Below are 72,089 nucleotides of genomic sequence, written 5' to 3' on the forward strand. Positions count from 1 at the left end.
TACTCTTGAAAAACAGTGATCTTTCTACTACTGCTTGTTGAATTAATTTTTATTTAGTAGAGGTTTATCTTATGATTATAAAGTAAATTAAAAGTATGTCATCACACAAATTAAAAGAAAAATAAGAATGGAGAGAGGATGGAGGAGAGGGAGGGAGGATGGGAAGTATCATTATATTCTTAAAACTGTGTATATGAAATACATTAAAGCTGTTCCATTTATATGAATAATAAATAAAAATTTCCACCAGAGCAGAAGTGATGGGGTGTGTGAGGAAGGAGTATTCTTGTGCTTCTACTCCATGGATAAAGTTAAAGTCATTCTCCTTTGTATTGACTGAACAAATTACATCCAATTCTTTTAAATACATTGAATAAAATACATATCACTGAATTATAATAGATAATGAATCTCTTCTCCACTAAGTTAATGAGCAGGACTCATAAATTTTCTCAAAACTAATGGGCTTCAGTTTGCTTACAATAACTCAGAAATTATAATAATATTTCTTGGGCTAACAATCACAATTCACTATAAAGAGTAGATATTATTATTACCATTTTGAAGATAAGTATTGTCGCTCCCCCATTCGTGGAGGAACGACACAGGACCCTGCGCTGTTCTTTTGTCTGCTCGGCCCTTCCCGGGTTTGCTGCTGGTTCTTCCCGGGTTGGCTGCTGACCCCTCCAGCTCCGTGGAGGGGTGGCTCCTCCTGCCACTTTCCCCACTTCTGCGGGGGAGCGGCACACTGCCGGCGGGCTCTCTTGGGGGCTGCTCAGATGTTATCCGGATGTTCCCTGGTGCATGTTGTCTCTCTCCTCCTTTATAGTCCTCTTCCACCAATCCCAACTCTGCTACCCACATGCCGAGCACACCGCTCTCCTCCAATCAGGAGCAGGATCAGCTCCTGCAGCTTATCAGTCAAGTTGGTGAGAGGCAGCTGCGTAGAAGTTGTTTACTCCCTTCTCAGCGCCATATTGTGGGAGAGCAGATGCATAGAATAAGTCCTAATTCCAGTAACTTAGTCTGGTCCGAGTTGCTCCCCACAAGTATAAACTGAAGAAATAAATGAGAAACCAAAGATTACACAATAAGTAGTTTGAGACCTAAGCAGGGTGACCAGTACCTAAACACTGAACATTCCCACTCACAAGATGTCAGGATAGAAATTCTCAAAAGCCTTTGCCTACATGTTGACAGGGGAGGGAATACCTGTGTTAACTCCTCTATGCCTACTGTGTCCTACTCATCCTTCAAGTCCCACTAATTGATCCACTTAAGTCACATAGGCATGTCCCATTTGGAAAATGACTTTTTGGGGTTGTGATGTGTCAGTATTTAACACAGTAGAGGTGGGGTTACAGATTATCTGCTAGCAATGTGGGACATGAGCTGCCTGCAGAGACACATTTGCTACACAGTGAAGGGAAGTTTTGAGCCAGACTCATCTCACGAAGGGTGGGAGGAATCGACCAACAAGCCAGTTGGGATGATAAACAAGAAAGTTAGGTCATCTTATCAGAAAAAAAGGAAGTGAGGATGACTCATAGGCATAAGACTACTGATTTTAAAGTATATTTTCCTCTCCAAGAAAGTTTGATCATGTTATCAAAATTTTATATGTTTTGCAGCACAAAAATATTCAAATAAGCATGTATCAACTTTACTAAATGATTTAGAGGTATATAACAACACATAATATTTATCAGAATGCAAACATACTTGTAGAAGTTCTCATTTGCGCTAAACACATGATCTTTATATTTATGTGGCAAATTTAAAATAACATCAGCAATCTTAAATCAGAACTCATAATCACTCATGGGATATACTGAATTATCGTTATCTGCCTGTAAGCTCTTGTATGTCAAAGCCCTCACCTTGCTGCTCTAGCTATTTTTTCTAAAACACTAGTCAGTTTGATTATCTTTCCTCCTCAAATTCTTGCAATGGCTTCCCAGCCCTTGGCAGTATGTTTTTAGCCAGTGTTCAGATTTCTCCACACTGAAGCACCTTTCTGGTTCTCCTTAGCTTCCCTGAAGTAGTCATTCCCTTTCTTGCCAACACTTTGCTCAAGCTGTTCCTGTAACTTGTCTCATCGTTCTTCATCTCTCTGCATGTTTGGATCTTTCAGTCCTTGCTGTAATAAATCCCCTGCATGAATTGTCCGTTAATACTACAAACCAGAGTGCCTCCTCCTCCCAAGGAGTACTCAAGGAGTACTCAAGCTCTTCAACACTAATGTAGCTGCTACATGCTGACTTGTGTAGCTATTCGACCTATTGTCTGATCTACGATGCATTAAAATCTGCCAACTTCATACTTTCTTTCTTTTTTTGAAGATTTATTTATTTATTTGAATGTCAGAGTCACACACAGAGAGGGAGAGACAGATATCTTCCATCTGCTGGTTCACTCCTCAAATGGCTGCAGTGGCTGGGGTTCAGCCAGGCCAAAACCAGGAGTCAGGAGCCTCCTCCAGATCTCCCATGTGGGTGCAGGGATTCAAACACCTGAACTATATGCTGTTGCTCTCTTAAGCTCATCAAGCAAGGAGCTGGATCAGGACTTGAGCAGCCAGGTCTCAAACTGACATCTATATGGGATGCCAGCAGCACGGGCAATGGCTATATCCTCTATGCCACATCATTGGCCCGAACACTTTCCCGAATCTCTGTCTATAGTTGTTCTCCAATGGCAGCAAGCATCAGAGTAACCTGATGAGCTTGCTAAAGCAAAAATGTGTTGACCCCCAACTGAGTTTCTGTTTCAGTAGCTCTGAGATACAGCCTGGGAATAGACCTTTCTAGCAAGGTACCAGTTTATTGCAGACGCTGCTGGTCAAGGAATGCTTGCACTTTAAGGTCTAGCATAATGTCATAAACATAGTCTGTCTGGCTGTATCTTTGGGTTGGATATTTATAATTTTTTAAAGATATATCTGTGTATGTAAGAGTATAAATACAGCAGCATGGTTTTCATTTCAGTATATGAAGTGTAGTGTAATTTAAATAACCTCTACAAGTTGACAAATGTATGTGTAAGCATCATCCAAGTGTTATGTTATGTGTTGGAATCCTTCAAAGTGGGTCACAGGGCAAATGGTGAATACATGTGAGTATAGAAAGCTGAAGGAAAGGACTCATGTCAGTTGAAGTTGTTTCTTCTTTGCAGACAAGGAAACACAGCTCAGAAAGGTCACAAGGTCACAGGACAAGAATGCAGCAGGTCCAGAACTCATCTAGAGTTTTCAGTCTCCTGGGCTCAGTGTGCCATCTGCTGTGCTTGTGGTTGCTCCTTAGAATCAGTCCCATCTTATGTGAAACTAAATAACAAATGCTACAAAAATATTAGATTTACGCCTAGGAACATAACTAAAAAAAATCCAATTTATTTGAGTGCGTTGCAATGAGCAGATTACAAATATGTGATTCCAAGAGTTAGCTATTTTGTTACTGGGTATACCCTAGGTGCTGTTCATTTGATGACTTTTAAGCTGTGACATGGAATGTTTGCCTTCTGCTTTTGCCTGGTCAAGACCTAAGACTCTATAGTATTAACTTGTTGTTGTTGTTGATTTGTTTTAACATGCACATGACCCTTTTCAGCTCTTTGGAGAATTGGAAGAAATTAGAGCTGCTGTCCTAGGGAACAGAATATGTTAGTGAAACCAGTGAGTTAACAGGAAATGTGTCAATCTGAATGTAGGGAACAAGGGATTTTTTGTTTGTTCTAGTTTGCTATTTTCTTTTCTTTTTTAAATCTTGAACATCATTGATCTTGTCTCATCGATTAAAAATAAAAAAGGTCTAAGCCTGTTCTGTGTACAAAACAAATCTAACCCTTCTCTGTGATAGTCCAGTAAGGTCATTCTTGGGCCCAGTCAACCCTCTATTGTAGAGGCAGTGGAGTGCGGAGTGTTGCCCAGGAATATCGCATTAACAAGGAACTTACTAGAAATAAAGGTTTACAGCCTCTACACCAATGTACTGACCAGAACTTCTGGGGGTGATGCACAATAACATGTATGTTAACAAATATTCCAGACGATTCTGGTGTGAAAAATTTAAAAAATTCTTGCTGGTCTTTAGTTAGTTTTCAGTTGATGAACAATCCTCAAAACATCAATTCTCTTTTCAATGACTCACCGCATTTCAACAATTAAAGCTGTGAGACAAATTTTACAGATATTCTAAAGTGTTTTTGACATCTTAGTGTCTAAATTTTTGGAGAGGTTTTAGAAGAATATGAAATCTTAGTTCATGTTTCCATTCTAGTCCTTTGTTATTATTTTAAAAACCTGTCTAGAATTCAATGCACATTTGAGAGCAAAGTTTAAGTTGTAGTATCAGCAAATGTCTGCCATAAAAGTTTAGAGTTGAAAGGTCACTTGAAATACCGTCAAACCTAATCTTTGTTTTAGAATTGAAAAAAAGATATTCAGAAGGTTTGCAAAATTCCCAGCACACTGCAACTCTTGCTCCCTATACTCTGTTTTCCGTGAGACAGTTGCTTTCACTGGGTTTGTGCATAAGGAAGGGAAGGAGGGGTAAATAATAATAAGTAAAATAATAGTCTTTTTTTATTTAACTTGGCCACCATTTATCATATTTCTATAAAATAGTATCTAGGTATACTATGTCCATATAGTAATTCAGTATGTCTCTCCTTGAGTCTCTTTAAATTTATAGTTTTGTTCAATTTTCTAAGTGTATTGATTTTTTTATTCGACAGGTAGAGTTATAGACAGAGAGAGAGAGAGAGGGAAAAAGGTCTTCCTTCCATTGGTTCACTCCCTAAATGGCCGGCCGCTACAGCCAGCACTGCACCGATCCGAAGCCAGGAGCCAGGTGCTTCTCCTGATCTCCCATGCGGTGCAGGGGCCCAAGCACTTGGGCCATCCTCCACTGCACTCCCGGGCCACAGCAGAGAGCTGGCCTGGAAGAGGAGCAACCAGGACTAGAACCCGGCGCCCTAAGTGTATTGATATTATAAGCTGTCCTTTGAGACTGTGATAACGTTGAAGATCTTATTTCTTAATTATTCTCCTTCCTCAGTCCAGGCCCCCCCCACACACACACTTACACACACACACATACACACACAGTGATTCTGTACCTACTCTCAGAGTTCCTCTGTTGAACTCCATCAGTGAAACCCCAGGGATCTGTTAAAATCCAGGTTATGAATTTCTTCTTTGAAAAGTTTCATTTAACACAAAAGATGAAGAAACCTCCCTCCCAGATTAAACACTATAGCAAAACATTTTCGTTGGGAAACTGTTTTGCTCCTCTGTGAATGACATAAAAATAATTGCCTTGTTTTCCACAACTTCATTTCCACAGCCCCAAATGCAGACCTGTATTTGCAGATGTGCAGCAGCTCTGTGTATGGAGCAGGTCCTCCAGTTTTCCCTCCATGGACAACCTATATCCATCTCCACAAGGACTCCTGCATTGACAGCACTGTGAATGCTATTGGAGGGTGGGGTTAATTTTAATAGGCCTTGTTATTTCAGAGACAAGCAGAACATACAAATCACTGTTGCACGGTGCTCGGTGGTCGCATAGATGCAGTAGGCATTGTGTGCACATTTGAAAGACAGCTTGCTCATCTTAGAATTTTGCTCAAGAATGAGACACTGGAGCTTCTGTGTCTCACTTGTTCTCTCCTTTGTGACTCTGCCTCTCAGAATGATGCAGTGCCCAACGAGCAGCCACAGAGAGAGGATTAGTTTAAGATTTCTTCTAGTAAAGAAGCTCATCCAGTGAAAACGCCAAGGGACATGTCACAGCAGATTTATAATTTGCACTGTAAATAGATAGCTGAATACAACTGAATGGAGGGTTTTGAGGTGAGCCTAGAGTATGCCCTGAGGATTGACAACTGAAGAGGCCAGAGTGTGTAGGTGCCAAGTTACTTTGCCTAAAATCTGTTTTGTATATGGACATTTTAATATCGATATCATTCTGTTAGGAGATCCCAGGTTAAAATGTGGTGAGTTTACCTTGATTTGGTAACTCTATAATCCATTGCCATAGGTTGATGAATTGATCATATAAATCAGAAAGCAAAATTTACAAGATTCATCATGGATCCAGGTATACAAAGAGGATAGTTATGTAGAGGGTGGAGGGTCCAGCAGACTGTGGGGCTCAGCTGGGAGATGCACATTTGGATGGGCCACTCTGGTAGATGGAACAAAGGGCAGTAGCAGGAGGACTTAAATCAGGTTTCCTTCCTCCCTAATTTTCTGAAAACTGTTTCAAAAAGAAAGGGCCATTACTAGCTAGGTTGAGGAAAAACACTGATCTTGTTTGAAACTCATTTGTGGAATGTTCAGAAAGACCCATACAGATAATGAGTGTGTAAAACAGAGGCTAAATTAACAGTGTGTAGTTTAAAATAATAAAATTATTTTGAAGTCTTATTTAAAGCTACTAGACTGTTTTTCAAAAGGGTCTCCTTTAAAAATAAACTGTCATTAAGTAAAAAGCTATAAGTTTCAGTCAATAAGCTTTGATATGTGTGTTTGGAGTAAGGATATATAGCTAATGTGTTCATTATTTATACAGTTGTACATGCACCATTTTAATCTTCATTATCCTTTATAGATACCAGCTAATTTCTCTGCAGTAGGCTCCCTGGAGAGCGCAGTGTTATTTCTTCTAGTGGGTAGGCAGAGGAGTTAATGTAAGGTGAAGGTCTTTGGTTATTCAAGGTACTTTTTCTGAGCACTGATTCAGATGAATGGTCAAAGACAGATTGTAGTCTGTGAGCAGCAGAGAGATAAAATATTTTCCATTTGATGGAAAAGTGTTGCTAGTGTTTACTTAAGAAGGCTTAAGTGAAGCAGGGATGTGGAAGCAATTAAGAGCCCCGTGTGTATTTGCACTGTAATGCTGCAGTTATGAGGCCGGATCCTGCTACCTGTGGAGAGCAACAAGGAGGGCCCCAGGTCATTCCCTGCGGGGAGGCAGAGTTAGCTCTACTTCTCTTAGGGGTACCTGTTTTCTTTCTCAGCCTCAGTCATAATGGGACCTCTTCCAGGTGAGTATTTGTACAATCAGGCAGGTTTGTAATGTTTTGTCTCTTTATCAGAAAACTTGTAGTCATTCTTGCCCTCACCACCCATGAATCTCCTTTCCTTAAATGTATTCATTGCTATGGAAGAACAGCTGGCTGGCACCCTAGCTTACTAGAACCAGTAGAGCTCCACTCTTCTTGGTGATCTTTATTTTTTAAAAGATTTATTTTTATACGAGTTTACTGTATTTCATATATACAGATTTATGAGTATAGTGATATTTTGCACTGTGCTCTCCCTCCCACCCACACTTCTACCCATTTTCACTCCATCTCCTATTTGCACTCTTAATTTTTACAAAGATCTATTTTCAGTTTATTTAATACTCATAAGGCTAATCCAACAATAAGTAAAGAGTTTAACAAATAGTAGAACGGAGGATCTCTGTGAGACCTCAGAGGAAAGAAAGGGTCATCAAAGAAGGAGACACTCTTCTCTGAAGGGAGAAGAGAACATCCACTTTGCTTTTGACCGTGTCCAAACAAGATGGAGTCTATGGTCACAAAAGGCTTCCATAGCCTTGGCAGCCCATGACAAGAGCCTCGGATGATCACTGATGTCATGAAAAAAGAATGTTAATTGTTAAAGGAACAACAGTAGTCACTGTACACTTGCTCCAAAGGGAGGACCTCTGTCCCTATTGAATTGTAATATGAGAATGGATGGCAAATTCTCTCCCCAAACTGTACTCTATATGTTGTGTGTGGGTGTGGGGGCAAATTGTTGAAGTCTACGAATAGCATAGAGTTGGTCCTCTGTATATAAAGTCACACTAAAATGATCCATAATGAAGAAGGAGATGGGAGGTAGGATGGGATCAGGAGTGGGCTATAGGGGAAAGAACCACTATATTCCTAGAGTTGTATCTATGTAAAAATGCATTCATTAAATAAAAATGAAAAAAATAGAAAATACTTTTCCTCAACAGAAGAGCCAAAGGCTTTAAACAATCTTTGAATCTCAACATGTCCATTTCAGTCTAATACATTACATTTTGGGTACTCTGTTAGTCACCCCAGATCAGGGATATAAATATGACATCTATCTTTTGGGGGTTTGCTTATTTCACTAAGTAAAATGGTTTCCAGTTGCATACATTTTGCTGCAAAAGACAGGATTTTGATTTTAAAAAAAATAGGTGTGTAGTACTCCATAGGGTATATAGACCATAATTTCTTTATCCACTCATCAACTGATAGACATCTGGGTTGATTCTATGTCTTAGCTATTTTGAATTGAGCTGCACTAATCATGGCCATACAGATCATTCTTTTGTATGCTGGATTCTATTCATTTGGGTAAATTCCCAGGAGTAGGTTGGATGGATCATATGGTAGGTCTGTATTCAGGTTTCTGAGATATTTCTATGCTGTCTTCCACAATGGTGGTACCAGTTTACGTTTCCACCCACTGTGGATTAGGGTACATTTACCCCCACATCCTTGCCAGCATTTGTTGTTTGTTGATTTCTGTATAAGATGCATTCTAACTGTGAAGTTAAACCTCATTGTGGTTTTGATTTGCAGTTCTCTGATGTCTAGTGATACTGAGCATTTTTTCAAGTGTTTGTATGCCATTTGAATTTCCTCTCTTGAAAAATGTCAGTTCAAGTCCTTTGCCCATTTCTTAACTGTATTGTTTTATTGTTATTGAATTTCTTGAGCTCTTTATATATTCTGGAAAGTAATATTTTATCAGCTACATGGTTTGCAAATACTTTTTCTCATTCTGTTAGTTGCCCCTTCACTTTGCTGAGTGTTTCTTTTGTAGTGCAGAAGCATCTCAGTTTTAAGTAATCCTATTTGTCAGTTTTGGCATTGATTGCCTATGCTTCCTGGGTGCTGTCCAATAAATCTTTGCCTATGCCAATATCTTATAGAAGTTCTCCAAAGTCCTCTAGTTAGTTATTGTATAGTGTTGTAGATTTAGGCCTTTGATCCATTTTCAGTGGGTTTTTGTATAAGATGTAAGTTAGGGGTCTAGTTTAATACTTCTGCATATGGAGATACAGTTTTCCAAGTGCCATTAGTTAAAGAGACCGTCCTTGATCCAGGTACTGATTTTAGCTCATTTGTTAAAGATAAGTTGGTTGTAGACACGTGGGTTGCTTTCTGACATTTCTATTGTGTCCCACTGGTCTGCAAATCTATTTTTGTGCCAGGACCAGGATGTTTTGATTATAACTGCCTTGAAGTATGTCTTGTAATCTGTTATTGTGATGCCTCCATCATTGTTTTTGTTGTATAAGATTGCTTTATCTATTTGGTATCTCTTGTGTTTCCATATGAATTTTAGCATCATTTTTTTCTAGCTCTGAGAGGAATGTCAAGCCAAAGAAGGGCACTATGTAATGATTAAGTGATCAATTCAACAGGAAGATGTGACTATATTAAATGTATATGCACCTAATTACAGGGTGTCTGGATATTTAAAAGAAATGTTAATGGAACTGAAGTGAGACATAGACTCCAATAAAATAGTAGCAGGGGTCTTCAACACCACATTTTATCAATGGACATATCAATTAGAAAAATCAACAAAGAAACAACAGAGCTTATAGACACTGTGGATCAAATGGACCTGATATCTACGGAAGTTTTCATCCTACAGTTACAGAATATGCATTCTTCTCATCAGTTCATGGTACTTTTTCTAAGATAGACATTATGCTAGGCCACAAAGCAAGTTTCAGAAAATTCAAAAAAAAAAAATCTAAATCATACCCTGCATCTTCTCCAACCACAATGGAATGAAGCTGTAAATCAGTAACTCAATATGCTTTAGAACATATGAAAACACATGGAGACTGAACAACAATTTCCTGAATGAACAGTGAGAAATCAAAAAGAAATCAAAGGATTTCTGGAAAAGAATGAATACAACAATACAACACACCAAATTTATGGGATACTGCAAAAGCAGTATTAAGAAAGAAGTTTATAACAATTGATGCCTCCCTGAAGAAATTAGGAAGGAACCAAGTAAATGAGCTTCAGTGCATCTCAAGGACCTAGAAAAACACAACAAAGCCAACCTCAAATTAGTAGGAGGAAAGAAATAATTAAAATTAGAAAAGAGGTAAACAAAATTGAAACAAAAAATACAAAAGATCAGGGAAATGAATAGCTGTTTTTTGGGGAAAATAAAATAGATAAACTATTGGTCCAGCTAGCCAAAAAAAAAAAAAAAAAAAAAGAGTGAGAAGCCCTAAATCAATAAAATCAGAGATGAAAAAAGAAATGTAACAACAGATACCACAGAAATAAAAAGAATCATCAAGAATCACTACAAAGAGCTGTATGCCAACAAATTGGGAAACCTAGAAGAAATGGATAGATTTCTAGACACCTACAACCTACCAAAATTGAGTCATGAAGGCATATAAAACCTGAACAAACCAAAAACCAAGACAGAGATTGAATCAGTAACAAAGGCCATCCCAACAAAGAAAAGCCCAGGACTGGATGGCTTCACTGTTGAATTCCAACAGATATTTAAAGAAATAATTCCAATTGTTCTTAAGTTATTCAAAACAGTTGAAGATTTTTTTGACATTTTTATTTGGTTCTTGTAAAAGTGGTACTGATGGGATTAATCAGAAGCTAATTCTGGAGGATCTGATAGAGCCATAGAAAGGATATTAACACTGTGCCATTTCTTATTGTCATGGACCCAAATTTTTCTTTGGGATTTTCCTGTACTGGCTAATTTGGCTTTAGAGTATAGGGTCTTGAGGGGCTGTATAGGTTTGCAAGTTTCCACTATTTACTAATCTTGTAAATTTGTGTACTTGGGAAGTTGTTCCGTTTCATTGATTTAGTTTCCTCTTTAATTAAATGGAGTAATTAAAGCACATCACCTAAGTAATGCCTAGCTCATACCAAACATTACAAACTTATGCACTATAACTTTTTATTCCATAGAAATCATCATTTGATGACTAAGTGCATTCAGAGAAATTGGATCTTTTTTATTGGGCTAATGGATTCTTCTAATTTTTTTTGTAAATCTTCACAATTTCTTTCTATTTTCTATTCTTGAGAAGACATAAAAATAGAACATTTCTTAAGAATAAAAAATGGCTTACCTACAGTTCCCTAGAACCATTTGAATTTTATTGCCAACAGCATACTATTATCACTATAGCTTTCTGCTAATTCTGCCTGTTCTCACTTCCTTTTTTAAAATTTCCATTTCAGAAAACTACAAACACTTCTTTACATCTTCTCCCTAATCATTCAATGTCAACCTTGTAGCTGAATCTGGACTGACCCTCTTTGACTTGTTTGCTATATCCATATAATTTCTGAAAGCTGCAAATTGGTAAAAATGGAGTGTGTTTGTCCACAAGAACTTGTAACAGTGAAGAAAAGGGCACTGGGGAGAGAAATAGTGATCTTGATCCTGACAGAAGAGAAAGGACCTTCAGAGGACCAATGCCCTACATTTCCTTTTCACCCCTATTCATTGGAGATGTTTCTCTGGAGATGGTGACAGCAAAGTGGCACAGTGGTGGACAAAGCTTATTAACCATGGCACTGCTGTACTGGTATTGTGGGCATTTTTCATTTCACAGATGAGGGAATTCTTTCAAAAGTAGGTAACAGACATGGGAACAAGTAGGGAAGGAGAGGTGACAGACTTCAATGAGGCCACAATGGAGTCATCTTGAGGTGCCGTCTTTCAGGGCTATGCAGAGACAGAGGTCTTGTCCATTTTCATGAACTGTGTTTAGTTTCCTGTGACTACCTGAAACAGAAACCTGTTGGAAAATCTTCCATATTGTACTTCCATCCCAAAGCAGAATATAGGCATCAACACTGTTGCTCAGTTTCAGGGCAGTGAAAGTTGTGTGTGAAACGAACTATGTACCTCAGTCTGATGTCCAAAAGCTGGATGACATAAAATGAAAAATCTAGAATGAGTGGCTGCCTGGTGAAAATGTTGGTTGTTTTAAGAATAACTCCTATTGTGGGAACATTTTGGCAATATCACTTGAATAAAATATATTTAAAATTGGCACTCAACTGTTTCTTTAGAAGTGCATAGAAATTTTAAGGCACGCATAGGTGTTGCCTAAAATACTGCTTTTTTTCTGAATCAATGTCTTTGTGATAGAGAAAAATATTTGCTTAAAATGACCCCATAAACTCTTTTAAAAACATAAGAGCATAGCAACCATTAAATTTCTCCTCCCCTTTTCAATGGCCTTTATGCCATTTATGTTGAATAAGGTTTAGGTCTGCCATGGGGATATTTGATGTCTCTTTCTTTATAAGAACCTATCTTGAGTCTTTCAATGGCAGAAAATAATTCATTTAGTTTGAGTCTACTTCTCAGTTATCTATATTATTTTAATAATATTTTTATAAAAGTTACCTTTTGTCTAATTTTTTTATAATGCAAGCCTAATTAGTTTTCATAAAAAGGAATAATTCCATATGTAGTCTCAATTCACTTGAAGTAAATCTGAAAACCAAGATACCTAGATAGCATCCTTAATGAGAATGATAGCCTCTACCACTCCTGGTGAATGATTTCAGTTAGTGTTTTACCTTCTGGAAACTCAAAGACACAAAAAGCTTAATTCTGAATTTACTATATGGCCTAAAAGGCAAAATGATTGGTTTTCATAGGCCTGATCTGGGATGTTATATACTAGGATTCCATCTTCTTCAACTGTTTGCAGATGACATGATTCTATTTATGGGGGAACAAAAAGACTCTACTTAGAGACTATTAGAAACGGTAAAAGATTTTGGTAAAGTTGCAGGATATAAAATCAACACGCAAAAATCAATAATCTCTATATACAGAAACAGTACTATGACTGAGAAAGAACTTGTAAGATCAATCCCATTCACAAAAGCCAGAACATTTTTAAATACCTTTGTATAAATTTAACCAAAAATGTGAAATATCTCTACAATGAAATCACAAAACATTAAAAAAAGAGAGAGAGAAGGCCAGCGCCGTGGCCCACTAGGCTAATCCTCCGCCTGCGGCACCGGCACTCCGGATTCTGGTCCCGGTTGCTCCTCTTCCAGTCCAGCTCTCTGCTGTGGCCCGGGAGGGCAGTGGAGGATGGTCCAAGTGCTTGGGCCCCTGCACCCACATGGGAGACCAGGAGGAAGCACCTGGCTCCTGTCTTCGGATCAGTGCAGCGCCAGCTGTGGTGGCCATTTGGGTGGTGAACCAACGGAAAAATGAAGACCTTTCTTTCTGTCTCTCTCTCTCTCTCACTGTCTAACCCTGCCTGTCAAAAAGAGAGAAAGAGAGAGAGAGAGAAAACACAGGAAAATTAAAAAAAAATCTTCCATGTTTGTTAATTGGAAGAATTAATATCAAAATTCCATAATTCAATATTATTGTAAGCAATTTGAAGATTCAATGTGATCCCAATCAAAATACCAACAATATTCTTCTCAGATCTAGGAAAAAAGATGTTTAAATTCATTTGGAAGCACAAGAAATTGCTAAAGCAATCTTAAACAATGAAAACAAAGCTGGAGGCATCCGAATACCGGACTTCAAAACATACTACAGGGCAGTTATGATCAAGACAACCTTGTACTTGTACAAAAAGAGACATGTAGGCCAATGAAACTAAATAGAAATCCCATAAGTTAATCCACACATCTACAACCAACTAATCTTTGACAAACAAGCTGAAATCAATCCCAAGAGAAAGGAGAATCTCTTCAATAAATAGTGCTAGGAAAATGGGATCACTGCTTGCAGAAACCTGAAACAAGGCCTCTACCTTACAGTTTCTACAAAAATCAATTCACATTGGATCAAGGATGTAACTATATAGCTTGATATCATCAGATTACTAGAGGAGGACATTGGGAAACCTCTGCAAGACATTGGTGTAGGCAAAGATTTCTTGGAAAAGACTCCTGAAGCATAGGCAATCAAAAGACAAAAAAAGACAAATGAGATTACATCACGCCAAGGATCTTTTGCACTACAAAGGAAATACTCAGCAAAGTGAAGAGGAAACTGGAAGGATGGGATAAAATATTTGTGAAGTGTACAACTGATAAAGAATTAATATCCAGGATCTATAAAGAGCTTGAGAATCTAAACCAAAAAAAAAAAAAAGGACAAGAACATTCATTTTTTAGACACAAATTATCAACAGACACATGAAAAAATTCTCAGTATCATTAGCTATCAGGGAAATGCATATCAAAACCCCAATGGGGTTCTACCTCACCTCAGTTAGAAGGACTATCACCCAAAAATCAAAAACAATAAATGCTGGCAAGGATGTGGGGGAAAAGGTACCCAAATATGCTGTTGGTGTGAGTGTATGTTAGTAGAATCATTATGGAAGATGATGTGGAGATTCCTCTGGAATGTGAAAATAGATCTACCATTTGAACCAGCCATCCTGCTCCTGGAAATTTATTGAAAGAATATGAAATCAGCATATGAAAGAGTTATCTTGCAGCTTAGTTCATAGCTAAGACATGGAATCAACCAAGATGTACATAAATTGATGACTGGATAAAGAAAATGTGGTATCTATACACTGTTGGATACTACCATAAAAAAGAATGAAATCTTGTCTCTGGTAATGAAATGGATGCAATAGGAAACCATTTTGCTTAGTAAAATAAGCCAGTCTCAAACAGACAAATATATGTTTTCTCAGATTTGTGACAGTTATCATAGAATACAAAAAATGTATAGAAATGAAATGGACATTTTGGTATATGATGGTTGTTTTTGGCCCTTGTTTATACTCCTGTGGAACTGTGGTTTCCTACTTATTACTTGTTGGATATTTTGATTAGTGGCAAATTACACCTGTGAATATAGATTGGATTAAAATTTTGTTTTTGCGAAAACTGATGAAGAGAGGAGGGAGAGAGAAGGGGATGGCTAGGGGAGGGGGGTGTCGGGAAGTGTGGTTGTCTGCTTAGAACTGCCCTATGGAATGCATGAAATCTCTTCTCTTTATGTTAATGAAAAAAATTTTAAAAAAAATATAGATCTAATTTTATGATGTGCTCCACAAAATTTTGATGTAAAAATATTTCTTTAAAAAGTAAAGGCTTAATCATATCCTTGCCATTGTTTTAAAACTTTGGCTGAGTCTAGATCTGCAAAGGGAGGCGTGACTGACTACTCTGAGGGTTGTGTGTGCTGAATTTTTCCACTCAATATTCAAGAAATGTAATGTTTTTGTTCTATAGAGGAAGACTGTAGAGAAGCTGGGATGAGTGCAGCAGAATATATGGGGGCTAAACAAATGACTTTTCAGAAAAAAAAAATCTGGGGCCGACACTGTGGCACAGTGGGTTAAGCAGCAGTTTGTGATGCTGGCATCCCATATGGGTGAGGTTCAAGCCTCAGCTAGCTGCTCCATTTACAATCCAGCTCCCTGCTAATGGCCTGTGAAGATGGCAGATGATACAAGTGCTTGGACCCCTGACACCCATGTGGAAGACCCAGAAGAAACTCTTGGCTCCTAGCTGCAGCCTCACTATTCCTGACCATTACTGCCATTTGGGAAGCAAAGCAGCAGATGGAAGTTTCTCTCTCTCTCTCTCTCTCCCCTCTGTCTTTTCCTCTCTCTATATAACTCTGCCTTTCAAGTAAATAGAGCTTTATTCAAATTGTAAAGAGATCTTCTTGCTTATATATCCAAAAAGCTGTGCAAGAGAGTGAGAATGAGTGAGCAAGGGAGAGATCATTTTACTATTCAAATAGTTGCAACAACCCGGACTGGGCCAGGCCAGGCTGAAGCCAGGAGTCAGGAAGTCTGTCCAGATCTCCTTTATGGGTGACAAGGGCCCAAGTACTTTGGCCATCTTTGCTGCCTTCCCAGGCACATTAACAAGAAGTTGGACAGGAAGCAACACGGCTAAGTCTTGAACTGACGCTCAATAAGGGATGCAGGCATCACAAGCAGTGGCTTCACTGCCTGCACCACAGCACTAACCGTGATAAATGGCTTTTAGCAACAGAAATGTTTAATATTCAGTTATAATTGTGAAGAGGCAAAATTCCTTTTCTTTCCTTTAACATCTCTAAAGGCCTTCAGTACTGCCTTCTACTGACACAGATTATTTTATTGATGGAAATCAAGGAACGAACCTGAGTTTAGCATTTGTTAGTGCAGAACAGAAAGGACAGATAAATCAGGGAGTATTCATGAGAATATAGTCCTAGAGGGAGAAACAATCTTAAGAAAGGCAATGGATTTTCTCTAGATTGTGATAAAAGAACACATCTGAGGCCCCGACAAGGCTCAAAGCCTGGCCCATCCATATACTAGCTGGTTAATTTGGAGAAGGTACAACTCAGAGCCCAAGCGTCCTCATCAGTAAAATGTGCATGGTATTTTCTTAACTGCCGGGTAATAATCAGTTCAAGATCACCAATGACTGCTGGGAAATAACGTTGAAGAAAGGGATAATCTCAAAGTTGCACACACTAGCATATTACTTTGTTGCCAAGCAACAAGTCCACCCTACTCACCTGCAACCATAAATTAAACAAACACCAGATGCTGAATCTTCTGAGAAAGGGAAGATTTATTATAAGACTGTAAGGAGATGTGGAGAGAGACAATAACAAGCCTTAAACCATCTTCCTGTTCAGGGAGGGGTATGGGAATTTATGGAGTTAAGGTATAGAGGATGTAACTGGGTGTAAACCAAGTGACAGAACACAATAGAGGCAGAGGATCGGAGTGGGGAAAGTCATTTGAGTATGAGCATTGAGAAGTCTTGCTTTTACATGCATCATGTGCCCAAAGATGACTGCTGAAACATTGTAAATGTGCCATTTAATATCCGAAGGAGCCATAAGGTGACTCCCTCCATCAGCCTGAGCTGCTCTACGGAGTCCAGTCAATTCTAACTGCAACTTGTTCCATCCAGTTTTAACAGGGAACCTAAAAAGATGACTCCATAGATTTTTAGCTAAAACAACAATTAGGGGATGGCAAGTTACTCTGCAGCAGTCAGGCAAATGGCTGTTATGGACTGTTAGTATGTTAGGCAACTAAGGGAAGCTTGCTGTTAAGCAAAGAGAGAGGGAGCCTTCTTTGTCCATAGTTTCAGCTTTTGAATTATAAGAGAAAAAAATGTCTTTTCAGTTGAGAAATTAGGCAGATCTTACTTCATCTAAGCAATCAAACTTCACATAACCAAAAATATAGACGTTTATGGAATATCATTATTGTTTGCAGGAGATGCATGCTGAAATACATAGAGGTTAAATATCACAAAGTCTACAACTTTAAAATGAGAAATACAGACACACACACAGAGAGAGACAGGGAGAGAATGTTAGCAGTCAGTAAATATAGATGAAGAGTATGTGCATGTTACCTACTCTCAAATTTTTCAAAAGTGTTATAATCTGTAAATAATTATAGGTAAAATATCTTGCATCTACTCAGCCTCCATTTGTGTGCTTGTTGTATGTTGATTACCTTTCCCTCTTTCTTCCTTTTTTCCCTACCACATTTATTCACTTGTCTCCTTCATAATAAGCACCTGCTATGGTTATTTAAACATACCATAGCTTTAGTTGCATGCCCTCAAAACTCAGTAGTTTATGAAAAAGTATAAAGCACAAAAAGGACAGAATGCTTTAGAAATTCCAGGGGGGTAGAAATTGGAATTCTGCACATTGCTTCTTTTTCCAAAATGGTAAAAAATGTTTTGCAGAATTAAGAGAAATAAATCAGTAATTTAGAATATCACAGTAGAAGAAATTTATTATTTCTGAATAAATATGAAAATGGAAGAAACATTAATCTCAGAGTGCTGATGCAGTAATACAAAACTCCAATGTTCTTTTCTTAGAGCTTTCTCCAAGACGATAGGTTCTAATGCTTGAGGAAATGATAAGCATTTATTTGGAACTTGCCTCAAGGGTTCTAAATTGTATGCAGAGTTAATAATATGCTATTGAGAGCTATTTCTTCCAAAGCTGCTGGTCAGTGTACCTGTTGGCCAGTGCCTATGTTGATTTTTAGGAAAAAAAACCTGCAGGACTCTTGGATATTATTTTCCTTTTGCTGCATGTCTTTCCTATCAGTAAATCTGAGGTGGAAATTGGGAAGGAATTGAAGGTTGTGCTGTACGAGTCCCTGTAGGCCATGATTCTCTGGATTTCCACTTTTCTCTAGGTGACCTTGTAACAAGAGCCCTTTTATAATTCTATCATTAATCCTCAATGCTCTCCTGGTAGAGGGCCATGAGTGGAAAATTATTCATCATCCCAACTTGTAAGGTAAGAAAACAGAAAAACTCACAGAGAAATTATTTTCTAAAGCCATGTAATGAAAAATCAGCTTATCTATCAAGCTTTCTTTTACTCTGTGTAGAAAACACTATGTTAAATATAGAAGGATATGGGGAAGAAAAGAATTTAGGATACAGTTTCTTCTAATGAAATACTAAAAATAATGTGATAGTGCCTGTATGTAATTGCTGTACATATTATGAACATCTGCCTAAATGTAAGTCATTATTATTATTCATCCAAGTTATCATCATGATCATCATCCTCTATGTTTGTAAATGTATACTTCTCAGAAATTAAGAAGGAAGAGGAAAAATGACTCACTCTTGTAAAACAAATTACTGTATAGGCAAATAATGAATGAAAGCTATCGTGCTGAATATTTTATAGACATGGATGGGCGGGGAGCATTGTAAGTGTGTGCAGTTGGAAAATAGAGCATCTTCACTTTGCTGTTTCCTTTGCTGCACAGAAGTTTCTTAGCTTGTTGTAATCCTATTTGTCTATTTTTTGCTTTTATTGCCTGTGCTTCTGGGATCCCATCCAAGAAATCTTTGCTTATACCAATGTCTTGCAGAGTTTCCCCAATATTTTCCTCTAGTAATTTGATGATATCAGGTATTATATTTAGATCCTTGAACTATTGTGAGATGAATTTTGTTTAAGGTATAATGTAGTGGTCTTGTTTCATACTTCTGTATGTGGAGGTCCAGTTTTCCCATAACCATTTGTTGTAGAAACTCCTTCCTACAGGGAGTGATTTTAGCTTGTTTCTCAAAGATTAGTTGGTTTTAGATGTGTGGATTAATTTCTGGATTTTCTGTTCTGTTCCATTGGTGTACTTGTCTATCCAAGAAACTCAACTGCAACAAAACAAATAATCCAGTTCAGAAATGGGTAAAGGACATATACAGGCATTTTTCAAATAATGAAATATAAATGGCCAACAGACACATGAAAAAATACTCAGAATCACTAGGTATCAAGGAAATACAAATGAAAACCTCAGTGAAGTTTCACATTACTCCAGTTAGAATGGCTATCATCCAAAAAAAGAAATTATAAATGCTGGTGAGAACATAGAGAAAAGTACCCTAATATACTGTTTGTGGGAACCTAAACTGGTACAGTCATTATGGAAGACAGTACAGAGATTCCTCAGAAATGTGAAAATATATCTTCCATATGTCCCAGCCAGCCCACTCCTGGAAGTTTACCCAAAGGAAATGAACTCAGCATTTGAAAGAGTTATCTGTACCTCCATGTTTATAACGTTGATTCACAATAGGTAAGATGTGGAATCAACCCAGATGGCCATCAACTGATGACTGGATAAAGAAAATGTGGCATGTACACACACTGTGGAATTCTACACAACCATTAAAAAGGAATGAAATCCTGTCTTTTGAAATAAAATGTTTGCAACTGGAGACTGTTATGCTTAGTGAAATAAACCAATCCCCAAAAGACAAATAACATTTTTTTTCTGGTATGTGATAGTTAATATAGAATACCAAAAAAGGTTTAGGAATAAAGCAGGTATCTTAAGATTTTATTATTAAAAATTAGAAGAAGAAAAAAGAAAAGTGGAGCATGTGAGATAGATAAGGTATGAGAGACCAGAAGTTTACATCTGCTATGGCCAGTCTCCAGAGGTGAGAGCTGATGCAAGGGAACGAGTTTATTCAAGAAGACAGCAGAACAGGCGTGTTCAGTCTCAAAAATGCTTTTCCCAATTTGCAAGTTAGCAGGAGGACTTTTATAGGAGAAAGGGGAGTTGAGGGGAATTAGGGAAGATAATGAATTCTAGTTGATTGATTGCCAGGAGGATTACCAGGGTTTGTTCTGGTTAACTACGTGGAGGTCTCCTTGATAAGAAGCTTGGCTGTTTGGGCTATTGGTCTCAAATGCCTTCCTTGTCTGATTAGTTACAAGATTAGCAGTTAGCTTTTGTTAATGAGAATGTAAAAAGGGGAAGGAAGATACCTTTTTTTTCTTTTTACAGTTGTGGTTGTATGGCTATCACAAAGTTGGAATGTAAAAAGAGAAGGATATATTCATCGTGGTTATAGAAACTCTCTGGTTGCAGCTGAGTGGTAAATTAATAGGAAATAGGGCAGTCATGACTGGAATAACATTGGGAGGTCTGGAAAGAAAGAAGGTCCTATGTGATACTGGGGTGTATTAGGTGAGACTGTGAACTTGCTGCTTTCATGTTCTCACCTCCCTCAGTTATCCTGCAGTCTAGTTCTCTTTGTTCTTAGAATGGCTGCAAAGGACCTTCTCTCCATCCCTGAGCTTCCTGGATTCCAGGGGCCTGAATGTTCCTCTCATTAATGGACAGAGAGTGAGTGCTAGTTTGGTGGTTGCCAATTTGCTCAGATGTGTGCTTTAGACATTGCTGTTGTTGTCTTTAGATATTGTTACTGTTATTTTATTTTACAGAATTCCAAGTAACAAATGACTTAAAAATCTATCACTGATGAAATCTTATCCATATGGCTGTCTCTTTCCTCTTTTGCAAAGAAAAAAATACTGTCCCTACAATGTTCTTCCTCTACCCAAATGTGGCCCACAGCCATTGTATTCGTACATGCTGTATGTACTGGGAACAGTTCCTCTGGTTCCACACAAGATCCCATAGGTAATTTTTCCTGCTGCTCAGCGTCTTAGGAAGGAAAAAAAAAATCTCAGTTTCCTTTTTGTGATACCCAAACTATCTGGGTACTCAAACAAGAGTACTTTGGCCATCATATTGTATATTCATCATGCAAGTGACTGTTAGTTTCTTCATAAATCCATAAGTATCTAGGTGGGCCAGGTTAAAAAAAAAGATCCGGTGACATTCAATACCCACTGTATTCATTTGGGATCTTTGGAAATGGAAGACATGTGGGACACTGCTACATAAACTTCAATTTACCTGTGTTGTGCAAATTCCTGGGGTTGTTAGCCTCATGTGGATGTAAGGGGAGTGGATAATGGTTGCATTTTGTGATATCTCTCTGTCCTGTTTTCTTTTCTCCCCTTTGCTATCATGTAGTCAGCTTTCAAATTCCAAACGGAGCTGGTATAAGCAATTTACCTAACTACTCTTACCTTATCTGGTCAGAAGCCATCATACCAGGACACTAGAGTCATAATTGATGGAGTTGCTTTAGGATCACTTGCTCTACAAAAATCAGTCAATCAATCAGGCTTAGGGCTTCTTTCCATAGTGTAAGGCTGTGGGCTGTGCAGTTTCAGTGAGAAAAGGTCTCTGGGCATGGCAATCCTTGTAAGTTCCAAGTTCCAAACACCTCCATCCAAGCCAATGTGTATATTCACTGCAACTCAAACCCAATTTGTACTTCATGTTTGCTTTTATTCTTTAGCTTATACCTTTTTCACCTTCAGTAGTAGTGTATCTTCCCTCATTTCATTTGACTAAATGCTACCTACCCTTAAGACACAATTTAAATTGTTGAGGAAATCCCCCTTGTTTATCTCAGTGGGAGAATTGTTGCCTTCTATAACCTATTCCAATGTCTATGTCTCATTTCTGCAACTATATTATAAACTGCATAATAGGTTCTTATAAAGGTCTGTTGAGATTCAATTATTAGGAAACTTACCTAGGTTTTGGTTACCTCTTTTAAGTCAATATGTTGAAGAGCTTCTCTGCACTTCTGTGGTACTAACATTATAGAAGTGTAGTAAGAACCACTCAACAGTAGAGCCTTATTTATTAACCAAGGTAAAGGAGGCTAGCCTCACGTACTCTAAATAAGAGAAATATCTGAGGAGGTACTGCAAAGAGACACACTGACCTTGATGAATTAATTTTAGAGCAGCAAAGATTTCAGATACCCAGAATATAATCCATGCTAAGTAAAGCCACCAAAGGACAAGGGAGCCAGATAGGTGGATTATCAGAAGGTTATGCTACCTTGCAAACAAATGTTCAAGAGGAGGTTCACAAGCTGAAGTATTAATTTAGAATCTAGGAGGAGGAAACCAAAGACTGTTGGTTGACCTTTCAGGCTACATTTTATTATGGAAGCACATTCTTCAATATACTTGTAGTGAGAAACAGAATCTAATTTGAGTTGACAGCAGCTTCTTGCCTCAGCAGAACAACAGTGTGAGTGAGTGAGAATGTGGTTTGGTGGGAACATGAAAGGAAAGTCAGTGGAAGCATAAGAGTGCCCAGGGTAACTCAGTGAGCGCCTTTCAGTCACACATCAGTTACCCAGATTAGATCAGCAGTAGTCAAAATGTTAAATAACTCACCACATTGACAGCCAAATAAATGCTATTTCTGTAGTCTGTCAACAAAACCTCGAACGGGAACAAAATTATCTAAATATGTTAACTTGTATCAGAGAAAATACAAGAGGATGAAATGGCTTAAGAAATTAATTCTTTGAAATAGAAGGACAAACTTTAAAGTATGTTTTTTTTATAAAAAAAATCCTAGTTAAGGAAATGGTTTTTAGAATGATGAAGCATATTTGCTTTAAGAAGTCCAGTAACTTTGAGGCTTATCATTCAACCTTACATTTGATTTGAAAAGGGAAGAAGTCTTATGATCATTTTACAAAGAGTAGGAAATAAAAATATTAAAAAGGATGAAATGACAAAGTGACAATGAGTCATCGTGGGTCCACATTTTGGTATATACTCATATTTCTCTTGGGAACAACTTGGAAAAATGCTTTTAAACTCTAAAACACTATAAAAACAAAAGAATACTTACCAATAAAGACATTGTGCCTTTCACATAGTAAGCATTTTGCCCATTGTATTGAATTTCCCATATACAAAGAATTGTTTCTTGTTCTTTGATTCTTCTTCTATTTTTCCTTCCCTTTCTTTCTTCTCTCTTGAATTCTCTTATTAATGATCTTTTTTTGTTTTTTTTTGGTTTGGATAAAATCTGTGCATAATATAAATTAAAATACCTTTAAATTTTATTCCTATATGAAGCCACTTCTCGTTTCTTATGTATCTCTGTAGTTAGTCTATATGTGAAAACACAGTTTTTATATATATATATATATTAAAGATTTATTTTATTTATTTAAGAGACAGAGTTACAGAGAAATATAGAGCCAAAGAGAGATAGAGAGAGAGGGAGGTCTTCAATCCACTGGTTTACTCCCTAAATGGCTACAACAGCCAGAGCTGGGCTGATCCAAAGTCAGGAATCAGGAGCTTCTTCAGGTCTCCCATGTGGGTGCAGGGGCCCAAGGACTTGGGCCATCTTCTACTGCTTTCCCAAGCTATAGGAGAGAGCTGGATCAGAAGTGGAGCAGCTGGGACTCAAACCAATGCCCATATGAGATACCAGCACTGTACATGGCGGCTTTACCCACTGTGCCACAGTGCTGGCCCCTGCAATTGTATTTTTCATATTTTCTGCATCAGGTTTTGTCACTAAATTTGTCCCATATGAACTTTTACACGTGAGCCTGCCTTACCCTTCTTAGATGCTATAAATATTTATTCTAACTACCAATAGATATATATTTAACAATACATACCTAGATATATATTTAGGTTGTGTATAAGTTTTCCAGTATTACAAGTAATTCTCCAATCAGTACCATCATTCAAATGCATTTTGCATGAGTGTGAATATACTAAAGTTAATTCCTAAAATTGGAACTTGTTGGGTCAAATTTTTCTCATCGCAAAGAAGGATGCGTGTGTGGAGTGGATGGTTTATCACCAGTGTAGCCTTTGTGCAGGACTCCTGCAGCAAGCTTAGATATCTGTCTTTAAATGTCAAAATATTCATGAGCATGGGCCATCTGGGCACATTAACCAACAAAGGAGGAGTAGTTTTGGCATCAATTTAGGGGAATGTCAGAATAAATGTGGGGGCTAGCCAGTGTTTTTTTTTAAGTATTAAAAATGGATTATTAGAACTTTCTGCTTGTTATGAACACCCTTTGCAAATTTTAATGAGGACTTCAATTCAGTGTTGAAGCTGACGTCCCTATTCCATTTAAGAGATTCATCTCTACTCAAAGGAATGGAAGGGAGCTAAGCTTCTAAATCTTTTAGGAGGTTCTAAGGTTGGTGAAGGAAGCCCCTGCCAAAGGAGACTACTTTAACCACAAAAGGGACTTGCCTCTTTTAATATGCAAATGAACCCTGCAGTATCAATGGAATGCTGTAAGTGAGTCTTTCTGGTGAATTATTGATGCCAACCCTCATGTCTACTGAAAACTTCTTTGGGTTTGAACAGGCCACATTTCTGTAATCTTGTCCCCATGAAAATTTCAGGAGGGAGTGACAGCTTATATATCTGGCAACACTCAATCGTGTCACATGACTCATCAGGGCAGATCAGAGTTGGGCAAATGAACTGTGCTGATCTTTCTTGTCAATTTTATTTAAAGACAGACAAATGAGTCACTGAAAAGGGGCTTCTCAAATTAGAGACCTTGTTTAGTATATTAACTAGGAATGCAGTAAAACCTTAGGGCAGTTTTCATGCACCTGAAGTAGCTGGTGTAACAATCCTTTTAGTCCGTGGCACCGGTGCTGTATCATAGCCGGTAAAGCCGCCTCCTGCAGTGCCAGCATCCCATATGGGCGTGGTTTGAGTACCGGCTGCTCCACTTGCGATCCAGCTCTCTGCTATGGCCTGGGAAAGCAGTTGAAGATGGTCCAAGTCCTTGGGCCCCTGCACCTGCATGGGAGACCCAGAAGAAGCTCATGGTTCCTGGTTTCTGATCAGCGCAGCTCTGGCTGTTGTGGCCATCTGGGGAGTGAACCAGTGGACTGAAGACCTCTCTCTCTCTACCTCTGCCTCTCTGTAACTCTGCCTTTCAAATAAATAGATAAATCTTTTTTAAAAAATATGTTTAGTCTAGTCCTGAGAAAATCATAGATCTGTTGAATTCTATGCCCTGCTCCAAAACATATTGTCTTTATGCCTAGAGAAAATTCAATCCTCTGCAATGTAGTCGTGTTGTTTCACAACCTTCTCAATTCTCTGCCTCTTATATAATTACAATTTTGGAAGAACAAGTAACTTGCATCATTTGATTTCTGATTTGTGGATGTGGTTCAATGTTCTGAAATGTTCATTAAAATCTTTGATTTTTTAAACTTTTCTTTTTCATTTTATTTAAAAGGCACACACAGAGAGAGAGAGAGAAAGAGAGAGAATGAGAGAGAGAGAGAGAGAGACTTTCATCTACTGTTCCACCCCCCAAATGTCTGAATCAGCCACGGCTAGTCCAGCCTGATACCAGGAGCCCAGAACTTCATCTAGGTCTCCCATGTGGATGACAGAGAACCAACTACTTCAGCCATCTATTGTTGTTTTTCTAGGGTGTATGTTAGTAGGAACTATAATTGGAAATGGATCCAAGACTTAAACCAGAACACCACATGGGATGCACTATCTCCAGTGATGTCTTTACCACTGTATCAAATGCCTTCCCCCAATTCTTTGACTTTTTATAATACTGTACGAAAATGTTTGCTTACAAGGGTAACCCATCTGGCTTTAACTGTATCTCTCCATTGCTGTCACAAACACTGTTGATAAAATGATTATTTAGTATGGAAATAATAAAAGGAAATTTAACAAGCAAAGAAATTCACCAAATATCTAAATTTCTGTAAGTTCTAAAGGAACCACACAGAATATTTCAGCCTTTATACCTTTTGTTGTGTAAGAATACATCTTTATAACGTTTTTAGATCTAACAGCTAAAATCAACTTGAGATAAGAAGAAACTATTCTGTGATTCTTTCAACAAAATGCCCTTTATACAAACATATTTTTAAAAAGTAAAAGGTCTAGAAGCTGGATCAGAAGTGAAGTAGGTGGGACTTGAACTGGCACTCCGATATGGGATGCCAGCTTGCAAGCGGGGGCTTAACTTGCTGCATTATAGCGCCAGCCCTCTCAGCACCATTTTTTAAGAATATTATCTTTTTGTAAATGGATGTTCTTAGCAGTTTGTTAAATATCAATCGACTGTAGATGTGTGAGATTAGTTCTGGGGTCTTTAATCTGTTCCATTGGTCTAGGGGTCTGTTTGGATGCCAATACCATGCTGTTTTACATACCGTAACTTTGTAAAATATTTTAAGCCTTCTGTTTTGTTCTTTTTGTTTAAGATCACTTTGGCTTTTCAGGACACATCGTGGTTCCCTACAAATTTTAGCAGTGTTTTTTTCTAGTTTTAGAAAAAAAAATCATTGGGATTTTGAGAGGGACTGCATGGAATCTCTAAATTGCTTTGAGTAATATGTACAAGTAGTGATATTTGGTCATCCGAATCCATTAACAAGGGCCATTTTACATTTCTTGGTGTCCTCTTAAATTTCTTTTTTTTTTTTTTTTAATTTGACATACAGAGTTAGACAGTGAGAGAGAGAGACAGAGAGAAAGGTCTTCCTTCTGTTGGTTCACCACCCAAATGGCCACTACAGCCGGCGTGCTGCGCCGATCTGAAGCCAGGAGCCAGGTGCTTCCTCCTGGTCTCCCATGCGGGTGCAGGGGCCCAAGCACTTGGGCCATCCTCTGCTGCCCTCCTGGGCCACAGCAGAGAGCTGGACTGGAAGAGGAGCAACCGGGACTAGAACCCGGCGCCCATATGGGATGTTGGTGCCGCAGGCAGAGGATTAACCAAGTGAGCCACGGTGCCAGCCCCCTCTTTAATTTCTTATATCAGTGATTTATAGTTTTCATTGTAGAAATTACTTACCTCTGATTAAATTTATTCCCAGGTATTTGGTTTTTGGGGGAGGTACCTATTGAAAATGATATTGCTGTTTTGATTTCTTAGAAGATTCACTATCTGCTATGACAATGCTACTGATTTTTGTACATTGACTTTGTATTCTCCAACTTCGTTGAATTTATTAGTTCTGACAGCTTTTTGGTGGAGTCCTGGGGTTTTCTACACCTATGATCATCTCCTCTGCAACAGTGACAGTTTGACTTCCTGTTTTCAATTTGGATGCCATTTATTTCTTTATCTTGCCTTACTTCCATTACTATGTTGAATAAGAAAGTGCTTAAGGTGAGCATCACCTCATTTCAGATATTAGAAACCTTCCAGAGTTTCCTTATTCAGTATGATGTTAGCTGTTGGTTTGTTATGTATGACCTGTCTTATGTTAAATGTGTTCCTTATATACCTCATTTGTTCAGAGGTTTTATCCAAGCATTTGGAAATTTTAGTTCCTAGACAACTGGCTTCTGGCACTTCATTTTGATTTTAGGCAAGGCCATGGTCCCTGGAAGTTCTTGGTGCTTGTTAGTGCAGAAGATCATCTGCATTGGAGGCCTAGTTAAAGTACTCTGACTTTGTTTGTGGTTGCTTATTCTAGAAATTCTAAGTGATCTGTTTCCTTTGAGTCTATGTATGCTTCTGCTATTTAAGCAGTAAACAGTACCCAAAGTCATGGTTTGTGCCAATCTGCTATCAACATGTTTTTACTGATTCAACCTTACAATCTTCCCCAAACTCAAATTTGTTCCAGGTCTGCAATTGATATGTTGTTCAATATGCACTGGGGAAGTGCCTCAAAGGGGATAATCCATTCCTACAAGCCTCTTCCTGGGTCCGTGCCCATGACTGCCTCACTGTTAAATCACATCCAGAGCCCTCATGCCAACAACACTAGTGTGGCCTGAGGGTAGGACCAAAGCTAAGGTCTGTCTGCAGCTTAGTTGGACTCATTGCCTGAAGTCACACCCAAAATCCAGTGGTGATGTTGGCTGGGGTGTAACTCTGCTCAGCTAGAACAATGCAACTTCACTGGACACTGAAGGAAGCTTTATCAGGTGCCAGGTCAGCACAGTAGGCCAGCCTCTGAGCTCTGAGGGCCAGTCCTGTTCTCTCTCCCAGCTTCTCCATGGGGCTAGAGTTTCACTTTCCGACAGCAGCTGGGTGATGGGGAGCAGAGACCAGCCAGCCGCACTGCACAGTTAGGGCCCTAGGAGCTGGGACACTAGGGGCTCAGTCCGTGTGAACTTTTTCCAGTGGACTTGGCACTGGCATTCAGTCCTCTTTCCCCCTCGAGCTGGAGTTGTCTACCAGCCTGTGCTCCTGGCAGCTGCAGTAGCTGTGCTGTGCACAACTCTTCCCTTCTTGATTTCTTCAAGGGACTTTTCTTATTATTACAACAAGACAAGGTTCTGTAGTCGACTGGCACTTGGATTCTATAGCTCTTGTGACGATGACTCAGTGTGTGAATAGTTGTTTAACTTGGTATCTCGGGGCAGGGGGAGGGGCCAGTTGCCATAGCCTCTTACTCAGCTGCAATCTTGGTTCCCTAGACCTGCAAATCCTGAGCACTTTCCAAAGTTAATCTGAAAGGATAAACCTGTAAGAATTAGCATTTTGGAGAGAAAATTAAAAGAAGGAACTCACATTGCTAAAGATTTGAACAGTTTAAAAAGCTATGAAATACAAAGCAGTGTGATACATGTCAGGATTGACACTCAGATCAATGAAACAGAATAGAAACACTAGAAAAAATGACTTATGAGCAGAAGTTTTAGTATATGGTTAAAATATTTTTAATAAGTGGGAGAAAAAAATGAAAACTGGGTACCCTTATTTGCTAGTGAGCAGATTCAGAGTACTTTAAAAATAACATTTTTTACATGAACTATGATGTAAATTTTAGAAAGCACTAGCTTTTTTTGTCTGACAAAATAATTTTTTTTTTTGACAGGCAGAGTGGACAGTGAGAGAGAGAGACAGAGAGAAAGGTCTTCCTTTTTCGTTGGTTCACCCTCCAATGGCCGCTGCGGTCAGCGCGCTGTGGCCGGCGCACGGCGCTGATCCGAAGCCAGGAACCAGGTGCTTCTCCTGGTCTCCCATGCGGTTGCATGGCCCAAGCACTTGGACCATCCTCCACTGCACTCCCGGGCCACAGTAGAGAGCTGGACTGGAAGAGGAGCGACTGGAACAGAATCCGGTGCCCCAACCGGGACTAGAACCCCGTGTGCCGGCACTGCAGGCGGAGGATTAGCAAATTCAAGGTGAATTTTAACATTCAATACAAATGGTACTATAAAAGAACCACCAAGAATATGAACAAATACATATCTTGGGTTCAGGAATTTCTTTGAAAGAATAGAATGAAAGACAGAATTATAAAGGTAAACAAAGGAGAATTTGATGAACTAAAATGGAAATTTCTAAACCTCCCTAGTATGAAATTCACAGAATAAGGGACAAATCACAAAAAGGGAAATGTGTCAGAGACAATGTTGAATGATTGGAAAGATTCTATATGGAAAAGATAGGCAATACATATTTTAGAAAGTACAAGTCAGGAAAAGACAGTTCATACAGATGAATGACTCACAGACCATCATTGTGATGATTGTTACAGATCATTAATAACAAAAATGCAAATTGAAGCAATGAGATTCTATTTTCAGGTATCAAATAGTTAGAGATAAGAAGATTTAGGATTCTCAGGGCTGACTAGAATGTGGGATATTGAGCACTTTTATACATTGTTGAGAAGTAACTTGAAATCTACTTTGAAAGGTAAATATGAAAATGCATTTCTTAGGGCTCTAAAATGTTTGTGCAGTATGACTTAGCAGTTTAGGATCTGTCCTAAGTAGATAATTAAACATGAGGCCAGAATTTAATATAAAAAGATGCTCCTTTCAGTAAAATCTATAAAAGGGACAACTTAAATTTAAAAATGAAACGAGAGATTATAAAAAAGTTTGTATATTCCTACTATGGCATTGTATTTAGTCATTAGAAGTGTTACAGAAAATACTTGTCTACTGATAAGAAAAAGTATTCACAGTAAAGAGCCAAGTTATGAAGTGCACGTTATAAGAGTATGAATGCTATTTCTGTAAAAAAAAAAAAGTAGTAGAAGGGCTGGTAGCAAAATATAAATGATTATCTGTTAGTACTGGACCATAGATAACTGTCTTCTCTGTGACGTTCAGTTGTTTTATCTGCATGAAACTAACATTCATTTTATTATTATTTTTAAAGGCTAGATGTCATTAGAATACAAAAAGCAAAAGAAATTCTGATTTAAGATTTCAACTCTGCTTATGAAAACATGATTTATATGACTGATACAAACTTTGGCAGCACATCAGAGCCAACATTGACAGAAGAAACCATCTCCTCATGATTGATTTGCTGTAATTATAGACAATTGGTACATTTAGAAGATGGCATAACAAAACAGGATCAAAATATTCAGTGAGAATTTTGCTGTAGCCAGGACTCCACAATGCCAGCTCTGCCATTTCAGCAAGATTGTATCACTTGAATAAGAAGTACTTCATACACAGTCAACAAATATTTGATAATTCTGATGAATTTTGATGATTTTGAAAATTCCTACCCCTTATATTGCAGAAGCTAGCATTACATATTATGATAAAATTGTTATAAAGAATTTAAAACTATTATTTATGTTCTTGTTATGAAATGCATTTATTTAATGTATTAGTTAAGAGAAAAATTCCTATCCAATACTATAAATAAAATGGGAATTGATATAACCAGTGTCAGTAATACTCTGTAAAGTGGAATGTGTCCTTATCTGTTCACAGGTTTGAAACTTAACAAAATGTAATGACTTCTTAAGATTTATTTATAAAATTTTCTCTTACCTTATTTTTTCATGTTAATTTGTTATTAATACAAAGAGAACAGATTCAGTATAGTTAACTGATAGATTTATAAATATAATGCTATTACTTTTATACTTCCTTCCCTACTTTATTTTTTAATTTTTATTTGTTAAAAAGATCTATCTATTTGTTCAAAAGGCAGAGTTACAGAGAGGCAGACGCAGAGGCAAAGGGAGAGAGAGAGAGAGAGAGAGAGGTCTTCCATCCACTGGTTCACTTCCCAGAGGGCCGTAAGGGCCAGAACTGCGCCAATCCAAAGCCAGAAGCCAAGAGCTTCATCTGGGTCTCCCACATGGGTGCAAAGGCACAAGAACTCAGGCCATCTTCTACTGCTTTCCCAGGCCATAGCAGAGAGCTGGATCAGAAGTGGAGCAGCTGGGACTCCAACCACCTGCACCCACCTGGGATGCCCGCACTGCAGACAGTGGTTTTACCTGCTATGCCACAGCATGGGCCCCTCCTCCTTTATTTTTATCTGTTGTTGAATATTGAAATCTAACATTTTGATGTACATAATTATATTGACAATGCATTTCATTTTTATTTAAACATTTTTAATCAATTTAATTGTATCTGAAGTTTACAAAATGATGTTATAGGATATATGCAGATACTTTTCAGTGTACAAATCATTCATCTCATTGGTTAAATTTACCCTAAAATGTTTAATTTTTTTGATATTTTAAATGTGACCATTTTCTTGATTTTTTTGTCTTGCATATAGTTATTCGTGTGGAAATGCTACTGATCTTTGTATGTTGATTTTGCATTCCTCAATTTCACTGGATTCTTGTATTATTTGTTATTTATTTGTTATCATTATACTTGAAAGTCAGAGAGACAGAGGCATACAGAAAGAGATCTTCAGTCCTCTGGCTTACTCCACAAATCCTGCAACTGCCAGGGCTGCAGCAGGCAGCAGTCAGGAACCTGGAATTCAATTTGGGTCTTCCATGAGGGTGACAGGTACTCAAGTGCTCTTGATCCAACATCTGGTGCCTCCCAGGGTGTGCATTAGCCAGAAGCTGGATCAGAAGTGGAGGAACCAGAACTTCAACCTAGGCCCTCCAGTGTGGGATGTTATAACCACTGTGCCCAGCCGCTGTGCCTATGTATTAGTTCTAAGAGTCACTTTGTAGAATACTTGTATTTTTCTACATATTTGCTCGGTCATCTACAAATAAAGTAATTTTACCTTATCATTTTTTATTTGGATGCTTTTACTTATTTTTCTTACCTGTTATCTTGCCAGTGATCTTAATGCTGTGTTGAGTAGATGTGGTGAGGGCAGCTTGTCCTTCACCTGACCATAGTGGAAAGTTTTCATGTGTTCCCCATTATGATGTCAGTAATGGGTTTTACAATCAACTGGCTTTATTAGGTTTTGAATATTTCCTTCAGCACCAAAACTGTTAAAAGTTTTGGCTAAGAAAGAATGGCGAACATTATCAAATGCTTTTTCTACATCAGTGGAGTTGATTGTGTGTTTTTATCTTTTATTTTGTTAACATGAAGTATCACATTCATTCACTGGAGATTGTTAACCCAGCCTTGTATGTCAGAGATAAATCCCATTTGCTCACGATGTATATAGTCCTTTCTGTGTGTTGAATTTAGTTTAATAATATTTTATTGAGGATTTTTGCATCAGTTTTCTTCAAAGATACTATTGTATCTTTGTACTTTCCTTTCCTTGTGATATCCTTGTCTGAATTTGGTTTCTAGGAGATGCTAGTCTCATAAAATGTATTTAAAAATATTCTCTCTAGTTTTTTTCCTGTTTTGTGAGAGTGGGGAGGACAATTCAACAAGTACTAATAATAATTCTTATTTTGAATGTTTGCTAGAATTCAGACATGACACAATCCTGCTCTGGACTTTTTTGTTGTTGTTGGAAGTTACCTAACTCTTCCATTTATTTGTTATTTGTCTGTTCTGATTCAGTCTTGGTACATTATATTTTTCTAGGAATTTATCCTTTGGCTCTATATTAACCAATTGGTTGGCATAAAATTGTTAGTAATTCTCTTATAATCATTTTTATTTCTGAGAACTCTGCTTTAATAGCTTCAGTTTCGTGTCTGATTTTGTTTTCTCCATTTTTTTCTTAGTCTAGCCAGGTCTTTGTCGTTTTGTTTATTGTTCAAAGAAATACCTCTTGATTTTATTGATTTTTCATCCTATATTTTTCTGTTTCTGGTTGATTTATTTCGGATTTTTTTTTGCTTCATTGTTAATTTTTCACTGAAGTGTTTTTGTTTTTGTTTTTGTTTTTTTGACAGGCAGAGTTAGACAGTGAGAGAGAGAGAAAGAGAGAAAGGTCTTCCTTTTCCCATTGGTTCACCCCCCCAAATGAAGCTACAACCGGTGCACTGTGCCAATCCAAAGCCAGAAGCCAGGTGCTTCCTCCTGGTCTCCCATGCAGGTGCAGGGGCCCAAGCACTTGGGCCATCCTCCACTGCCTTCCCAGGCCACAACAGAGAGCTGGACTGGAATAGGAGCAACCGGCACAGAATATGGCGCCCCAACTGGGACTAGAACCCAGGGTGCCGGCACCGCAGGTAGAGGATTAGCCAAGTGAGCCGCGGCGCCGGCCAATTTTTTACTGAAGTTTTAAATTTACAAAACAAAAATTGTGAAATATTACAGAGTTCCCAAGTAGCCCTTATCCAAGCTTCCCCTATAATAACGTCTTTTATTATTCTATTTGTCAACATTAATGAACCGTATGCAAGTTCCCTTATTTTTATATTCAGACTCTCTCTTTTCCTCACATCCTTCCCAGACTCTAGTAATCAATATTCTGTGTTCATTTTGAGGGGTACATTTTTGTTATTTAGCTCACACATATTAAGGAAAGCATAGTATTTGTCTTTCTGTCCCTGGCTTATTTTGCTTAACATGATGTTCTCCAGTTTATGGCTGAATGGCATTCCTGTGTGTGTGTGTGTGTGTGTGTATGTATGTATGTACATCTCACATTTTCTTTACTCATTCATCTGACGATGGACATCTTATTTGACTCTATATCTTGACTATTATGAACAGTGTTGTGATAGACATGGTGGAGCAGGTATCTCTTTGCTAGAATGATTCCATGTCTGTTAGATATATGCCCAGTGTAAGACCACCACAAAACACACCAAACACTGCAGTTACAGGAAAGGTTTATTGTTGGGTAGGGGGAAACCCAACAGCCTGGAGGGAGACAGCGAGAGAGGGCAGAAAGGGAGACGAGAGAGAAAGAGAGAGAGAGACGTCAAGAGAGTGCATGTGTGGGAAGCAGATCCTGTTATAGTCTTGCAGGGGGTAAGGAAGTGGGAACAGTGAATCCCATTAGGGTGGGAGTGGAGCCTAGGCTTGTGGTTGGACCATTTGGTCACCTGACTACGTGTAAGCCAGGCTGGATTCTGGAGAGGCCAAACTTAGTATACAGGGTGGTGGCTGGGCCAGAGCCTAAGATGGCGTCTGGGACTGCAGATGGCGCTTTTAGATAAGATGGCACCACTTCACTAACATCCAGTAGTGGGATTTCTGGGTCATATGACAGTCCTATTTTTAACTTTTTCTTAAATAAACTGTTAATTTAAAAAAAATATTTTATTTATTTGAAAGCAGAGTTATAGAGAGAGTGAGAGACAGAGAGATCTTCCATCCTTTAGTTCACTCCCCAAATGGCTGGAATGACCAGGCCTGGGACAGGCTGAAGCCAGGAGGCAGTACTTGGGCCATCTTCTGCTGCTTTCCCAGGCCATCGGCAGCGACCTGGATTGGAAGTGGGGGAGCTGGGACTTGAACTGGCGCTCATATGGGATGCTGCTGCTGCAGGTGGGAGCTTTAATGCACTGTGCCACAGCACTGGCCCCCTATTTTTAACTTTTTTTTTAATAGATCTCTATACTGTTTTCCATAATGTCTGTTCTAATTTACATTTTCACCAACAGTGTGCAACAATTCCCTTTTCCCTACGTCCTTATCTACACTTTTTTCTTATGTCTTATTGGAAACAGTCAGTCTTACTGGAGTGAAGTGATATCTCATTGTGGTTTCTACCTTCATCCAATAATTATTGGTGATACTGAACATTTTTTAAATGTAATTGTTGGCCTTTTATATTTTTGTTGCCATGATAAATAACCTTATATATTTTGTATTCCTTAACTACAAATGGTAGCCATAGTTATTTTTTACCATCTTGACATTCACATTCACAGTAGATACTTGAAAGATTTTTGCTACCAACTGAAAATATGATATACGGAGTATTCGTAATTTGATTATGAATTTCCCTCTACTGGTGAGTTTTGTACTTTCATATATTTTCATGTTGGTAATTATCATCCTTTTGCCCCTAGCCGAAGCATTCCTTTAAGTATTTCTTGCAAGGTGCCACGATGATGAATATCTTCATCATTTGCTTGTATGATAAAGATTTTATTTCTCTTCATTTCAGTAGGAGAGATTTGCTGGATGTAGGCTTCTTGGTTCACAGTTCGGTATTGTTTAAAAACTGATTTTCATTTTATTTGAAAGGGTGTGTGTGTCTGTGTGTGTGTGTGTGTGTGTGTGTGAAAGAGAGAGAGAGAGAGAGAGAGAGAGAGAGAGAGATTGATTTCATCTGCTGATTCATTCTGCCAATACCTGTAAGAGACAGGACTAGGCCAGGCTAAAGCCAGAAGCTCAGAATTCAATCCAGGTTTGTCATGTGGGTAGCAGGAATCCAAATAATTGAGCAATAATCTGCTGTGTCCAAAGGTTTACATTATCAGGAAGCTGATATAGAAAGTAGAACAAAACTTGAATCAGGCACTATATATAGCACATATATTATATTATATAATAATATGTAATTATATATAATATAATATGCAATTATATGTGTAAATATAAATATTATACATTCATATGTAAATATAAATATATGTGAATATAAATATAATATATGTAAATTTTATATTCATGTATAAATATATATTTATATAAATATATTTATATATTGGCCAGCGCCATGGCTCAATAGGCTAATCCTCCACCTGCGGCGCCGGCACACCAGGTTCTAGTCCCGGTCAGGGCACCAGATTCTCTCCCGGTTGCCCCTTTCCAGGCCAGCTCTCTGCTGTGGCCTGGGAAGGCAGTGGAGGATGGCCCAAGTGCTTGGGCCCTGCACCCGCATAGCAGACCAGAAGTACCGGGCTCCTGGCTTTGGATCAGCAGCGGCCATTGGAGGGTGAACCAACAGCAAAGGAAGACCTTTCTCTCTGTCTCTCTCTCTCACTGTCCACTCTGCCTGTCAAAAAAATTACTGATGCCATAAACAAGAGTGTCAATTTGTTAAGTCAACAACAGGAGTCACTGTGCACTTACTCCTCATGTAGGATCTCTGTCCTTAGTGTGCTGTACACTGAGATTTAATGCTATAACTAGTACTCAAACAGTATTTTTCACTTTATGTTTCTGTGTGGGAGCAAACTGTTGAAATCTTTACTTAATGTATACCAAACTGATCTTCTGTATATAAAGAGAATTGAAAATGAATCTTGATGTGAATGGAAGGGGAGAGGGAGTGGGAAAGGGGAGGGTTGCAGGTGGGAGGAACGTTATGGGGGGGAAGCCATTGTAATCCATAAACTGTACTTTGGAAATTTATATTCATTAAATAAAAGTTAAAAATAAAAAAAAAATTTAAAAAAACAAAATAGAAAAAAATTCATATATTAAACATATTTAGATATATTGTATATTATAGTAAAATATTACATTATATATTATATCATATAATATATATACTATATATAATACTATAATATATATACTATATATAGAATATATATTGTATATAGTATGCAGTGTATATATATATATATATATATATATCACATCCCTGGTGGTATAGAAAGTAGAACCAACATCTGACCCCAGGAAGACATGCTGATATATAATTTCTAGTGATGTTTTAACCATGGTACCAAATGCCTACCTCTTTTTTTTTTTTTTAAATCTTGCTTCTCCTTGAATTTATCACTCCTTTCTCTCCTGGCTTGCAATATTTCTACTGAGAAATATTATCACAGACTAATGGGAATTCTTTTATATCTGACTTGTTGCTTTAAAATTCTTTGTTGGCCCGGCGCTGTTGCTCACTTGGTTAATCCTCCGCCTGCAGTACAGGGGCATCCCATATGGGCACCGGGTTCTAGTCCCAGTTGCTCCTTTTCCTGGCAGCTCTCTGCTGTGGCCCAGGAGGGCAGTGGAGGATGGCCCAAATGCTTGGGCCCCTGCACCCGCATGGGAGACTAGGAGAAGCACCTGGCTCCTGGCTTCGGATCAGTGCAGTGCCGGCCATGGCGGCCATTTGGGGAGTGAAGCAGCGGAAGGAAGACTTCTCTCTCTCTCTCTGTCTCTCTCTCTGTCTCACTGTCTATAACTCTGTCAAATAAATAAAGAAAATTCTTTTTGTCTTTGACTTTTGACAGTTAAATATAATATGCCTTGGAGAGGTCTTCTTAGAGAAGAATATATTTTGGAACTTTTTAGATTCATTGATTCGGTTGTCCATATCTCTCCCGAGGTTTGATATGCTGTCTGCAATTGTTTTATTAAGTAATTTTTCTGTAATTTCCCCCATCTCTTCTGCATTTAGAATTCCCCTAGTATAGATATTTGCTCCCTTATTGGTGTACCATAAGTCCTGTGGTATTTTTTATTCATTTATTTTGTTATCTTTTTTATTAATTTCTCTTGTTTTTTAACCCTCTGGGTTATTTGAAAAGAAATATTTTCAAGTTTAGGAATTCTTTCATTTGCTTGCTCTATTCTGTTGTCAAGCTTCAGATACATTTTTTCTTTCATGTCCTACATTGTTTAGCTCCAAATTTGTTTGATCCTTTTTTCATATCTATCTTTATTGAATTTCCTATTCAGATCGTGAGTTATTTTTTCTGAATTAATTCCATGGTCTTTCTGTATTCTTTCTTGTATCTCACTAATTCTCTTAAGACCCTTATTTTGAATCCTGGTCAGACAATTCAGTAGTTTCCATTTCTTTGGAGTCATTTACTAGAGACTGTTTGTGTTCCTTTGTAGTATCATATTTCCTTGTTTTTCCTGTTGCTTTTGCCCACGTATGATGATATCTGTGCATTTTGTGTAATAGCTGCTTCTTCCAATCTTATAGAATAGTTCCTATAAGGTAAGACTTTCATCTACTGGTGAGTCTTAGGGTTGTGGTTCGATAGAGTGCATTGGTTCTGATTCTAGATGGGTGCAGTAATTAGTCTATTTGCAGCTTCTTCAGTTGTAATCAATGTCAGCAGTGATTGTGGGTGCCTTGGCAACTTAGGGTATAGAAGTCTGTGGTTGCAGTGATAGGGAAGTAATTGCCAGTATTTTCAATGGCAAGGGCTTTAGGGATCCTCCTATTCTTGTTTTCCACAAGAAAACAAGAAAGACTTAACTCAGGAGACCCTCTTGGTTTTAAGTCTGACCTGGGCCACAGACAATCTTAGCAGCATTGTTTTACTGGGCACTGGTGCTCCAAGTGGCTATGGATCTGGGTTCCTAGTTATGTTGTCAAGTTGAATTATTGTAGAAGTTCTGACAGGCACAGATACGCTCTTTTTTAAAAAATAATTTATTTTATTTATCTGAAAGGCAGAATTACAGAAGAGACAGGGTGATGGATATATATATATATATATATAGAGAGAGAGAGAGAGAGAGAGAGAGAGAGATCTTTCATCTGCTCATTCACTTCCCAAATGGCTGCAACAGATGGGGATGGGCCAGGCTAAAGCTAGGAGACAGGAGCTTCTTCCAGGTCTCCCACATATGTGCAGGGGCCCAAGGACTTGGGCCATCATCTGCCACTTTCTTAGGCACATTAGCAGGGAGCTGGATTGGAAGTGGAGCAGCTGGGACTTGAGCTGGTGCCCATATGGGATGCCAGCATTGCAGGAGGTGGCTTAATTCATTACACCACAACTCTGGTCCCACAGTTTCATGCTTTTAGGCCCAGTTGAATGTAGCTCTCTGTGGAATCCAAGGATTGTGACTCTGGAGAACTTCTTAGTAACTTGGGCTTGGAAGCAGAGATGATAGCTGTAACTCTGATCCTGGTGATCAGCCCTGGAACAGCTCCAGCAAAGAAGGGGTTATTCTAGAAGCTGAGGTTCAGGAAACACTGAACAGCTGAACTTCAGGTTCCATAGTCAAGAAGGTACAGTAGCAACTCAGGCACCTGGTCGGAGAGTACTGCACAGTGGTATTCTGAACTCTGGAGTTGTGGGACTCAATAGTTATCCAGGTTCTATATGAGCAGGAGCAGTGGCAACAAGGTCTGAGGAATGGTGGGGACAGTTGTGGCTTGGGCTATAGAGAAATATAGAAATACAGATGAGAAATGCTGGCTTCCTTCCCCAGGGAGTGGGTCCTTTCAGCAGCTCAGATTCTGGAAGGCAGTTTCAGATTCAGGGAGCTCAGTGACTGCTGCTATTCAGCCAAGAGCATGTGATGTTAGTGATGTTTTCCTGAAAGGCTGGGTGCCATGTTGGCTCCAGTATCAGGCTCACAGCTGCTTCCCTGGGCCAAAATTCCAATTCTCTTGGGGTGGGGCACTGGGCTTTTTCAGGTTTCAAAGGGACGCATATGTTCTGGCAACTTGGGTGTGGCTTTTTGTGTGCCATTCCCAGAACAGGAGGGTGCTATGTTGATTTAGGCACTGGCCAGGGTGTGACTGCTTACCAGCTCAGACTTGGCTTCTCTGCTGTGTCAGAGTATCTGTTCCTAGGGAGAGGCAGGGTGTTATGGCTTAGTACAGACGGAGTACCTTGTGGCGATCTTGTTCCCAGGAGGCAGAGTTGTAGCAGCTCAGCTGGTGAGCTGGTACAATGGTAACAGAGGATGGAGAGAAGTAGGAGCCACTCATCCTCAGAGCTGAACACAGTCTAGTAGTGGCTTTGACTTTTATCTCAAGAAGGCACTGAATAGTGGTGTCTTGCGTTACAGTGGGACATGGGACACAAGGTGGTGTCCTCTGGAATAGTACAGCTGTGTGAACCTCAGGTTTTGTTTTTAAGCTGGGTTTCATGGCCTGTGAGGACTTCAGGACTCTGAAGTAGCAAATATGGCAGCTACCTATACTAATGGATGCTTCTGGGGTCCCACTGTTCCCATTTTCCCCACAGTGAGAAGTCCCCCTGGTTCCAAGCTTATCCTGGCTACAGAGATGTGGCCAAGTGAAAGTGTTCTGTTCCATCTGTATATGACTATCCTGAGTTTCTGTGCATTACTGGGTCTCTGCTTCTCCTTGGTTGTATTCCACCAACCTCCTTTAGCCATTTTGATTCAAATTGTTTATTGTTGGAGCTGGCATTGTGGTGTAGCAAGTAAAGCCAGTGCTGCGACACTGGCATCCAATATGGGTGCTGGTTCCTGTCCCGGCTGTTCCACTTCTGATCCATCTCTCTGCTAATGGCCTGGGAAAAGCAGCAGAATGTGGCCCGAGTGTCTGGGCTCCTACCACCCATTTGGGAGACTTGGATGATGCTCGTGGGTCCTGGTTTCAACCTAGCTCAGCCCTGGCCTTTGCAGACATCTGGAGAGTGAAACAGCAGATGGAAAATCTCTCGTTTTCCCTCTATGCAACTCTGCCTTTCAAATAAATAAATACTTCTTTAAAAAAGAAATTGCGGGGCCGGCACCGTGGCTCACTTGGTTAATCCTCTGCCTGCAGCACCGGCATCCCATATGGGCACCAGATTCTGTCCCGGTTGCTCCTCTTCCAGTCCAGCTCTCTGCTGTGGCCCGGGAGTGCAGTGGAGGATGGCCCAAGTGCTTGAGCCCTGCACCTGCATGGGAGACCAGGAGGAAGCACCTGGCTCCTGTCTTCGGATCAGCACAGTGCCGGCCGTTGCAGCCATTTGGGGAGTGAACCAATGGAGGGAAGACCTTTCTCTCTCTCTCTCTCTCTCTCTCTCTCTCTGAAGTTTGTCAGAAAATAAATTAAAAAAATTGCTGTTTTGGTTATTTTGGGGGGTTTTAAGCACCTTTAGTCGGCCATCCTGCTGGTGTCTGACAAGAAGACATTCTTATGTGAAGCTTTGAAAAGCAGAGGCAAATAATTGCATTTAAATAAGAGAGAGCATGTGAGCCTGCACACATGAACAAGCGCACTCTGTGAGTGTTTTAGAAGTGCAGCGTCTTCATGTGTGCTTTATAACTCAGGGGATTCGTTTGAATAAAATTGATCAAGGATACTGTACCATTTGAGATATCATTTCCTTAATTCTAGGAAAAGCCTAGTGGCTTACATACCCTTCACTTTAGATAGCTCACTCACTCTCCCAAAGAGCTTGTTACATTTGTACCTAGAACGCAGATGCAAAGCGCCCTCCTGACAGAAGTGCAGGATGCATCTTAATGGATCATGCGTAGTGTCCACAGCATGAGTCATCAGTGTTTCAAAGCAACATTCATTTGGCCATAATGTGTTTCCATGGTTTCCACACTTATCAGTGCCTTGGTAATGAGCACCCATAAAATATGACTTGACTGGATTATAGCAAGAGAAGAACCTGAAGAACACTCTTTTTATAGTTTCTTTTCTTGTAAAACACTTGACTGACTCCTTTGGCTAAGAGCATCCTAAAATTTACTGTACAGTGTGGTAGGAGGTAATTGGATTTCAGTATTTCAGGAGGGTTCTATGCTGCAATCAGATCAATACTGTGGGCTTTGTCTGTACTATCAGAAGGAAAGAAAATTTGCCAAGAAACTGCAAAAAGGAGAAAAAAGAAACTTCCAGAGAGTGACGCAAACAGGAAGATGCCCAATGCTGCCAATATCCATAAAATGCATTAAATGTGCAGAAAATCTACATCTCTTATTGGTATGTAACAGATGGCACTGTTAGGTAATGGTCAAACAAAAATTAATTGCAATGCAAGTGTTTTTCCTTGGAGCTGAGTGGATAATAGATACAAATAGAAACACTGCATTCAACATTCAGCTGGTCAGGGATAATATAGGTGATAAAAAATGATGGGCATGGTTTTTCATGTTGTGATGGTTTAAGGGTCACTCAATCATTTTGACACCTTTTGGCAAGGAATTGAACAACTAGTTACGTTCTCTGTGTTGTGTGTGTGACCTTCTCATTGGTAGGAATTTCCAGTCTGTGTTCATCTTGCACCAAAGTGTGCCATGATTGGAAAGCAGAGGCCTGATCCTTGCAACAGCTAACCCCAAGGGCCTCCCTCCTCCAGTGTGACCCCCTCACCCACTGCTTTCCTGCACCTCGCTTGACTGGATGCTGTTTTGTGGATTGAAGGAGGAGAATTTATCAATGGGCTTTATGATGCTTGTCCTGGCAGGTGAAGTGACAATTTTGTTGTCATGATGAATACCTTATACCTCCAGCATTGACCAGACCCATCCAGCAAGCAGGGGCCCCCACATCTCCTGGAGGCAGTGCCACCACCCTACTGCAAATTTTCTTGTTGCTTGGACTTTTATTGCTGATTATGCATGAGTCATGCACAGAACATTCCTGGCAAAAGCCTTAGGGACCTGTTATTTCTGATCATTGGGAAAGCCCTGTGAATTGGAAACACTGTTGGTAGTCAAATTATTCTTTCACTTGCTAGTCATGTAACTTAATTGCTACCTCTTGATCACGGGTTCCTCATCTGTAAAATAAGGATAATAATGATTCATACAGCACAGTCATTGCAAAGCTTAAATGAGAACAATTTACATGGTGATTAGGTATTATAAAATTAAATGTCTTGTTTCTGTATTATGATTTCAGGGAAACTAATATTTTTCTAATCACTTTGTGTTTTCTAGTTGTTATATGCATAGACTGCTTTTATTCAGACAAAAGAGAAACCTTCAAGAAGTACTTTTATTTCCCCAGGGGCTATTAAGATGTCTAGTCTTGTTATAAAGACTTTTGCATTCAACTCCACAGACGTGCTCAGAAATGAAATAGTCTGATCAGATGACACTATGGATCTAATGGCATAATGTGCATAATGCGCCCCCTGTAGGCAAGTCTGAAAATACATTGACTCTAAGCCAATGGCAAATCAAAATCAAGAAATTTACAAAGCCAAGGGTTCTTGGGTCCACTTGCATTAAAGATTTATCAATTATGCATTGAGTATTCGGTTCTATTTGTGAGATGTTATATGCTAAGTGATTGGGACGGTATATAAATATAATCTGGTAATCCCTGGGAGTGTAATACTAAGAAAATCTTACAAGCAAAAAGAACCATAAGGAAAGTATGCACAATTTTATAAAAGTTATGTAAACATTAGTGCTCAAAGTCCATTTTTCCACCAAAAATGGACTTTGCAAGTGTATGTTGAAGAAAGACTTACTCTCCTGGGAGAAGAGTGGACATGAACTTTGAGCCACTTGAATGCCATCCTTTGTGAGCTTTAAGGGATGGTGCATTTATTTACAAAGAATTCATAGGACTGCAGAACAACCATCAGCAATAAAAACCCAAGTATCAAGAAAATCTGCTGTTGGTGGCTTATCCTCAGGGACATGCAGGGGCTGCTGCTTGCTGGAGATTGGACTTTGTATTTGAGGTTAGGATAATTTGTATCTGGATGACTAAAAGGTCTGTTAACAAGAATGGTTATCAAGTCCCGCCAGGAGAAGTTCAGGAGAATAAATGTGATGACTCTATGTGATTAAAAGTCTTCTAGTGTTCATCAGGGAGAACTAGTTGAGATAATTCAGGTGGAGTCTCAGGCAGTTGAGCCTTGTCAGCATTGCTAATGCATTGATCAAACTTTTTAGTTTTCTCTGTTTCCCTCCAACCTACTGCTTGCCATTCTTGAACATAATGAACACTTTGAAAACAGTAAGCCATAGTATTCTTGCAGACATTGATAAGATGGAACCTGAGAAAGTTATGCTAGGTGTGCTTGTCAGAAAAAATATATTGTGGATACTCAAAAATTATTTGAATAAGGAGGCATAAGGAGAATCTTTTTAAAACCATAAGCTGAAAAAATGTGACTCATTCTGGTTACACATAAATATTATTCATTAAATTAATCCATAAATGCTTTCCCTTCTGGATCCTCTGACATTTTAAGGTGTTCATGAAATTCAGACATGTTGGTGGATGTTTTGCTTAATGGACAGTGATGGGTAGAATATCATGGGAGAAGTGATGGAAGAAATTTTGTGAATGTCCAGGGAGCAGATTTCAGAAAGGAACTTCTCTGGCTCCTCTCCTGTTGCTATTGGCATACTTTAGAGGAGACTGCAATCAAAAACTGTTAACAGAGCAGACCCCTTTGTATCACAAGCAGTTCTTTAGGGGAAATCCATCTCCCTGGAACCCAAGAGATAAGAAGTGCCTTTATTATAGTGCTCCCTGGACTTCACAGTTGAGTGTACACAGAAAACTGTTTGCACAATACACTTCTACAAATATTATGTTGGCTAGTGGAAAGAGAAAGACAAATGTATACAAAGTAATTAAGGTCACAGAGGCAATGTAATGAAAGTCCAATTTTTTTGGCAAATATATGTTATCTAAACATACATTTGCTCTTTAAACTCTATGGTTTAGACTCCATAAAGATGATTTAGAGTGTAGGTGATTTCTTCCTAGGCCAGTTTATGAGGTCAGAAAATGCATCTATTCAGATCTGATCTGGTAACTTCCTAGTTGCCTTTTCTAATCCCAGAAATTCATAATTGTGTGCAGAATATCCATTGTGACAGAGAGATAAACAAGTTATTTTTCTCATTCCTATAACAAACCTCTGTTAAACAGATAACTGAAGACATTCCTGATAGATTCACTGTGTTCCTCCTTACATAATTACTTTTTTGGTGATTGTTTTTGCTCATAACTTAGAATTGTTCAGTGGATTAAATGAATGTGTGTAAGTAAATGAAAGCCCATTCATGGGAATGAACTTGAAATATGGAATTTATAATGCATGTGCTTAGCATGTGTTTAGACAAAAATACTCTGCACAGCAACTAAGATTTTGAGCTTCTCCTGGAATAGATCCATACCACTTTAACTGCCCTTTTCATGTTGTTCACTGTTAGCAGCATTGCAGGGTCATGTCAGGAATGGAACTTAGCACAAAAATCAGAATGACCCTTCCTCGTGAGTGTGTTGCAAACCACCTTATGTTGCTGATGCCCAGAAAAGAATATTTAAGAATCTCCATAGCCCTTCTATGCTTTCCATGACCTGACCTCTCTTAGGTTACCTAGTTAACACATAAATTCATAATAAGAGCATTATCAGCATGTGCTATTGGCCTACAATCTAACTATATATCAAACTCTGCTATGTTGTAGGGTACAGTATTTGAACTGAGAGGTAAATCCCGGGTAACCCTATTGTAACTGTGTGACTTCTGATCCAAATATTGACTATGCCTTATGCCAAGTGTGCACCTCTGAAGGTCAGTTCCATTCCCTTGTTGGCCACAAATTATATCACTGGACAACATGGCCAGGAAATACACCACCAGTTCTCATACAGTTTACCGTGTGTACTCATTCTAAGTCATTCAAATGCAAAACAGACACCCATTGCTGCTTACCACGAGCTGGGTGTCTTTAGCTGGTAGAAAGGTTCCCTCACATGTTTACTGGGAAGGTCCAAGGACATGGGAGTTTCTTCACAAGGGGCGTAAGTAGGCTCCTGAGCTCATCCCCATGGTTAAATACGCTCTACATGGGGGAGGTCAAAAGGCTTTGTCTGGAGGGGTGCAGAGCCAAGCAGAGTTGCTTTGTCAGTCCTTGAGCGTATGCCAACAATAAATGTGAGATAATGTGTCCCGCTCTTCATGGGCAAAACAGATCATGGAAATCATTTTGTGAAAAGCACTTGGTAGTATTGCAAAGCTCATTTTTAGTTGATTATACCATATTATTAATGCATTATGACACAATGGACACATGGTCTGACTTCTTTCCCCTACACACACTGAGGAGGTTTGTGGGGTACAGACAGTATAACGAACATGGTTTAGGCTGAATGTTACAGTTTGATTGTCTGCATATTGGAAGAGCCTTTCTTGTGAATACAGGTCTTTAGGCTGAATGTTACAGTTTGGTTGTCTGCATATTGGAAGAGCCTTTCTTGTGAATACAGGTCTTCTGAGCAAGTGTTGACTCCTTGTGTTAGTAGACTCACATTTAGAAGACAGGAAGAAAGAGAATTCCCATCGCAGACTTAAATCAGGGCAACTGGGAAGAAATGTGAAGTAAAGTGAAGTGAAATGCTGAAGAATCTTGGAGGAAAACTAAGCATATCTTAGATGTCATAATAAACTTGAGTGAAACACAGGGAACACCACACCATAAACATTTTTCAATTATCAGAGGAAAACTGGTTGCATTTCATTACTCAAGGAGCCTTAAAATTAGCACAAAAGGAAAGATTTTCTTAAAACATTATAATTATACAATCTTGGTAGACCTTGATTACTAGTATTATAAGAGATGGAATTGCTTTCCATTTTTAGAATACTTTTGATCCAAAAAAGAGGAAAGATCAATGCATAAAGAACCAATTTTTACAAACCTGGAGTGATAGAGGGATAGACTTTTCCAAAAACATTGAAATGTATCAACATTTTATTCATCTTTATAAATTTAAAGTCTACTATAATATTAGGATCACCAAATTTCTTTCATTGATTCTACAGTTTGGAGAACTTTTGTTAAAGATTTATATAAGAAACTAGCTATATAAAGTTAGCAACACTGTTAACATGTGCAATGTGGAGAATGAAAAATGTGTCAAAAATGCAAAAATATTGTGTCAGAAATATTCCTTCCTATTAGCTATTCTCCTTTTCTTCCTTGGCAATGAACTCTGACTTTATTGGGGGTTGATTGGGCAATGAAACCAACAAAAAGCATACATTTTCCAGTCCCTCGTACAGCTTGATATGGCCATGTGACTATATTCTGGTCAATGCAACAGGATTTCTGGGTTGACTGAGATCACTTAACTTGAGTAAGTGGTTCACTTGTCTCTTTGCTGTTTGAATGTTGTAATTCAGTCATGATAAATGACCTTAAGCAGCCATAGAACCTCATGTGGTCTAAAAGAGAGGAGTTACATGCTGGAGATTTTAAAGGAGGCTAATGGAAATTGGATTCTGAATGTCACTGTGGTTATAACTCTGAACTGTCTTCCTCTGGACTTCTTTTACTTGAGGGAATAAAAAACACTTCTCTTTTGAGTGAATTATATTATTTGGGGTATCTGCTAAATTCAGCTAAGCTTGATCATAACTGATAAAATTTCTGGAATCAGTAGATGAATTTCAAGGACTGGAATAATAAATATGTATAAGTTCCAAGAAAAACAATGAAAAAGAAACCTGTTGCCTTGAATATACTTAGGGACAGAAATGGTGATTTATATGAAACATCAAGGCATATTCAATAAGGTCATTATTTTCCAAATACCTTCATTTTTTTTTTATCTTGTTACTACTTTCCAGGTGATATTTTAAGTACTTTACATGTATTGTCTTTTGTAGTTACCACAACAGATACTCTTTAAAATTCCATATTACAAATGATTAAATGGAGGCAAAGAGATTTAAATAATAATCATCCCTATGCAACTTAGTTATTTAGTGATAGACACATTAAAAAAAACTCAAGTACTTTGAGTTAAGAGCTCATTGTTTTAGCTAGTATATATTACACTGTCTTTATGTGTCTGATATGAGTAATTTCTAGAGTCATTGAATACAATTTTACAATAGCAAGATTGAGAAATATAATATGTATATTTAGTTAAATTAATGAAGTTCAATCAGTGTCAAGTTGGATAGAAGTCTCTTGGTATTGACCAAAGTTTATTATTCAAATGGCTTCTGTTTAAGAATTTTATTAATGGTCATGGATAAAGAAGATATTTATTGAGTATACAAGAAGCGGAATAACTTTTGCTTGGAAAAGAGAAGACATGGAAATACGGTAATCTCATCAAATTGTAATTCTGTAATTTTGAAGTTTTAACAGCCTCCAACAGAGTCAGTTTCGTGCCCCTAAAAACTGGTAAAAGGCAAAGTGGAGATAATATTTTACAAAAGCACAGTATTTTACAATAGCACAGTATTTTGAGCTTATACATATACCTTTTGATCCAAGCATCCTGCTCCTAGCACATTATTACAGAGATAATAAGTGAAAATGAAAAATTTTAAATGCCACAAAACACAACAAATAGATGAAAATACACAGTGCTATCCACTGTACAGTAATTTACATAAGCAAAGACTGAAAACAACCAAAGTTAATCAACTAGACACTTACTGGATAAACTGTGGTATACCCACACCATAAATTTATTATTTTTTTTTGACAGGCAAAGTTAGACAGTGAGAGAGACAGAGAGAAAGGTCTTCCTTCTGTTGGTTCACCACCCAAATGGCCACTACAGCCGGCGTGCTGCGCCGATCTGAAGCCAGGAGCCAGGTGCTTCCTCCTGGTCTCCCATGCGGGTGCAGGGGCCCAAGCACTTGGGCCATCCTCCACTGCCTTCCCGGGCCACAGCAGAGAGCTGGACTGGAAGAAGAGCAACCAGGACAGAACCGACGCCCCAACTGAGACTAGAACCCAGAGTGGTGGCACCGCAGGCAGAGGATTAGCCTAATGAGCCGTGGCGCCGACCCCACACCATGAATTGTAAAAACAAATGGGAAATATTTTCATATATCCATTGAGTGATCCCCAGGAAAATGTATATCAAAGATAAAACAATGTGCAGATCAGTTTGCATAGCCTGCTACCTCTTACTGAAGAAAGATTTACGGTGGGATTGAGGAGAGATATTAATCAAATTGTTTATTAATAATTGGACGGGGCAAGAGTTTGGGTTACAAATTGAGATGCTGTTTCAGATTCCGCTATCCTACATCACACTGCATGGGTTCAGGTCCCAGCTGAAGTCCCAGTTCCAGCTTCCTGGTAATGTGCATTCTGGGAGGCTACAGGTTATGGTTCAGTTGTTTTGGTCCTTGCCACCCATCTGGGAGACTGTATGGAGTCCCTGGCTCTCAGCTGTGGCTGCCCACACCCAGTGATTGTATGCATTAGAGAAATAAAGTAGTAGATGGAGACGAGGGACTCACTGTCCCCTTCTCTGTGCTTTGTCTCTGTCTCTTAATCAATCAATCAATCAACAAATAAAATTAAACATTGGGAAGACAAACTATAAATGGGTTTTAAAGGCTTTCTTTAAAGGCAGAGGGGGAATAGATGTTCCAGTTTTCAGAATATGCCTTGTTTGTACATTTGTCCTTCTAAGTCATACAAGCATTTTTCTTAACTATCAAATAAAATGGTATTTCGAATCTAGTCCATTATAATTGAAGATTAGAAAAGATATTAACTCTGCAGAGCTGATGGCAGTACTAGATAGTTAGGAACCAATTCAAGTGATTTTAGAGCACATTCACTTGTCTATTCATTCTAATAAGCAGAGACAACAAAATCTGCAAAACATCTGCAACTTTTTTCAATGTTTACATTATAGAAGCTAGTGCAGATATTGTTAATCCAAAATTGTCACAAAATAGCTAGTGTTGAGACTTGGTTTTTCATTTTTTTGTATGAGTTTATCAGTTATATATCTATATATTAATGTATACAATTATGTAAATTAATATATATTAAATAATACATATCTCTATCTACGTGTCAGATAATGCATACATAAAAATGCCTACAAATTTTTACATGCATATGTGTTCAATCTGGTATATGGGTGACGTTCTTAATATACTGTTATTCCTTTCATATTTAAATAACCAGTTGCTTATCTATTTTCTTTTTTAAAAAATCTGTTTGACAGACCCTGACGCATCCTACCAAGCACAGTTCTGCACTCTGGAAGTGTTGCAACAGATAATGTAAGTAGAACTCTGCAGAGTGGGGAGAAGCTAAGCTGCTTTTGCCCCCAGTGCTGGAAAAACCGCACAGCAGCATGGCAGCTTGCTTCCCCGCACCCAACAGAGGAAACCATCCAAGCACTTTTTTTTCTGACTACCGACATAGCAAAAGAAGCCTGACAAGGCAAATTTTTCATTCTGCTGCTCAGAGTGACATTATCAGGAGAGCTGATACCACTGGTAAGTGTGATCAATTCAAAATCAAAGTGTCATGTGAACAAAGGCTGTATTTTTATATTTAAAAATCTAATAATAATGACTAACCCAATAGCAGCAAGTACCAAAGTACCGAAAGTACCAAAGTACCAAAGCATCCAAAGTGAGATCTCTGAATACTATTTTCCCACTAAAATAAAACTAATCTTAGAGAAGTCTGGTTCTAGATAGGGGATTAGGGAGCATATAAGAGAATTCTGGAATTTTGTCATATCAGAAAGGAAGGAACCCATCAAATATTACAAGGCTGATGTCTGAAGACCTAAAGAGTCAACTCATCAGAAATTGATTCCCACTGATATGGGATAGTCAGGGAGCCAATTAGTGAACCAAAGGGCTGAGGGACTTGCAGCAGTCTCTTTGCCAGACCACACACCACTAAAACCCCACCCCCTTATGTGCTGATCCAACAGGGCTACAGGCTCAACATACCCACTTCCCTGATGCATCTGAGTCCTACTTCCTCCATGATGCACAAGACGCCTTGACAACCACGTGTGTGCTGAGCTCTGTATGAAGACGCCACGACACCTTCTCAGAGATCACCATGTTCACTAAAGCCCACATCGAACTCTATTACATTTGTATATTCATTGTGGGTGCCACCGCCTTACACAAAGAAAAGGGGTCTTGAACGTCCGGGAGTGCAGCATTCACTTCTGCAGTTGTTATAGATCACTCTCTCTCAGTAAATCCTCTCTCACCTGCACCTTCCCTTTGTCTCAGCTTTGAATTCAGCTCTCGCACTGAATAAATCCAGCTGGGGACACCAGAATCCCCATACCCCACAACACCACTACTGAATGGAAGGCCAAGCTGAGCATCATTAAGGATGATGGTTGTAAAGGAGTAAAGCACATCAAATATGTTTATATTCATAAGTTCACAATAATATATTCTTTTAAGATTTATTTATATTATTTGAAAGGCAGAGTAACACACACACACACATACACACACACACACACAAGAGAGAGAGAGAGAATCTTCCATTTGCTGGCTCACTCCCCAAATGTCTGCACTGGACAGAGCTGGACCAATCTGAAGCTAGGACTCAGAGCTTCTTCCAGTTCTCCCACGTGGGTGAAGGCGCTCAAGCATTTGGGCCATCCTCTGCTGCTTTCCCAGATACACTAGCAGGGAGCTGTATCAGAAGTGGAGCAGCTGGAACTAGAACTGGCACCCATGTAGGATGCTGGCACTGCAGGTTGTACCTTTACCTGTTATGCTGTAGCATTGGCCCCTCACAATAATATTTTAAGGCTAATGATTAGGTTATTAGGGAACATATTTGGCTATTCTGAGAATTTGTAAATAAAGGTAAAGAGAGATTGCATTTCAGGGTAAACAGTTCATGAGGGGATGTTTCTCTGTAACAAGTATCTTGGCTAAAAACAGAAAAGAATGGTACAATTCAACTATTATTTTTGCTACACCCATTGAATTAATGGATTAGACAGAAATCATCAATAGCTGTTAATACCCCAGAAAGAACAGCATCCAGGTATTATGTGCCCCTGATCAAAGTGCACAACACCTTCTGGGAAGTAACACTGATTTAATTCTGGATTGTGGTCTGTTCATTCCTCTAGACAGAGCTACTAATTTATCCTCTGCCAGGTGATAAAATAAACAAACAATATAGTGCAGATACACAGGAAACTCAAGGCTCTAGAAAACTATCTCGACCAAGTAACCTAGTTTCTTTACCAGATAAAATTGTAAAGAAAAACTTAAAAACTTAAAAAATCAGATGGTTGTGGGCACTTGTCAATTAATTGAGACAAGTGATATATTAACCAAATATAATGGTAGGATTTATTTGATACTGAGTAAAAGAAAAAAGTAAGAAAAGGGGGCTATGGGGAGAGAGAGAAAAAACAAGAGAACAGGTTATGAGGGAGTAGGAGAGACAGAGAATGATAGAGAGAGGGGAAGGAGGGAGAATACTGGAGAAATGTGACTAAATTTAGGAATTATGTTTAATTTAGAGAAGAAAGGTAATGTATTGTGGCTATTAAAGAGTCAGAGCCCTTTTTTTTAGAGAACAGCGAATCATTATGGGTATCATTGTATTGAGTATCTGAGATTTGCTTCAAAGCATTCCAGGTTAGGAAAGAAACTGAGGATAAGGATGAAATAAGATTGACCACCAGTTCATATGTGATATTAAAGCTGGGTGATAATTACAGGGCTGTTCATCATTATATCTTATCTACTCTTATAGAAGTTTATAAAATGTCTCAATAAAAAGTAAAAACCATCTCTCTCAATTTGAAATATTTGTTGCCTAAAAGAAATTTCTCCTGAAATGTACAGATGCAAATCTTTAACAAAGAAACTTGTAAGAATAGAAAAAGTGAAACCTGGAGAAAAAGGCTAATTGAATTAAAACATGGATAACACATTTTATTTTCAGTGAAGTGATGCAGCAAATCTGGGACTCTGAAGTCTTACTCCAGCGATGAAAGATATGCCATTACCCTTCCACAGATCTGCAAGGGAGTCTGTTCTGTCCCTGGAATGTTATTATCTTTTCCTTCTTTCTCTCTAGTTATCAGTGACATGAATCTCTGCTCCATTCTACACGGAATATTGCTGATCTAACTCTAATAGCCCTTACATTTCATGAGATGGATATAAACACCAGATGGGTAATACAAGAAAATTGGATTGCTCTGCAGCAAGTGAAATATGGAAAGACTTTTCTCCAACCACCCAATAGGCAGACTGTAACAGCAAGATATGCTTGGAATAAAATGGTTCATAGATCAGATGTGGTGATGCCTTTTGTAAAGTGTGAAATCGTTGCTCCTGTTGGGTAGAATTAGGATCAACCCCCAAAAAAAGGAACACAGATAGTCTGATTTTTATTTATTATGCTATAATTTGCCTTGATTCACTATTGTTTGCATATATGAGTGTGTGTCTACCTTTATGCAAGCATGTGCAACAAGACAATAATATTCTTTAAAAGTATACATATTTCATATGATTTCATGATTGATCCAGAGAAAATATGGTTCATCCTTGCAGATAAATCACCCTCAGCCCTAGAGTTTTGTAGGGTTGCTTTTAAATAGGCACCAGGTCACAAATTTTGCTGGATGTCCCGCATGATAGATGAAAATGTCCTGCATCCATTATTCAATACTGTCTCTTCCTCCGTATTTCAGATCACACATTGATGCACCCTTGACACTCTCTTAAGCTCACTTTCCATTCTACTTGATCATTTTAGCACCTGACTTACATTTTTGCTTCCCACACAGCTTTGCTATCATCCTGGGTATCCTGGTCAATTTTATGACCTCAGCATTTAACGCAGAACACTCATAGTTGAGTTTTTATGAATGTAATTTTTATCCCCCAGACACTATAAGCATATTAACCCTGATGTTCATACAGAGACCACTGTAGTGAACTGAAGACTATGTGAGCTTAATGAATATTTGTTATGACTTCATGTGTGGCAGAACAATTTTTACCTTGTTTTCACTTTTCTCATCACCTTTCATCCTTTCTAGAGCCAAACATCTGCCAGAGGTATGAGAGTAGAAAAGGGCTTTTGAAATGCAATCAGTCTGAGAAAGAGATGTAGTTTTGTTTTAGAGAAATTCAAAAGGATCTGGCAGAAAGATAATTTCTGTACAAAATATCTGCTCATCACTTTATCTCCCAAAGAAGCCCATTCTCTATGAAGAGTCAATATCTAAGTCACGGAATACCCTTGTCCAGCAGTGGATCAATAATAGGTTAGAGGACTCATTTTTAAGGCGCCACCATCTTGTGGATTTTGGATGCATTATTAAAATTATTAAAGGTCCTCTGAGATGTCATAAACATATTTAGACCCCAACAGTCATATCTCTTTCATGGCAGGTGGTGAATGTTGGAGTTATACTTATGAATGGGATAGTCTCTGTGAGTAGATGAGGCATAATGTTGGATGGGGAAGAAATAGAAAAGGATAAATGCTGAATTCTACCAGACGTTTAAAGAAGAACTAACTCCAATTCTTCTCAAACTATTCAGAACAATCGAAGAAGAGGGAGTCCTCCCAAATTCTTTCTATGAAGCCAGCATCACCTTAATTCCTAAGCCAGAGAAAGATGCAGCACTGAAAGAGAATTACAGACCAATATCCCTGATGAACATAGATGCAAAAATCCTCAATAAAATTCTCGCCAATAGAATGCAACAACACATCAGAAAGATCATCCACCCAGACCAAGTGGGATTTATCCCTGGTATGCAGGGATGGTATAATGTGCACAAGACAATCAATGTGATACACCACATTAACAGACTGCAGAAGAAAAACCATATGATTATCTCAATAGATGCCGAGAAAGCATTTGATAAAATACAACACCCGTTCATGATGAAAACTCTAAGCAAACTGGGTTTGGAAGGAACATTCCTCAATACAATCAAAGCAATCTATGAAAAACCCACAGCCAACATCCTATTGAATGGGGAAAAGTTGGAAGCATTTCCACTGAGATCTGGAACCAGACAGGGATGCCCACTCTCACCACTGCTATTCAATATAGTTCTGGAGGTTCTAGCCAGAGCTATTAGTCAAGAAAAAGAAATTAAAGGGATACAAATTGGGAAGGAAGAACTCAAACTATCCTTCTTTGCAGATGACATGATTCTGTATTTAGGGGACCCAAAGAACTCCACTAAGAGACTATTGGAACTCATAGAAGAGTTTGGCAAAGTAGCAGGGTATAAAATCAATGCACAAAAATCAACAGCCTTTGTATACACAGACAATGCCATGGCTGAGGAAGAAATTCTAAGATCAATCCCATTCACAATAGCTACAAAAACAATCAAATACCTTGGAATAAACTTAACCAAAGACGTTAAAGATCTCTACGATGAAAATTACAAAACCTTAAAGAAAGAAATAGAAGAGGATACCAAGAAATGGAAAAATCTTCCATGCTCATGGATTGGAAGAATCAATATCATCAAAATGTCCATTCTCCCAAAAGCAATTTACATATTCAATGCAATACCAATCAAGATACCGAAGACCTTCTTCTCAGATCTGGAAAAAATGGTGCTGAAATTTATATGGAGGCACAAGAGACCTCGAATAGCTAAAGCAATCTTGTACAACAAAAACAAAGCCGGAGGCATCACAATACCAGATTTCAGGACATACTACAGGGCAGTTGTAATTAAAACAGCATGGTACTGGTACAGAAACAGATGGATAGACCAATGGAACAGAATTGAAACACCAGAAATCAACCCAAACATCTACAGCCAACTTATATTTGATCAAGGATCTAAAACTAATTCCTGGAGCAAGGACAGTCTATTCAATAAATGGTGCTGGGAAAATTGGATTTCCACGTGCAGAATCATGAAGCAAGACCCCTACCTTACACCTTACACAAAAATCCACTCAACATGGATTAAAGACCTAAATCTACGACCTGACACCATCAAGTTACTAGAGAACATTGGAGAAACCCTTCAAGATATTGGCACAGGCAAAGAGTTTCTGGAAAAGACCCGGGAGGCACAGGCAGTCAAAGCCAAAATCAACTATTGGGATGGCATCAAATTGAGAAGTTTCTCTACTGCAAAAGAAACAGTCAGGAGAGTGAAGAGACAACCGACAGAATGGGAAAAAAATATTTGCAAACTATGCAACAGATAAAGGGTTAATAACCAGAATCTACAAAGAGATCAAGAAACTCCACAAAAACAAAACCAACAACCCACTTAAGAGATGGGCCAAGGACCTCAATAGACATTTTTCAAAAGAGGAAATCCAAATGGCCAACAGGCACATGAAAAAATGTTCAAGGTCATTAGCAATCAGGGAATTGCAAATCAAAACCACAATGAGGTTTCACCTCACCCCGGTTAGAATGGCTCACATGCAGAAATCTACCAACAACAGATGCTGGCGAGGATGTGGGGAAAAAGGGACACTAACCCACTGTTGGTGGGAATGCAAACTGGTCAAGCCACTATGGAAGTCAGTCTGGAGATTCCTCAGAAACCTGAAGATAACCCTACCGTTCGACCCAGCCATCCCACTCCTTGGAATTTACCCAAAGGAATTTAAATTGGCAAATAAAAAAGAGGTCTGCACCCTAATGTTTATTGCAGCTCAATTCACAATAGCTAAGACCTGGAACCAACCTAAATGCCCATCAACGATAGACTGGATAAAGAAATTATGGGATATGTACTCTTTAGAATACTATACCGCAGTAAGAAACAACGAAATCCAGTCATTTGCAACAAAATGGAGGAATCTGGAACACATCATGCTGAGTGAAATAAGCCAGTCCCAAAGGGACAAATACCATATGTTCTCCCTGATCGGTGACGACTGACTGAACACCAAGAGGGAAACCTGTTGGAGTGAGGTGGACACTATGGGAAATGGTGGCTTGATCAGCATAGCCCTGACTGTTAATGAACAACTTAATACATTATCCCTCTTAGTAGTTTTTTTATCTGTTCTACTTAATATGACTGGTTTAGATCTGTAATTGATGTACAGTTATTCTTAAGTGTTGAAAATTAACTGAAATGTGATCCCTGTTGAACATGGTGGTGGGAATGGGAGAGGGAAGAGATGTATAATTTGGGACATGCTCAGGCTGACTGGCCCCAAGTGGTGGAGTTGGAAGCATACCAGGGGATTCCAATTCAATCCCATCGAGGTGGCATGTACCAATGCCATCTCACTGTTCCAGGTGATCAGTTTCAGTTCACAGTTGGTCATGGTGAAGGGACTGGGAGTCAAAGGGAGCACATAGACAAGTCTAGTACCTGCTAACGCTAACTGATGGAGTAAATAAAAGGGAGAGTGATCCAACATGGGAAGTGAGATACTCAGCAGACTCATAGAATGGCAGTTGTCCTAAATAGCACTCTGGCCTCAGAATCAGCCCTAAAGGCATTCGGAGCTGGCTGAAGAGCTCATGAGAGTATTTCAGGCATGGAAAGCCAAGACACTCTGGCAAAAGATCTCTGCGAGTGAGATCCCAGTGGAAAGAACAGGCCATCAAAGAGGGAGGTACCTTTCTCTGAAGGGAGGAGAGAACCTCCACTTTGACTATGACCTTGTCTAAACAAGATAAGAGTCGGAGAACTCAGAGGGCTTCCATAGCCTTGGAAACTCATGACTGGAGCATAGGGAGATTACTGATGCCATAGACAGGAGTGTCCATTTGTAAAGTCAACAACAGGAGTCACTGTGCACTTACTCCTCATGTAGGATCTCTATCCTTAATGTGCTGTGCATTGAGATTTAATGCTATAACGAGTACTCAAATAATATATTTCACTTTGTGTTTCTATGGGGGTGCAAACTGTTGAAATCCTTACTTAATGCATACTAAACTGATCCTCTGTAAAAAAAAAAAAAAAAGAAGAAGAAGAAGAAGAAATTATAAATTCCCAACTTGACTCTCACTGGGATTAAACATGACAATAGGTCTGATCTGATTTCATCATCATTTAAAAAAAATCATCTATTATTTTTCACTTTATGTTTCTGTGTGGGAGCAAACTGTTGAAATCCATACTTAATGTATACTAAGCTGATCTTCTGTATATTAAGATAATCGAAAATGAATCTTGATGTGAATGGAAGGGGAGAGGGAGTGGGAAAGGGGAGGGTTGTGGGTGGGAGGGACGGTATGGGGGGGAAGCCATTGTAATCCATAAGTCGTACTTTGGAAAATTATATGCATTAAATAAAAGTTTAAAAAAAATAAAAAATAAATAAATAAATAATAGCAGAGAAGGGATCGAAGTGGGGTTCTAGGCTGATTTGTTGAAAGGTCATTTTTAAAAATTAACTTGATGAATGACTTCCCTGACTGGTTGAGGACTTTGTGTGTGTGTGTGTGTGTGTGTGTGTGTGTAAGTTTTAGCTTGATTCCTGCTTCTACCTCAGCCTTGCCTTCCTCCTACCTCAGAACTTGACCTTGAACCTATAATAAAAAAAAAAAAAACACACGAACCTTGGAGATAGGATGAGGGAGAAGCAGAGAGCAAAGATGAAACTAAAAAATTTAATAATCCTCAAAATTTTGCAAATCAGGCAATTGGCAAATTGTTTTTCAAGACATTGTTTAGTTTAGTAAATTGACTTGCTTTCCTCAAGTACAACTATCTCCTAATTGTCTTTCTTTCCTAGTACGGGTTCCCGTGGCTTTCCTACTCAATTAAAATAAGGAGAAATGACATCTGTGATGATGTGCACATATGTACACCACAAGATGACATGACTACCCCAGAGGTACAACTCACTGCTTGGCCTAGAGTCATAAGATGAAGAAAGACTTCTCAAATGTTAGCCCCCTCTACAATCTTGCCTTATGTTAGGCTGCCTTGAAAGCAAACTTCACCAGCATTCTTTGCTTGGACGTTCTGAGCATGGTAGATCTTTTAGTCATCACAACTGGGAATCAAATTTAAGAATAGGGGCCGGCGCCATGGCTCACTTGGTTACTCCTCTGCCTGTAGCGCCAGCATCCCATATGGGCACCGGGTTCTAGTTCCGGTTACTCCTCTTCCAGTCCAGCTCTCTGCTGTGGCTCAGGAGGGCAGTGGAGGATGGCCCAAGTGCTGGGGCCCCCGCACCTGCATGGGAGACCAGGAAGAAGCACCTGGCTCCTGGCTTCAGATTGGCGCAGTGCCAGCTGTGGCGGCCATTTAGGGAGTGAACCAGTGGAGGGAAGACCTTTCTCTCTGTCTCTCTCTCTCTCACTGTCTATAACTCTGTCAAATAAATAAAAAAAAATAAGAATAATTCTAAGAAAAAAAAGAATAATTGTAGATTCCCTCAAACAGCCCCTCTGATTATCCAGGCTATGAATCCATAGACTGAATGGCTTATAGATAATAGACATTTATTTTGTACTGATCTAGAAAATGGGAAATTCAAAATCAAGGCACTGTCAGATTTAGTGTCTGGGGAAATCCTGCCCTTGGATCATAGATGATGTCTTTTCTCTGTGCCCTCACATGGTAGAAGACAAGGAAACTCCCTGGGGCCTCCTTCATGAAGGCACTAGTCCCATTCATGAAACTTCACCCTCAGGACCTAATCACTAGTCCCATTCATGGAACTTCACTCTCAGGACCTGATCACTAGTCCCATTCATGGAACTCTACCCTCAGGACCTAATCACTAGTCCCATTCATAGCACTCCACTCTCAGGAACTAATCACTTCCCAAAAGCCCTGTATCCTGATACCACCATATTAAAGATTAGCTTTCAACATATGAATGAGGGGGCACACACACTGAGTCCATTGCAGGTCTGCAGCACCTGTGAAAACCTCAGTCTATGCAGGCAACACTGTCTTATCAAGCCTCAAACATCTTAGATGGCACCACTGCATTCCCCTTATTTCTTGGGCTGCTACTTACTCTTATCTTCTGTTGCTTACATCAGAATCAATGCCCTTTAGAAAGATCTTTAAAGGAAGTCTAAGAAATTCATAAGAAGAAGTCTCAGGAATGCCAATAACAACAATGAAATACTCTTGGTAACCTATAAAACTGGCAAATCACACAGAAAGGAACTCGACTGGTTTTGGCTTCTGTAGGAATACAGATTGCACAGTGCTTCCTGGAGAGCATTTGCAAACACGCTTCCATCTTCCTGTTCTCTTCTAAGGATTTTGCCTAAAGAAATAGAAACTGTAAGCAAAAATCCCTCTCAGAGCAGTGAAAAGAGTAAAAATAATGGAAATACCTTTGATGTTATTCCTTACTGGATATCTGAATACATGTACAATGCTGCACTTTATATGAAACATGATAAAGATTAATATGCAAGTGCAAAAAATGATCACTATATTTTAAATGAGGAAAATAATAGATTTCAAATGAGTAGGTATAATATAACACATTCAAGCATAGTATATATAATGTTGGAAGAAAAGAGTATCGATTACTATACTGAATTAAATAGCAATAGTTGTCTCTAGGTTAAGGAATGGAAAGTGTATTTTATGCTCTTTTTGCTACATCTTAATTTTTGAGGTTTTTGATGGCTAACATATCTTCAATGAAGCAATCCTGGTTTCAGCCTCTTGTATTTCTTCTAAAAAATAATTGTATGATTTTTTCCTATAATTAAGAAAGCGATTTTAAAAAGTAGCTGTAGTTCCCTGCTGAAAGAATTCCCAAATATCCTTTCTCTCCCTGTTAGCCAAAATCCTTCTCTAGAATACAGTATCCAAAATGATCACTGATACATTTGAGGGAAACTGAAAATAGAAAAAATAAGCAAATTTAAAAAGGCTTGAAACAGTAACGTAGCAAGATGAAACCCCTTTAGAAAAATCAGTCAATATTCAGATTCCTGTTCATTCTCTAGACACAGCTCCATCTCTCTGCTTGGCGGAATACATTTGGGAAAGGAGTGATGCTGTCCTGTCTTCTTTCTTGCTTTTCCAAAACAAGCTGTATTTAACCCAGCAGGGAGGACCTCTTACTGCAGGTAGGACTATTTAAAAAAAAAAAAAAAAAAAAAAAGGAAAAGCCCCACAGTGCATGCCAAGCCCCTACACCGTGAAGGCTGTTCAGGAGAGGATGCCTACAATAACTTTATTATTTAGTCTTTTTAAAAAAAATAATCGGAACAGTCCTTTCCGGCAAACACTCAACTAGTGCCACCAGGTTCACAGCAGCTGACTGCTGGACGCAGCAGCAAATCAACCAGAAAAACATCTCAGCGGTTTCTGGGGTTTCACGGGAAGAACGGAAACTCCTAAGAGCCCGGCCTTCTCTCGGGGAAACGGGCCACTTGGACTCCAGCTGTGCGCCTCTCTTCCCACTCGGAGCTGCGTCAGCATCCCGGGGCTTCGAGTCTGCGCCTTCATCATTGTGTAACAGCCTGGCTCGGCCTCTCAGTCCGCACGCTTGTCACTGGTGCCCCCTGCTGGAATAGTAGACGAATGGCACCTTCCTTGACTTCCTCCAGGCTGTTTCCACTTTTAGGACATGATTTTCTCACTGTGCCACCATGAGAACGGAGATTTCTGCAGGGAAAGCCATGAAATAAACTGTAACCAGAAGGACACAGCGATCCACGGAACAACACAGCCATCATGTGATTTGGAGGCGGAAGTCTCAGCAGTTTCCCCCACACAGTAGAACCTGTCCTTTGTTTAGGTCTGCACATCTGCAGGACGTAGCAGCCTGGTCTCAGGGTCACAGGGCAGAGAGGCGGCCAGACAGGATTCCTGTGTGCAGCCTTCTCTTGTTTTTCACCTTGCAGTATTCCACAGAAGCAGAAAGACCTTTCAAACAGCAATGTCCTAGAGGCTTCCTTTCCCCTTAGTCCTTAAAGAAAAAAGAAAAACCATAAACTGTCGTTTCTATAAAATGACAGTGAGCTCTCCTGAATTGTGAACTGTCACCATTCCTTCTTAAATATTCTAGGAGTATTCAAACTTGTGCCCAAACCTTCTCTTTCAAAGTTTTAGAGCCCTGAGCTCAGGGAGCTGTGGCAGCACAGTCACTCATCCCATTGGCTCTCACTGAAGACAGGTTAAGGGTCAGTATTGTAGTGCTACTGACATGTTCTCTTTGCTCTGTTGGAGTCAAATGTGACTCATCTCTCACCTGCCTGGCTCAATCTGTGGCTGGGTCGAGATGTTGGGGATGGGCAGAGGTGGAGTGGCCAACAGTGCTCTGTAGGCCAGGGATGTAGACCTGTTGGGATGCTCCCTCGGAGTGCTGTCTCTGAAGTGTTTAGGACATCTGTGACTTAATCTTAGTCCCGGTTATACTTACTCCCCTGTATTCGCGTGTTTCTCAGTCCTAGTAGTGCTTTAAAATCACCCAGGGAGGTATTTTTTAAAACCACTCATGCTCAGAATCTGCTCCAGACTAATTCTTTCAGAAACTCTCAGGGTAGGATCAGGTCTCTATATTTCATTTAAGATTCTCCGACGTCAGTGGTGATCAACCAAGGAAGAGAACCATTGGTACTGGTCTTTATCTCCCCAGGTTGTAGCAAGAAACTCGGAAATGGTCAATGAACGAATGGGCAAATCAATGCATGAATTAATAGGGGCTGGGAAGGGCAAATAGCATACTCTTTTATGACAAACATGCTAACCTATTGTGATTAATGAATAGCTGCTAGACAATACCAAGCAGTCAGTCCTCAGCTAGGTGTGGGAAGCTCTGTGGATAAGGCTTCTGGGAATGGATCAAGTATCTAAATGATGGGCAAAGACCCCAACTCAACCTGTGTTCATTACTGATCCTGACGCAGTAAAATTCTTCCTCTGGAGGCTGGAAGCACCGAGAAGAACGTGCAAGAGAGGATGAATTTAGATCATCTCCTGCACTACCAAGAAGGTGACAACTTCAGAGCAGAAAGAGTGTCTTTTTGCAGACCCTTTCTGGAAAGAATCTCTCTCCCTAGATGTGTGGGACTGCACTAGCTGCTAAAGTAAGTATAGGCAACAGGGAACTCACAAAAAGTAGGGACAGAATTAAAATTCTCTGGGATCACAGATTGGCGTCAAATTCATGCCGTGAAGGATGGTACCAGATGGAGCCCTTCTGGGCCGTGTGCACCTCTAGAAAGAAGAAGCAAGTGATTAAGGCGGCCCCAGGCAGAGATGCATCTCAGGCTAGAGCCAGGCTGGCCCTTCAGAACTGTGTCTCCAGGCTTTGGGCCAAACAAGTTTTGCAAACAACTGAGATGATTTCCTGTCTCATTTTTTAGGTTATGAATATTCAGAATGGAATTAACAACTTACATTTCCCTCTCAATGGTCAGGGAAATGTAGTGTATCTTATTAGTCACTTCAGAATTACCTACTTTATAATTCTAAGGAACCAATCTTCCCTCTGGCGATATTCCAGATACAACTGAGCGATTTGGTGCACTGGAGTTGTTCAGAAAATATGGAGCTCTGGGGGAAAGTCCCTTTTCACCCTGAGTGGTGTTGGTGGCTGTTGGGGAGCTCTCCAGTCCTAACAAATATGCACTACTAATAAATATGCTGTACATCAAAAAGCCTGGCCCAGTATCATAATTGTGTTGGATCCCATCCACTATTAGAACAAAAACCCTGGTATACCTCTTTCTGACATCTGCACCTTGACCTTGAACCAGACCTTGGCATTGGGAGGCTGGGTGTCAGCATGGTTGACTTTCTCGCTGCTTACTGGTTCTGTATCTTTCTTCACTCACAGCTTCGTTTCAGTTCCTCTGGAGTTAGGACCAACAAGATAGATGAAAATGGGAAAAAGACTAACGGTTAGAAGCTGGCACAGTTACCATAAGTGCTGGTGCCCCTTGACCACACTGTACATTTGAGGCTTTCCAGGGTGTGGATTGTTGTTTAGAGGTTATAGACCTGCAGACCCTAGCAATGAGAAGTTTGTTGCCTGTCATCTGGTAGTCAGATTTGACTCCCAGCTCAGCCCCAGGTCCCACAGTGCTCCACGCCTCTTTTGGGGTCTGCTGTGGGCTAAATGTTTGTATGCTCCCAGAATTACTGTGCTGAAGCCTAAATCTCCACTGTCTCAGTTGTCACAGGTGTAATTTTTGAAAGATTACTCGATCGTGAGGATGGAGTCCTCAGTGTGAGATTAGTATCCTGATAACAGAAATGGATGAATGGATACAGAAAACGTAGAATATGTCCAGTCATGCATTATTTAACTATGGGTATTTGTTCTAAGAAGTGTGTCATTAGGTGATTTTTTATCATTGCACATCCTAGAGTGTACTTGCACAAACTAGATGGCATAGGTCAATCATTCAATGTGGCCATTTGATGCAATCAAGAGATGCTGTAAATTGATGACATAGCATATCATGGTGCTTTCCAATACATTGTTTTTCTTAATAAAAAGTAGGAGTACACTCTAACTATAAAATGTTATTCAGAAAATATTGTTATAGTAAATATATGTAATGATAACATAACCATTTATTGTCATTGTCAAGTCCTATATACTGCGCATAATTCTAATCACTGTTTTTTTACATGATTGACAGCACAGTTTACACCTGCGTCAACACAAGCACATTAGTGATGTGTTGCATTATGATGTGCAGTAGCTGTGAAGTCACTAGGCAATAGAAATTTTCTCAAATCCATTTTAACTTTATGGGAACATCATTATGTGGTCCATTGTTGATCAAAATGACTGTATATGAAATAAATGTTACTCAGCTTTTATTTTAAAGATTTATTTTATTTATTTGAGAGAGAGAGAGAGTGCTATCTCTCACATCCTCTGGTTTCTCTCCAAATGTTCACAATGGCTGGGGCTAGGCCAGGCTGAAGCCAGGATCCTGGAACTGCAGGCAGGCCTCTCGTGTAGGTGGCAGGGGCCCAAGTATTTCCGCTATGTTCTGCTGCTTTCTCAGGTGCATTAACACAGAGTTGGATGGGAAGTGGAGCAGCCGGAACTTGAATCAGCACTCATATTGGATGTCGGTGTCGCAGGTGGCGATTTAACCTGCTGTGCTATAATATAGACCCCAGAATATTACTCAGCTTTAAAAGTTAAGGGAATTTTGACATCTGTGATTGCATGGGTGACATTATGCTAAGTGAAATAAATCAGATCCAGAAAAACAAATGCTGCATGATCTCATATATATATATATATATGGACTCAAAATGTCAAGCTCAAAGAAACAGAGTGTGGAGAGGTAACCACCAGAAAACAAAGGGTGAAGGTAGTGTGGAGATGTTTGTTAAAGCGCATACACTGTTAACTGTGAGAAGAATAAATTCTAGAGACCTACTATTTCTCATGGTGAATACAGTTAACAGTACTGTAAGGCATAATAAAATTTGCTTGGATATTAAATATGCTCATCACAATTTTTAAAAAGGTTAGCATGTAATGTGATAGATATGTTAATAAGCTTAATTATGGTAATGACTGTGTATTTAGAAGGAAATACCATGTGTACATGTTAAATGTATGCAATTTTTTCTTTGTCAATTATATCTCAATACAGTTGGAAAGATGGAATGAATGAATGAAAAAATAAGTAAACAGAGTGGAGGCGAAGAAACAAGAGAAATTACTTCCTCACGCCCTCTCTCCATACTCTCCACCAGGGAAAGTTACAACATGAATATGGCCATGTGCAAAGCAGGAAGTGAGCCTGGGGCAGACAACAGTTCTCCTGGCACCTTCTTCTTGGCTTTTCCAGCCCCTAAAACGGTGAGAAATAAATGTGGTAGAAGCTGCCTATTCGATGTTAATTTGCTCTCGTGGCCTGAACTGGGCCATGCTGTTGCTCCAGGTGATTCCAATAGGTGAAACTTTTCTAAGTTATGTCAAATCAGTTTCTGTAATCTGGTCATGTGTCTGGAAGAGTCGGTCCTTTGCCCTGCTTTGGTGCATGGAAGCTAGCTTGCCGTGGAGTTTGGTGCTTCTCATTGCACAACCTGTGGCTGTGTACCTGACCTGTCACCCTCCAGCTTTTCAGGTACATCACGGAATTTGGTCCTCATGTTCTCCACATTCCAGGGCACAAGCATCACATGCTTCAAAGAATCTCCTTAAAACCCCTCACATTTGGGCTTAAGGTATTGGGGGAAGGGGAATGACTTCCATCTCTTTCCCAGTTTGGGGAGGCGGGGAAGAACAGAAAAAAAATACAGTGATGTATAGCACCTCACTTTGGAATATAGAGGTGCTTGGTACCTGTGGCAATTTAAAAATATGTTCATAAATTATTTTATAGTCTTCTCTTTATGAAGAGGGATCTGGAGCTGGTGTGGCATAGTGGATAAAGCCACTGTCTATGATGCCAGCATTTTGTGTGGGCACCAGTTCAAGTCTCAGCTGCTCTACTTCCAATCCATCTCCTCACTAATGGCCTGGGAAAGCAGTGGAAGATGGCCCAAGTGTTTGATACCCTGTCACCCATGTGAGAGCTCCTGGCTCCTGGATTCAGCCAGGCCCAGCCCTGGCTATTGCAATTATCTGGGAAGTGAACCAGCAGATGGAAGATCTCTGCCTAACTCTGACTTTCAAATAAATAAACCTTAAAAAAGTGATGGGGTTGAATTCTTTCATGTTTGAGTATAGGCTGGTATTACTTCCTTGCTTCTAGCAAGCAGACTATGAAGAAAGTAATGAATGAGACTGAAAGATTTGCTCATTGATAGAAATTTTGCCTCTTAACTCACTTTTTTTTTTTTTGTCATGAATCACTTGTTGTAGGTGAAGCCAGGTGCCATATTGTGAGGGTACTCAACAATCCTCTGCAAGGGTTCATGTAGTAAGGAACTAGGGGATCCTGCCAGTAGCCTTTGAGTGACCACCTTGAAAATCAATCCCCTCTCCCCAGCTCAGCTTGCGGATAATGAGAGCCCAACCCCATGAACCTCAAGCGAATCCAAGCTAGAGTCACTCAGCTTAGTGGCTCATGTGAGGTACAGGAGGAGTTATAGTTGAGCATTTATTGCACCATCTTGGCCTATAAGATGGGAACTTCCCTTTCTGAGAAATGCCAGGGAGAGTTAGCTCATGTACTCATGTGGATAGCCCATCTGTATCCTCACTGTACCTATCATTGCACTCAGTACTACTGCCTTTTCCTACACCCTACTATAAGGCTTTTCCCAGGGGTTTCCTGTGCCTATAGTGACTTGCTCTCCTGAGTGGAGGAAACCAGACGTACTGCTGAGTTATGGCATTAGAGCAGCTGTCTTCCAATGACAGAAAAGGTTGGTAAATGATTCTTGGATGATGTTGGGATTTTTTTTAGCTTAACTTCTTAGAATTAAATATTGCTTTGCTTGGTACAAGTTTGCTTTTGGCACAGAGGGAGGTCCTTTTTCACAGGTTTCTGCATATTTCTTAGTCAATATGGTGTTTAGCATTTGCTGTTTGTCTGCATTAAATTGGATTCTTCTGTACTCCTACACATTCTCATTACTGTTCCCCTGTAACAAATAATTAGTGATTACAGATATATAGATAAAGGATTTCTTTTTAATGAAAAGAATATGGTCCACTCAAAATTCATATTCCCGGTGAGAAAAAAGTGGAACAGAAACACAATGGAAAGTGAAGCCAAATCTATGGATATACTGGCTTCTAGAGTATGCATTGGACTTCTGTAGTGTGATGGAGACCAAGCATGCAATACAAAAGTATAGGACCCAGGCCAGTTATTGATGCAAAATTGGGAGCTTGAGTAGAATTCTTCCTCCCATAATTGGAGGCTAAGAAATGAGCCTACTCACGATCCAGGAGTGTGACTTCTTTAAGCTGGGTGTTGGGGGAAAGAACATGGTAGTCCGGCCAGTACCTGAGATGAGCCACCCACCAGCTTCAAAAACAGACCCTCAGTTTCCCTGGCATAACTGCTGGGTGGAAACACTAAGCTGATAGGCAGTTGGAAGGGTAGATGCTAGATGCGGAAGGGTGAAGGTAGGAAGAAGGAAAGCATTTATATTGAAGTTTTGCTGTATACAGGGAAAACCAGTGCCAAGAAAGATATCCAACAGAATCTACACACTAACTCAACTATTTATTGTCAATGAAATACATTGTTTTAGGATACCCTGAATAGGACTAAAGTATAATTGTGTTAAATATGCATTGTTCTAAAACTTATTATATCATTTGATCAAAAATAGCACCATAAAGTAGGTACAATTATCCTCATTTTGCAAATGAGGAATGATAGACACTAAGAAGTTTAGGAACTAACACTAGCACACACAGTTTGTTACTGTAAGTATGGAATATGTAATTGACTATGTAGTCAACGGAAGCAAGAAACTACAAGCAAGAGTAACAAAATATGAAATGAAACAACAAATCATGATATTAAAAGGAAGACAATAGGTATATATAAAATAACCAATAGATCTTGAAAATTAAAAAAAAAAATAATGGTCCAGAATATCTTCTCAATAGAGGATAAACTTCAACTGGACATAAATCCAGGGTGACTTGGTGAGCTAGTAATCCATAATTTACCTAGAACTTGGCATGGCAAAAAAGAGAAATCAAATGTGTGAAGCAAATGTTAATAGGGTGAATAGAAAGAGGACTTCGGGGCAGATATTTGGCCTAGGGGTTAAGATGCCCATGCTCCGTGTTGAGTGCCTGGGTTTGATGCCTGGGTTTAGCTCTTGGCTCCAGGTTCCTGGATGTACTAGTATGACTTAAGTAATTGTGTCCCTGTCACCAGTATGGGAACCCTGGGTTGGATTCCTGGTTCTTGGCTTTAGCTCAGCCCAGTTTGGTTGTTGTGTGCGTTTGGGGAGTGAGCCAATAGTTAGGAACACACTCTCTTTCACACTCTCCATCCCCCACCTCTCAAATAAATAAATATTTAATTCAACAAAAATAAAGAGGGATTCCAACATCTGTCTCATAGGAATTCCAAAATAGACACTTGGGAAAATGCCTGAGAAGTTATAAGCATAGTGAATACATGTTCCTTTTATTTTCACATTATGATGAACAAAAGCTATCTACTGATCTTGTGACCAATTCGAGTGTCTATTTAATTCAACAGATAGAAAACACTTGCTTGAGAATTCCAGAAAGCAGCCTTGAGAGAGTGGCTGAAGTCGCAACATAATGTGGCCCAACCCAGTCCACATGATCTGAGGGCTGGGTTCATGACTGCAGGATGAAAGTAACCTCTGTGACTCCAGCCAGCGGTACTGGCTGGCCAGAGGCCAACATGCAGCAGGCCCTATCCTTTGTTGCCCTTTGTTTCTGACTCCACTTGACCTACCCTTACTTGTTTTACAAGTCCTCCTGTTAGTTGCAAATGGAGAAAGGCACTGTGGAGACCAAAGATGTCTGCTTTTCCTCAAGCCTACTAGTCTCTTGAATAAATGTGTTCATTCACTGTTGAGTAGTCTGGCCTAATTTTACAGCCATCAAAATACTATTCAAAGAGATATCAGCTGAGAAACTCCCAGAACCAAATATATATGTATATATATATTTAATATATAATATAATATAATAATATAGCTTCCTCCTGGTCTCCCATGCAGGTGCAGGGGCCCAAGGACTTGGGCCATCTTCTACTGCTTTCTCGGGCCATGGCAGAGAGCTGGATCGGAAGTGGAGCAGCTGGGACTCGAACTGGCACCCAAATGGGATGGCGGCACTGCAGGAGGTGGCTTCACCTGCTACACCACAGAGCTGTCCCATGTGCTACTGTTTTCAAGGGGACAACAAATTATTTTAGTACTATAATTGTGCCCTGGTTTTCCAGTATTAGTGAAGAAATCTCCTTGGAAAGTGTGTTTTACTTGCCTTCTTTGTAATACCAAAGTCAGAAAGCAGCCATGAAATATTTAAAATTTTAGCAAACTAAAATGTTGAATGAACTAAATCTAGCTTAGTCTATCAGCATATTGACAACATATATCTGAGTGAAAAATCATTTTGTAGGATATATTAAAATGAAACCCTGTACATACTGTTTTAAACTATGCTAAAATGGGTCACACTCACGTAACCATCATTTAAATGAAAAAGATTAACACAATGCCATCAACCCATAATCTTGTCTCTTGTTTTCTGACAAATTTTTCCCATCCAAAAAGTTATCACTAATTACAAATACTGATGTTTTGTTAAAAAATTTGTGTTCATTAAATTACCCAGTTTGTATTCTGTGTGTTTTCATTTTGTTTAACATTAAGCTTATGATATTTGCTAATATTGTTGGTTTGAGTTTAGCCATGTATTAATTACATGGAAGGAAGAAAAGCTACCTATCATCTAATGTATTCCTTTTGAAGTCATTATATATACCTTGTGTTACTCAGAATACACTCGGTTTATGTTAATAACATAACAGTAGTAAAATACCTATAAAAGCTCATTAAGTCAACGCAGTGTTTATTTCTCACTCTTGGAAAGTTCAAGATAGGCCAGGTGAGTCTCTTGGCTGTTGTCCTCTAGATGTGATTCAGAAGCCCACATTGCTTAGATCTTAGGGTCCTGACATTTCAATATGTGATCTACATGTTTGCTGCCAACAGGGTAACAAAGGAGATGAAATTATAAAGAGGCTATTGTCTGCACTGACGTGGAATTGACACATGCATCACGTTTACATCCATTGGCCACCATGAGCCAGAAAGCCCTTCCACCTGCTTACTGGCTAGGAAGTCATCTTCCAGAGGCTTACGCAGTGGAGGTAAATCAGATATTGGTGGACATTAGTGAAGTCTATCAGACGTACCTTAATAAAATAATTTAGACAGACCTAATATAAATTATAATACTGTAATCATTGTTGAAAAATGCTTGATACTTTGTGATAAACTAATGGTTGATACAATATATTTAAGCAAGAAAAGGCATTCATCTGCTGTAAAGAAAAAAAATGACATTTAATTACAAAACATTACACAATGTTAGTAATACTGATGTTACTAACAGCAGCAAAATGGATCACAAAACCAATAATCCAAAAGAAAAGTGGAGGAAAATATTTGAAGACTAGCATAGAAGACATAATCAAACTGACAATAATACTATGCTCACCAGTAAACAGTGAAAAGTTTCATTCATCAAAACTATAGAAATTGTTCAAATGGAGAATTTTCAGTTCTAGAGGAGTTATAGGGAAATAAGTACAAGTTTCGCATACTACTAGAAGCAATATAAATTATAATTACACTGTGAAAAGTAATTGTTATAGGGTATATTAACCTTCTATGTGAATATCCTATAACTGCAATTCCATTGCTGGAGAATTGACACAAAGAAATACTTGGATATATGCAAGTAAGAGAAGGTTAAGAGTGCTCAATTCACCATCATCTGTAAGCATATAAAATAAGTGCTAGATTAAATATCCATTAATAGGAGACTGGTTAAAAATTATATAATCTTTATTTGCACTGAAACAATAAATTTATCTCACAAAATGATTATTCAGTTACCAATTTTGAATAACATTGGTTTTTGAAAATGTATAGCAATTTTTTGGATGACTATTTTTTTGAGGAACAATGTTTTCACCTAAAAACATAAAAAATAAAAAATGATGTTTCCATTTTTATGTTTTAGACAAGGATACACTCAAAAGTTAATCCAGGGTAACGATGTCTGCACTTGTCTGAACCCAGGGCACTTTATTTTATGCAGGCCCACAGAGAAAGAAGGATGAAATATAGCAGCTTCTGAAATTGTTTTTGATGCGCATGCACTGCTATTCTCCAATGTTTTAAACGTAGGCTGTGTTTAGCCTTTCCTGTGCCCTAAACTTTCTGTTGTAACTATATTTTGGATTATGCTTTGAATTAAAGGTAACCAAAATCTTCCAGATGGCTCAGAGTTTGGTGAAATAAATGTTGCAGAAAGGGAAAAAACATGAATGTGATAAAAGAGACTGAAGAGGAAGAGGGAAGTCAAACTCTTCCCATCCTTTATGGGCTCCCTGAGTAACCGATGTTGAACTCCTGGCTGAAGGGCGTTCGCTGCCCATCATTCCACCCACTTAAGGACACGGCCTGCCTCTGCTGTCACTGTCCCTTCCACAGTGAGTACACCCAACTGCATGTTAGGTTTTTGAAAATCTGACTTTGTTTGCCTTAAATTACTTTTTATTATTTAAATTTGGTTTTATTGTCACTTTATTTCTTGCTGCAAAATAGTTTTATTATCTCAGGTTAAAGTGAAATGACTCACAACTTGTCCCATTACAACTGATATAAATATTTTACTTTCAATTTCACAACTTTAGCTCTAGCTGTGTTGCCTGTGCCTGTGCTGCCTGCTTCTCCTTGCTTCTCCTCTCCTGGCCAAGGCCTTGGGGGCCCAGAGCGAGGAGCGGGGACCATGTTCCAACGCAAGTTGATGGCTCTGGACTACCACAACCCTGCTGGCTTC

General features: G+C 39.1%; 1 protein-coding gene and 1 long non-coding RNA gene across 2 annotated transcripts in view; one reads left to right on the forward strand and one right to left on the reverse strand.

Annotated features, from left to right (window-relative positions):
* Positions 1 to 17,548: 17,548 nt before the first annotated feature.
* LOC127493121 (uncharacterized) lies at positions 17,549 to 32,334 on the reverse strand. Its single transcript, XR_011388477.1, has 3 exons — positions 32,248 to 32,334; positions 23,100 to 23,279; positions 17,549 to 19,224 (listed from the first exon to the last, which is right to left on the reverse strand). It is a non-coding gene; the product is annotated as an uncharacterized lncRNA (long non-coding RNA).
* A 38,902-nt stretch (positions 32,335 to 71,236) lies between these two features.
* The window catches only part of LOC127493119 (uncharacterized), a 3,420-nt gene continuing 2,567 nt past the window's right edge, over positions 71,237 to 72,089 (forward strand). The window contains 2 exon segments of the mRNA XM_070074496.1: positions 71,237 to 71,739; positions 71,944 to 72,089. The exon segment at positions 71,944 to 72,089 is cut by the window's right edge and continues 2,567 nt beyond it. Coding sequence (XP_069930597.1) covers positions 71,649 to 71,739; positions 71,944 to 72,089 — 237 coding nt within the window. The 5' untranslated portion in view covers positions 71,237 to 71,648.

This window comes from Oryctolagus cuniculus, chromosome 5 (assembly GCF_964237555.1).
Source record: "Oryctolagus cuniculus chromosome 5, mOryCun1.1, whole genome shotgun sequence".
NCBI classification, from domain to species: Eukaryota; Metazoa; Chordata; class Mammalia; order Lagomorpha; family Leporidae; genus Oryctolagus; species Oryctolagus cuniculus.